The sequence below is a fragment of the Lissotriton vulgaris genome, chromosome 7 (assembly GCF_964263255.1).
Source record: "Lissotriton vulgaris chromosome 7, aLisVul1.2, whole genome shotgun sequence".
NCBI lineage: Eukaryota > Metazoa > Chordata > Amphibia > Caudata > Salamandridae > Lissotriton > Lissotriton vulgaris.
The window spans coordinates 792,767,670-792,839,758 of NC_141695.1; positions in this window are offsets into that span (position 1 = coordinate 792,767,670).

A 72,089-nucleotide genomic window follows, 5' to 3' on the forward strand; every position below is an offset into this window, starting at 1 on the left:
TTTTCTGGAAGCTCCCACCTGTTTTACGAACGCTTCTTCAAAAGTCTGTTTTCTTTTCATTTTATTCAGCTATTTGTCATATCTGGGAACCTCCCTTGACCTCCAATTTTGTAAAATTAGAGAGTGGGCCACTGAGCAGGTAATAGAAAGAAAATTTGCTTCGGCTCCCGTTAAAACTGTTCTATGTTTGCACACACCAAATAGGGCAGGTTCGGCCTCTGGCAATAGCCTCTTCTCAAATGCCCGATTTAGAGCCCAAAAAATTGCCTCCCAAAAAAGCAATAATCTCGGACACAAAAAAAATGTGGAGCCAACCCCCTTCTCCGTCTGCCTGACACCGAAAACACCTATCTTCGGCATCCGAATATCTTTTCTTTAGTGCACTCGGAGTAAGGTAGGCCAACCATCGGGATAGAAAAGCCATCCTTTTATAATTGGCTGCTCTCAGAGACTTACTTCCACCAAGGCATAGGGTTTCCCATTCAGGGATGGAAAAAGTACATTGCGTTTCACGGGCCACCTTTTCCAGATGGTTCTCAAATTTTTTTTAAACGTATTTTATTGGTTTTAGACATACATTAATCATGTATCCTCATTACACTTCTACAATATAGCCCCACTTAGCACTGTCTCTACTTCCCATTTCGTCCTATCCTCTCTTCATTATTAATTTCTGTTTCATATGGTGAAGAAAGACAATATCCAGCCGTGCTGATGTGCCAATATACTAAACCAATCCCTTTTCTCCACCCCCTCTGCCCAATTCCCTCCTCCCCCCTCCCTCTGCACCGGTCTGTGTACTGCTACCCGCGGGCTCTATCTTACATTGCCTTGCAGCCATATTCAGTGACATTCCTCTTTGTATCTATTGTACCTAGGGGACTCCATCCACCTTCACTTCCTCATTGTCAACACCCCCTCGCTGGATCTCCGACAGTACCTGTACCAACGCCTTCCATGCGTTCGCCGAATCGAGCGCCTTTTCATTATTCAGGCATCTCGCCTGCCGATATCAGATCTCACTCTCGCTACTTGCCCACTTTAAAAAGCTCAGTTCTCCTTTCCCCCCCCCTTAGGACCCTCTCTTGCCTTCCAACGCCTCGTTATTTCCCTTTTTGCAAGTATTAGCCCCATGTCCACAAATTTGCTAGTTATTTTTGTTTTAGAAGTGTGTGGAAACTAGTGCAATATGCAAGTTGCAATATAAAACGTCAGCTGCCGCTCTGTGATTGTGTTCAATGTATCGCCTACTTCTTCCCATTATACCCTCAGTTTGGGGCATGACCACAACATATGTTCCAATTCTGCCCCTTCATGCGCACATCGAGGACATGCCGCTTCTTCTACACTAAAATATTTCCTTATCTTCCCCGGGGTCAGATACACTCTGTGAAGTATATAAAATTGCACCAGCTGAAACCTTTCATTTCTTGTACTCTTCCAAGCTCTCCGCAATATCTGCGCCCAGGTCGCTTCCGGTATGGGTTTTTCTATACCCGCTTCCCACTTTGCTTTTAGGCTGTCCAAATGTGCCAGACTTTTGTTTAACATTCTAGCATACAGACAAGTGACCGCTTTAAGGGTCCCAGCTGCCTTCATTGTATATTGACACGCCTTTGTTGTTTTAGGTTCAATAAGCCCTTCTCTCCAGTGGGCTTGCAGCGCTCTTGTCAGTGCTGCATGTAGCAGGAACCCTCCTCTAGGTAGGTCATATCTCTCTCGTAACGCCGGATACGACAGCATTTCCCCATTCTCATAGAGGTCTCCTATTACGTGGATCCCTTCTTGTTCCCAGCCCTGCAATGGTGACCAATCACCCCCATGTGGCAACGCCGTAGCCATCCCCAGCGGGATTTCAGGCACATAGGGATGCAATACTCCCGCTCTACCTTGAGAGCGGTTCCAACATAGCATCAGTGTCTTCTCCTCCAGGGATAGATCCCGGATAACCAGTTTTTGTTGCATTACTATAAAGGAGAGGACATGTTGAGGTATCCCCCTACCTCTTAAATGCTCTGGACCCCTGAATCCCTTGGCTACTGCTTGCTTTAATACCTGTAGTTGGGCCGCCAGATAATATACCTCAAAATCTGGTACCGGTAATCCGCCCTCAACCTTAGGCCTTATCAGCGTCGCCTGTGCCACTCTTCTCCTACCTGTCCCCCACAGGAATCCCACTATCAATGATTTCAGCAGTTTAAAAACCGAGCCCGGGATCCATATCGGCAGTGTTCTAAAAAAGTATAGCAATCTAGGCAGCACTATCATCTTTAACAGTGCTATGCGGCCTGTCACAGACAGTGAGAGCATAGCCCAAAAGGCCATACTACACTTCAGTGCCCTCATGCCTCTCCCAACATTGCCCTCAGGCAGGTCAGTAGCACTGTGATACACAAGGACCCCCAAATATGCCAGGCAAGTCGGTTCCCATCGAACCTCAGTAGATGCAACGGAGGGAGCTTCCCCAGGCCTCATCGGAAACAAACGCGTTTTCAACCAGTTCACCCTCAGTCCCGATAGGTCTCCAAACCTCGAGAGCAGACTCGCCGCTCCCTCCAGCGCTTCCCCGGGTCCTCCAAAAACATCAGCAGGTCGTCTGCATACAGCGAAGTATATTGCCTTACCCCCCTATAGTTCAGGCCCCGGTAGTATTCACCCAGCCTGGCCTTTGCCGCCAGCGGTTCTATAGCTAAAGCAAACAACAGGGGGGAAAGCGAACATCCCTGTCTGGTTCCCCTGTGCCACCGGGTATTGGGACGATATCAATGTCCCAACCCGTACTCTCGCTACTGCCGATGTGTATAGCACTCTCGTCCAAGACACAAACTCAGACCCCGTCCCAAGTCATTCCAGCGTTTTATACAGGTAGAGCCACTCTAAGCTATCAAAAGCTTTCTCGATATCCACCGACAGCACCACAGGTCGTTGCGCCCCGGCTCTTTCTCCTCTAATATCCTAATCAATCTCCGTATGCTAAGAGAGGTATTCCTTGTTGGTATGAAACCAGCTTTATCCTCTTGTATCAATATGGTCATATGTTTCATTAGGCGATCCGCCAATACCTTACTCAAGAATTTATAATCCGTAGTCTACATCGATAACGGGCGATATGAGGCAGCATTCATCCCCGCTCGTACAGTTGTCGGCAGTGGGATCACTAGTGCTTCTCGCATGGAGCTAGGGAGACATTCCAGTTCCTTTGCCTCTTTATAGACTCCCAATAACCTTGGAGCAAGCAGTCTACATATGTCGCATAGAATTCAATCGGCAGCCCATTAGTTCCCGGCGTTTTATTCTGGGCCATATGCTTGATAGCAATCCTAATCTCCTCTAACTGTATGTCCTGGCCTAGACAGTCCGCCTGCTCCTCCGGGAGTGCTGGTAGCGTCACCTCATTCAGAAAGGAGTCAATCTCAGGATCTCCCGCCCTCAGCGAGCTATCATTCAGTGCCTCGTAATATTGGTGGAACCGGTGTAATACCTCTTTCTGGAAAACCGGGTCTTCCAGTGTCTCCAGGCGTAACTGCCAGGTGGGAATAGCCGACACCTCCGGCATCCAATGCATGGAAAGGAGCAGTGGATTATGATCTAACAGTGTCCTGGCGAGGTATTCTGAATGCACCACTAATGATGCCACCGAGGGTGAGCACAACACCGTGTCCAAGTGAACATGCAGCTCATGGACCGCCGAGAAGTACGAGTAGTCCCGGTCAAGAGGATGGTGCGTGCACCACACATCAATCAGCGCCCATCTGTCCTGCCAGTCCCGCCTATTCTTTGTTACCCTATGTACCGGGGAGTCCATCAGAGGGTGGTGTGATCTATCCAACTCCACATCTGCTATAGTGTTAAAATCCCCCCCTAGCAGTATCGAGCCTGTGAAATAATGTGCTAACCTGCTGGACAAGCGCTCCAAAAAGCTTGGCTGGTCAATGTTTGGTGCATAAATGCTACACAAATGTCCCTGTCCTAGAGTCTACCCTCTATCGCTACAAATCTATCTTCCGGGTCTATCGTCTGCCTTGTCGCCTGAAAAGGAACTGCAGCCCTAATCCATATTAATGCTCCTTGTGCAAACGCTGAATATGTAGTTTTGAACACCTGACTTCTCCACCTCCTCTGTAAAGCTACGCCTTCCGTCTCAGTGAGGTGAGTCTCCTGCAGCAGCGCAATGTGGATCCCTCTTCTAACTAAGTATGCATGGACCTTATGGCGACGTGTCATGGTGTGAAGCCCCCGTACATTCCAAGTTATGCAGCGCAGGTCAGCTACAGCCCCCATCGCAGTTGCATATTGCCCGTTTCTCCGCATCTGTCCCAGCCATCACACCGGTGCATCCCATCTCCCATCTCCCATCCCAGCATCCCAACCATCCCCCCCTCCCTCCAAGAACAGGACCTAGAACCGAACAGCTAGTCCCCGTCCAAACCATTACAACAAACACCACACAACTAAGCCCACCAGCGATCTCTGAGGGTGTGCCTTATGGGCAATGAGGGGGGCTCAGCGCCTGTAGCCTGCCACTCTTCCTCCACTCACCTCGCGCCCGAAAACCCTAAACAGTTGGATACCTCATGCTGTTCCCCTTCCCCCCCCCAGTCACCACCTGGTAGCTCAATGGGTATTAACAAAAGCCACACCCGCCCCCCGCCACCTGAGCAAAGACTCTCAACGGCTCCTGCAACAGTTCGTGTTCCATCTTTGCTGCGTTTGATCACTCATCCAACAACCCATCTACCGTCGCTGGGGTAATCTTTGGCATCTGTACACTGTCCACCTCCGAGACCTCTTTATCCGAGCGTTCCTTAGCTTTGTCCGAGTCTGTGCCCACCGGAGATTGCTCCTTCCTCCCCCTCAATAGTGCAGTCACCGCTTCCAACGCTCCTTGTCGCTCCACCTAAGTCTGCAACACCGATGGCCGCCTCGGGCCCCTCTCCCTGCGTCGAAGTCGTAGCAATCTACGTTGTGGCAACCCTTCAGAGGTGCTTCCAGTTCCCGGATCTCATCCATCCTTCCCAGCTCTGTAGGATTCCAACCATGCGTAAGCTTCATCTGGGGTTTCATGGAAGCACGCCTTGCCATCAACAATTATTCGCAGTTTGGCCGGGAAGAACAAGGAGTACTGAAGTCCCTCTTCCCTCAGCTCTCTTTAAATGGCCAGGAATGATGCTCGTCGCTGCTGAATTTCAAAAGTATAGTGCGGGAATAGGTTGACCCTACTGTTCCCAACGTGATAAGGGGCATCAGCACACGCCCTCTGAAGCAGCATATTCCTATCTCGGAAGTGCAGCAGTCGGGCTACCACCGGTCTTGGAGGGTTCCCCGGTCGTGGGGGTCTGGCCGGCACTCGATGGGCCTGCTCTACGGTATAGAAGTAAGACAGTCCCTCCGGGGCCACTTCAGCTCTCAACCAGCTCTCAAGGTACTGCACTATGTTTGTCCCCTCCGCTTTTTCCGGCAGGCCTACGATGCGTATGTTATTCCGCCCATTTCTGCTTTCAGCATTCTCCGCCCTCTTTTCTAGTGCCCTAATACGAGCCAAGGCATTCTCCACCGTGGCCTTCAGTGCGACCTGTGCCGGTTCCAACACCTGAATCGTTCCCTCCACATCCTTTACTCTGTCCACTAGTTAGAGTGATCTGCCCGCAGGAGCCCCAGTCCTGGGGTTACCTGCGCAATGTCCTGCTATAGAGCATTGCGAGAGTCCGCTATGGCCGCTAAAATGTTATCAAACTGCTGTTGCAAGGCAAGTTCCTGAGTCATTGCGGGCGCGGTCTGCTCCACCTGATTAGTGGCCTCACTGTCCGATTGCTGTTGAGTTCCCTTCTTCTTCCCCTTCAGTTACCCCATGGAAGCAGCCGTTAGTGACTACCTGCCCAGCTCAGCACGGTCCAGCTATAGCCCTGCAAGCTAAGTTGGGAAGAGCGCGTTGCCGCCACCCCACTCCAGGGATTGTCAATCGTGGTGGCGCCTGGTCACCGTCTGTTTGGATTCCTCTACAATCCGCTATGGCCGGCAGTTCTCATCCACCGTCGGGGGTAGTAGGGGCACCCCCAGAATATGTCCCTAGGACCGTCCCATTCCACTGTCTGCTCTGGCCACCATAGCCTGTCTTAGAGTCCCCAACCTCGTTAATCACCTTGGCAGGTTTGAGACCCAGATCACTGGTGAGGTCCACGCACCGCCCCGGTACCGTCAACTCAGTCCTGGACCACCTCCTTTCAGCCTTAACGCGCCAACCAGCACAGTTCGTAAGCGTGGGCAGGCGCTTGCTAAGTGTTCCAAGAGCCCCCCTTCCCCTGGGTAACAGCCCAACCAGTCGTGGCCCAGTCCAGGTGTGCCCGAGGTCCCCCCGCTCTCAGGTGCTGACTGCAGATCACTGTAATGCACCGCTCAGCAGGCGCCAGCTTTGCGGCCTCCGTTACGGCTACGTTCCCAGGCAGTGGTCTCTCCTGATCTCCGCAAGCATCCCCGCCCTCCCGCACCCCGGCTTGCAGAGCGCGGCGGCCCCGGGACCCCGTGCCCACCTACGCAGCTCGCGGGTCCAGGACCCCACACCCCACTCACCAGTGTGCCATCAGGCTCTCATCGCTCGGTCTCCGCAGCAGTCCCGGCCCTCCAACTCAGTCTTCTGCACCCTGTCTCCTTCCAGTGTGGGACACACCACCACTGGGCCAGGGCAATCTACACCCTGCACCCGTTTCCTCGCTCGAGTCTAGCGCTCTCAGCCGCCGTCAGTCTCTGTCTCGTCATCTGCAGCCGCTCCTTACTACTAATCAGCTGACACTGCTTCTCCAGCCGTCTGCTCCAGCGCCCAGCCGCCATCTTGAGCCCGCTCCATGTTGTGCAGTGCTCGTCAGGGAAGCCGCGGGTGGCCCCATAGTTCCCGCTATTCCGCTCTCCACCCAGCCACAGATGGGCGCTCTCCGCTCCACAATATCCCGAGGCTCGTCACCTGAGCCTCCGTCACCCTGTCGCACCCACAGCCTCCTGGCAGCCCCGTCAGCGAAGGGTCGCCGCAGCACCAGCCAGGGTCTCCTCCACTCTTCTTCGCTCCCCACCTCAGCACCATGCAAGGCACCCAGATGCCCTAAGCGCCGGTACCGTTCGTCTCGCTGCTCTGCTCGTGCAGCTGCGGTCTTCGGGGGAGCCGCACCTCCAGCTAACGACGGAGCCCAGCCGCCATCTTGTCCTCGCCTTTCCACCCCCAGCACCGGCTGCGAAATCACTGCAAAGTTCCGATGTCGGCGCCGCTCCGTTCCTCCGATAGCTCCCAGCCAAGCGCGCCTCGTTCCCCTCTCACTTGGTGGGGTCAGGAGATGCAGAGCCTCAATAATACAGGATAAGTCAGGGTTTCAGTGGCGGAGCTCGGCTCCTATGCAACCACTGCCATCGGCTGCTAAGCCACGCCCCTTCCAGATGGTTCTCAATCAAAGGAAGTTGGCTCTGATTTCGCAATAAACTGTACCAGTTCCCTACCCCACTTAGGGGGTCATTATGATAGCGGATTTTCTGCATCCTCGGGGCCGGCGGAAGCCACCGCCGGCCCCGAGGATGCGGAAAATCCGCAGCGGACTGACCAAAGACCCACCGCCAGATTAGGATGGCTGGTGGGTCCTGGTTTCCGTCCGCAGCTTTTCCGCCGCGGTCGGATTACAACCGCGGCGGAAAAGCTCTAATATGGTGACGGTGTCTTCCAGACACCGTCCACCATATTAGGATGGCTGGCAAAGTATGCTTTTCCGCAGCGGGTTTTCCGCCGCGGAAAAGCATACGGATCTTCACTGCGGGGGCCCGTTGCGGGCCCCCTAGGTGAAGGGGGGGTGGGGGGTGCACATGGGGGGTACCTATGGTACCCCCTGCATTTGCATGCAGAAAGCGGCAGGCACCGCGCGGTGCCTGCCTCTTTCTGCATGCAAATGCAATGCGTGCATTTTTAACATTGCCGCGGGTGCAGCTTGAAGCTGCACCCGCGGCAATGTTAAAAATAGAGGATGTGACCGCCAGGGTGGCGGTCACATCCTAATTGCACAGGAGGGAACTCCGCATGCCATGCGGAGGTTCCCTCCTGCTCTGGGGTCGCGGACGGACGCAAGTCCGTCTGCAAACCTAATCGACCCCAAAATTTGGCCCCAAAGAGCGCAATCATCAGTTTATTCGGGGTGTTAAAAATTCCGTTCATACTCTTAACGCAATAAACAATTTGTAGGAGAGAACATGGCGGCTAGCGGCAGAAGCTAGCCGGGAGGCTTCGAGACCAGAGACGGCTCTTTTCTCATGTCTCCCGTGAAAAACACATGATTATTAGGTCTCGCCTTTACCATTCCGCAGGAATGGGAAATGGGGAGAATTCAAGTTGGCTATTTTCTCTTCAAACCAAAGGGCTTTCAGCCGCGGTTTTCTTGCAGTTCACGTGAATCACGTGAGCAAACATGCACGAGCATTCACTCCTCTCCTAGCAGCACTCCTCCCACACCAGCAACTCCCCCCTCCCACACCAGCACCTCCCCTCTCTCTCCCCGCAAACACAGCCTTGCCCTTTCCCACACCAGCACCTCCCCTCTCTCTCCACGCAATCACAGCCTTTCCCTAGCAGCACTCCTCCCACACCAGCACCTCCCCCCTCCCACACCAGCACCTCCCCTCTCTGTCCACGCAATCACAGCCTTGCCCTAGCAGCACTCCTCCCCCTCCCACACCAGCACCTCCCCTCTCTCCACGCAATCACAGCCTTGCCGTCTGGTATCTGCCTCATCATCCTTGTCCTCTAGTTCCAACTCTCCATTGAGGTGCGGAGGTTCTTCAAGCAGCGATTGATGCTGTTTCACTGCCGCCATGTTCAAGAGAGAGAGCCTAGGTCTGACCGGAACACTGTGGATCCTAAAACAACTCTGATTCAGGGGACCCGGGTTTCCGCTCTAACATCACTCTATGATTCAGCCATCACCAGTCAAAGGGGATGCCGGGACAGCTGCACACAACATCACGGAGCGCTCATCTGTAAACATACAAAACGGACTTCACCACTTTTTTTCCACCGAGGGCTCCTTATAAAAACACGGTAAAAATAACCAATTAAAAACAAATGACATCATATTTGTAACTGCAGCTCGTGAGAACCCATTTCAAAATGAGCTTTAAGTTTTCACGAGCAGCTGAGCTATACTATTTTCGATATGACAATCACATTGGAATATAGAGATCGTAATAACCATGCACGTATTCTGATGCTTTTAGCTAGTTAGGAATAAATTTTCACAAACACTTGGAAAGCTCAGAGTATTCGGTTCTCGCATTCACGCCCCCCACCAGGCTCTCCCGCCCCCATCAGGCTTCCCTCCTAATCCGCCTGCCTCCCCTCGCGCATTCACACCCCCACCAGGCTCTCCCGCCCCCATCCGGCTTCCCTCCTAATCTGCCTGCCTCCCCTCGCTCGCATTCCCGCCCCAGGCTCTCCAGCCGTGGAAAATAAAACCTGAAAACTTTACTTTTTTCTTTGTTAACACTTCATAGACTGGCCCTGCTATTCATTTTGTAATTCATGTTTTTCGGATATGAGAACATTAAGATTTACTTTTCGTCACTTTAAAACCAAAGCTCCCTTTAATCGTTTTGGAATATTGCCATTTAATGCGACACAGTGACAATAATCCCTAGCTGTTCTCCTCCCCTGCACTGTCCCCCCCAGCATCTGCGCTGTAATCTCACACCAACCTCTGCCTACCTCCCCATAGCCACTGAACCTCCGCAGCCCCGTCTCCCGCCGGCTTCCAACTGGCCTCCAATTTGTCCCAAGATCGTATTGGCAGCAGGATCTTGTGTGTGTAAGGAATATCTTAACGCATGGACACGCAGTTGCCCCGGGGCGCGTGGGCCAGACATGCGATGTCGCCCTTCCCTCCTGTTGTTTTGTATCCACAAGCGCTATGGGAGTCTGTGGGCAGCAGTTTGGACTGTGTTGATGCATATTTTGAAAGCCTGTTGCTCCCTGACTTTGCTGCTGTAGGTGAGCAGTCCCAAGTCCATTTAACCCACTATCTGCTATATTCCAGCAACTAAAAGCTACACATTTCCTGTGAGGAACAGAGACCACAGAGCCCCCACATTACGTTGAATTCGGACCGTTTACACCATGTTAATTGCACTCCCGCCCCCATCCGGCTTCCCTTCGGCCTCTCTCCAGGCCATGTTCCCTCCCCTGCCAGAGTCCACCCCGCCCCTAATTTATCTCTCACATCAAAGCCCCCAGGACCCCCTCCCCCGCTCCTGATCATCGCAGACTCCCACCAACCCCCCCCCCCGTCATCCACATCCTCGCGTTGCAGCTCTCTCGTCCCGGGCTGCTCGCCCTCTCCTTCGGTCCTTGCAGACCCCCTTACTGTCCGCCACATCCCCTCATCCCGACCACCACAGAACTCCGCCGTTTCTTCATGGACCCTTCAAAACACCAGATGCCATCGCCCTATAACCCTAGGAAACTACCCAGCTCCCCCTCTAACTACCCAGACTCAGTCATAACCCTTCCCCTCAGCCCTCGCTCACCCCCGCAAGACCTCCAGCTCACGGCGCCCCCCCTGCAGACTCCTGCAGTATCTTAAAACCCCCCTCCGCGCATCAAGGAACACTACGTTTCATTGCCAATACTACACCTGCCGTAGAGCCGATTCATTGTAAATAGAATGTTCCTCCCGCACTGGCGGTGCTCCTAATAACGATGCTATCTTATTTGACAAATCATTAATAAAAACAGTTTTCTTCCCAATACACTAATATTTAGTGTAAATTTAGTCCGCCGGTGAGTCAGCCCGGATCGGCTGCCCTCCCCCCACCTGTGTGTCTCAGGGACACCACCACACTACTCAGGGACACCACCACACCACTCAGGGACACCACCGCACCACTCAGGGACACCACCACACCACTCAGGGACACCACCACACCACTCAGGGACACCACAACACCACTCAGGGACACCACCACACCACTCGGGGACACCACCACACCACTCGGGGACACCACCACAGCCCTCAGGGACACCAACACACCACTCAGGGACACCAACACACCACTCAGGGACACCAACACACCACTCAGGGACACCACCACATCACTCAGGGACACCACTACATCACTCAGGGACACCACCACATCATCCCTCAGGGACACCACCACACTACTCAGGGACACCACCACACTACTCAGGGACACCACCACACCACTCAAGGTCACCACCACACCACTCAGGGACACCACCACACCACTCAGGGACACCACCACACCACTCAGGGACACCACCACAGCACTGAGGGACACCACCATAGCCCTCAGGGACACCACCATAGCCCTCAGGGACACCACCATAGCCCTCAGGGACACCACCATAGCCCTCAGGGACACCGCCATAGCCCTCAGGGACACCACCACAGCCCTTAGGGACACCAACACAGCACTCAGGGACACCACCACACCACTCAGGGACACCACCACACTACTCAGGGACACCACCACACTACTCAGGGACACCACCACACCACTCAGGGACACTACCACACCACTCAGGGACACCACCACACCACTCAGGGACATCACCACATCACTCAGGGACACCACTACATCACTCAGGGACACCACTACATCACTCAGGGACACCACCACATCATCCCTCAGGGACACCACCACACTACTCGGGGACACCACCACACCACTCAGGGACACCACCACACCACTCAGGGACACCACCACACCACTCAGGGACATCACCACACCACTCAGGGACACCACCACACCACTCAGGGACACCACCACACCACTCAGGGACACCACCACAGCCCTCAGGGACACCACCATAGCCCTCAGGGACACCACCATAGCCCTCAGGGACACCACCATAGCCCTCAGGGACACCAACACAGCACTCAGGGACACCACCACATCACTGATGTACACCACAAAATCAATCAGGGATACCACCACACCACTCAGGGACACCACCACACCACTCTGGGACACCACCTCATCACTCACGGACACCACCTCATCACTCACGGACACCACCTCATCACTCACGGACACCACCTCATCACTCACGGACACCACCTCATCACTCACGGACACCACCACATCACTCACGGACACCACCACATCACTCACGGACACCACCACATCACTCTGGGACACCACCACATCACTCTGGGACACCACCACATCACTCTGGGACACCACCACATCACTTTAATACACCACCACATCACTGAGCACCATAACAGCATCACTCAGCACCACAACAGCACTGTCCTTGCTGGCTAACAACAAGCATTCCCATAGCCAATAGGACTCGCATTAGGAAAGTGTAAGCTATTGGCTTTGTAAATAACAATGCTATTAATTTATATATTTTCAATGCCAACACATATTAAAAAAAAATAATTGTCATTTACAATACCAATAGCTCACACTTTCCTAATGCGAGACCTATTGGCAACGCCAGTGCTTGTTTTTATGGAAAGGAACGGAGAGGACGAGCAAAGGATGCGGGCGCTGTAAGGTGCAGAGGAACGGTTTTCGTGCAGAACGGAGGTCCGTGTTCGTGTTTGGCAGCGAGGTAAGGTGAACGCGGAAGTGAGTGGAGAGACGCCGGGACAGTTGTATGGGGTGCAGGGCTTGAGAGATACACTATCGCGCACCGTCTCCGAGGAAAGCATTTTACCTCAGCATTTTTCCAGCGGTCTCGGCGGGTGTCCCAGGGCGATTGCCTGGGGGGTGAGAGGACCTGGCGGAGACAGGCATAATCATTCGGGCTGACGCCGCCATTGTTGGTGGGAGCCCACAGGCTAAAGCGGACTCACAGCTGCCAAGTAAAGCGAAGGAGGTGAGGAGACTACAAGAGTGTAGCTCAGGGAAGGGGCTGTCCAGTGGGCTAGAGCTGCGGTTGAAGTAAGTAGGGGGCGCAGTGCTGTGGCAAGAATTTCGCATGTAGGTAGAGGCAGGGGGGCAAACTATATCCACGGACTCCAACTCCCAGACTCCATTGGGGCAGGAAAACAAAGTCAAAGGCAGGAGGAGAGCACTTTATGTATTGGAGGAGCACAGGAAGCTCTTCTCGATCTAGGGAAAAATTTACAAGGTATAAAGGGTTGGAAATACTGCCTGAGAAGCACGAAGCAGGACGAGGAGGGGTCTAAGGGCTCAAGTACTTCGGCATGTGTGAAAAAAGGTATAAATCTACCGAAAAATGAAGGGCTGCTGCCTATAAATAAACCGCCCCTGCTTCTCAACTCTAAGGGGAAATCAAAGAAGAGGAGAGACGGGTTAAAAAATGTACCCCCTCAAGCAAAAATTTTTTTTTAAAAACCTGTACCCTCTCTTAAACAATATTTCAAGGTGGTACCCCCAACTCTGGAGCTAAGACCCAAACGGGGTAGCCTTACTGGTGCGGATTTGGAGTTCCCAGAGGATATTTTGAGCCCGAATAGATTTCAGCCCTTTGCAGGTCAGGAGCTCAGGGTTAAGTGAGGACCTATCTTGGTCACAAAATGGGTTAGTAGCATCTAGCAATGAAGAGGTACCTTGTAAAGAAACTAAAGGTCCCCAACTAACTACGGACTGTCTGGATACAATGCTAGGTAGCACAAGGGTGGAAATATCAGAGGATGACAACATGATCTCTAATGATCCGTCCGTTTTTAGGATGTAGGTCTCACAGCAGAACCAGCAAGAAATGAAAACATACTGTAAAAAATTGGAGGAGAAATTTGAGGCCCTTGCTGTTAGAACAACGGACTTAGAATTCACAGTCACGGATCTGAGAAAGCTAGCTTCACAACACTCAAAGAAAATTGACGATATAAGACAGCGTGAGCAGGGGTACCAGGAAAAACTGGAATCAATTGAAAATGCTCAAAGAAGAAACAATCTTCGTTTGTTGAAAGTTCCAGAAGGGGCAGAGGGGGAGAACATTATGGAGATTGTTGCTAAGTTAATCAAACATGCCACGGAAATTGAAATCTCAGAATCGGACATAATTAAGGACATACAGAGAGTACATAGGGACCCATATAGGCTGAAACCAAACAAGACAAGGCCAAGGAAGATTCTGGTTCATTTTTTAACATACACGTTGAAAGATGAGATTCTGAATAGGGCTCTGAAGAGTAATACTCTTTCAGCAGAGGAGATTACTTTTCAAATTAGATTGGACGTATCTTCAATTACGGCATCCAGGCAGTGGGAGCTTGGGAAATTATTAGATCCATTCAGACAGCAAGGGGCGACAGCACAGTTACAGTTCCCGGCATCTTTAAAGACTATGTTTAAAAATAAGATTCTGTTCAGGAGACAGGATTGGGATAATGCTTTGGTTTTTCTTGTGGAGTTTTGGAATTTCTTCGTTTTCTCCCTTTCCTTTCCTTTAGTATTCCACCATTGTGCCCTTTTTTCTGGTTTGAGAGATTGAAGATAGATAGATATGTAACTAAGTGCAAAACGAGAATAAGGGGCACATAAGGGAGACAATTCATTATGTAAAAATGTAAATAGACGTTGGGAGTCAGGGGAGGAGCCTCAAGGCCAGAGTTGGGCCAAGAAAAAGAAGGGGGGTTCTCCAGGGGAGCACTAGGGGTTGGAAGGGGAAGGGGTGGGAGGAGCGGGCACATTGGGTGGGGAGCATGTGGGAAAAAAAATGTCTGAGTTGCCAAAGTGATGTAGGTAATTATAATTTCCGCCAATGGTCCAGGTTCGGTTAACCCAGGACATATATCTGAAGGTCTTATCTTGGAATATAAATGGTCTAAGGGTAGTGCATGGACGGGAAAGGCTATTTCAATACATAAAAGATGCACCGGAGCAGGTTTTTATACTCCAAGAAACCCATTTCACAGAGGAAGAGTTGCAAGAGGTATGTAATAAGAAAAAATGGATCCAAGAGGTTATTTGTACCTCGCAACAATTAACTATAAGAGGGGTAGCGATTTTGGTTAAAGTGAATCCAGCAGTATCAGTAGAGAAGTCTAGGGTAGACAAAAAGGGCAGATGGACGATAGCTACGATTAAATACCATTTTCATAAATTTACAGTGGTAGGATATTATGGCGCAAATCTGGACGACTCTCTCCCCTTAAGGGAATTGATGGAAGAATTGTTAGAGTTTAAGGATCCCCTAATTCTAGCGGGCGACTTTAATGTAGTTTTGGACCCACAAATTGATAAAACATATAGGGATAGATCCTTATATAATTCCAAAACTCGTAACCTTCTGCGAATCGGTATGCACCAGTTGGGCTGGTCAGATATATGGAGAAAGAAATGGGGATCAAAGAAGGAGTACACGTTTGTAACAACCGGATTTTCGGACCAGATGGAATCAGCTCCTAGGAGCCCCTCTAACCCAGTCGGAACGTAATCACCTCCCTCCTTAGAACCTATTTACAATGGGTATAGATATATGCATATACATTTCGTACCTAAGGATGGGGCAAATAGCAATAAACATGCATAGATTTTCTACAATATCCTATTCATACCAGTCAGTCTCGCGGCCACTTAGGCCCAGACTAATCTACCCTGGGGCAGGTCTGATTATGTACCCTTACACACTGATCACCATCAGTGCTCACTCGACACGCAATCCGGCGTGCCTACACACGGGCCTGCAGTCCCAGTGCTCTCATTCACTTATCCGGTCCATAATCCGGCGGACCTACACACCGTGTCCCCCCGGTGCTCTCATTCATTTACAACACGATCCACAATCCGGCGGATCTATACACCGTGTCCCCCCGGTGCTCTCATTAACGCCGCGTACCAACGACGATCACTTTCCTATGAACACCTATGGAAGAAATCTCTCATTGTCTACTCAGGATAAAACTACGATAATAGAATTTAGTACGGCTTCCCAAATTGAAATATGTACCTTCTGCTCTTGGCATCAAACGTTCCCTCTCTCCCTCATTGCTCAGTCACTTCTTACCTGATCGGGATTCGCATCCGTTCATGCAAACAATGTCTGACTAGAAAACTAGGTTACCCTGATTGAACAAGAATACAAGGCACATGTCGGTTCACTAAGAACTGGGGTATTTTTATTACAATAATTATAAACACAATACTATACGATAGCATATATTCTGCAAAGAAAAGTAAAAGGTTAGAATGTGCACTCTATAAGGGAAAGGGCGGAGGTCACCTTATTAACGTGAAGTCGGGGTTCGGCAGTCATCTAGGTTCCCTTCTCGTCTGTGTCTTGGCTCGTCTCGGAATTACACCTTAGCAGTCACGAGTACACGTCTGCACCGCTATGCTCGATCTTCTCTGCTTCGCTCCAAGTCACTGGAACCTCTCTTGTTATTAGCTGCTGTCTCTCTCTGTCTCTGATCGCTCTGCGCTACTTCTCCTTCTCCTTCAGTCTTTCTCAGAGAGTCTCAGTTTCATGATCTTTCTCGGACTTCAAAATGGCGACTGTCTGCCTGGAAATAATTAATGGCATAAATGCTAACGGCTAGCTGCCGCCTACGGACTGACTGACTCATTGCCTAACACTTTCGCTAATATCGAAGCCTGTCCCTTCATGGAAAGTTACGGCCAGTAACCTGCCGCCCACCAAATTCTTGTACCTCCCTGTACCAAGGACACGTTCCCAGCCGGCCGGCCTGAAGTTGTGTTTTTGGAGTGGAGAAAAATACAGTCTTTCGATAAGGGCCAGCCTGAGCTGGTTCTCTCCAAGCGAACAACGCCTCGAAACTAAAACATTACACTTGACCCAGAAAGCCTCTCAAGCTGCCGGGCAGAAAGCAAAATGGAGTCTGTCCCGTTTGAGGCCTACAAGGCCCGAAATAAGCATAACTCCATAGAAGGTATACTAACACTCTTGCAAAAGGACGGATCATCACTAATACTAATGAATCTATCCCCTAACTTAAATTTATAAGCCCTGATCTAAAGAAAAGAGTACGAAAATGCACTACTGTGCCTCATGGATAAGTCCTGTTTATAGTCCTAATCCCTGTACTAAAAGGGTAATAGGCTGGAGTCATCTTCCATCATTCTCCCTCCAAAGAGGGCCGAAAAAGTCAGTCATTACAACGTTTCATAATAAAAAGTTAGGGCATAAATCAAGGTTAGACTTCTTTTTAATCACAGAAGAATTGGGGGATAAGGTGAAGGAGGTCAAGCACGTAGTGAGTCATTTATCCGACCATTCAGCAGTCATCCTAACTTTAAAATTGCTGAGTGAGCCATGCATGAAGAGGTGGACTCTGGATCGCACTGTTTTGTTGGAAGACAATGTGGCAAAAAAGTTGATAGACGAGTCCGAAGGCTTTTTTGAGCTAAATCTGGGAACTGCCCCAATTAAAGTTGTATGGGACGCTTATAAGGCCTTTTTGAGGGGGGTGATTTTAGGTATTCAAGCCACGAGACAAAAAAGATTCAGGGCTAAAGTTTCCGAAATAGAGGTTAAAATAGCTAGGCTAGAACAAGATCAATCTGCCCAGAATTACCAATTAGATCTATCTGCTTTACAAGAATTAGTAGTGTGTAAAGCGCAATTAGAAGAAGTGTTGGATTCTAGGCTTAGGAAACGATGGCAGGCTAGCTCTCTCTCCCATTTTGAATATGGAGAAGCGAGTGGGAAACTTTTGGCCTGGAAAACAAAAAAGGACCAATCGAGGAATAGAATCAAAGAGATACAGATGGATATAACGGGGGAGACCTCAGATAACGCTTCGGACATAGAAAAAGCATTTTTTAGCCATTTTGAACCGGCGTCCATAGAGGATTGTCTCCACAGAATTCCTCGAATTTTGCTTGGTTAGAACAATATGCCATCCGGAGAATTGAGGACAAAGAAGCCATCAATTTAAGCAGGAAAATAGATTTGATGGAAGTGATCGGGGCAGTTAATTCAAGTAAGAAGGGTAAGACTCCGGGCCGGAGAGCTATATAAATTCTGTCTCCAGTGGTTGCCCCAATTCTGTGCAGGCTATTTTCCTCAATTTTTGAAGAGGGAGGGAAGATTCTTGCATCATGGAACGAAGCAACGGTGGTGTTAATTCTCAAACCGTCAAAACCACAGGCGTCATGCGACTCATACAGGCCAGTCTCTCTGCTGAATCTGGACTATAAAATCTTTACTGGGATTTTGGCAGAGAGACTGAATAGTGTTGCTCGCAAATTGGTGCATGAGGACCAGAAGGGATTTGTCAGAGGGCGATAGATACAGAATCTGATTCAAGCATTGGTGGGAGCTATAGATCTAGCATCTTTTCAAAAATTGCCTATGACCATTATCATGCTCGACGCCGCTAAGGCATTTGACCGTGTAAATTGGATCTTTTTAAATAGGGTGTTAGAGAAATGCAATTAGGGGAAGAATTTTTGCAGAGCTATCACTTCAATTTATCAGTATCCCACAGCTAGAGTCTTGGTCAACAGGAACTTATCAGCACCCATATGTATTAAAAGGGGGACAAGACAGGGTTGTCCCCTTTCACCCCTGCTCTTTAATTTATACATTGATACATTGAGTCCTTGGCGGAGAGGATTCGACAAGACACGAATATAGTACCCTTTAAATGCAGGAATTGGGAAAAAAAGTCTCATTATATGCTGACGACATGCTTATAACACGTCAGACCCAACTCAAGCAATTCAAATATCGCTGAGACCCAGTTTGGCCAACTGTCTGGGTATCAGATTAATCAGACCAAAACTGAATGTATGCTTTGGAATGTCGAAGCTCGGCTTCCTATAGTAAAACAGGAGCTAAGATACTTAGGTGTCCAAAATCACTCACGACATTGAAAAGTTAACAGACAGAAATGTAGATAAAGTAGCAAAGGAAATAACTGAGACGTTAAAAGGGTGGTCTCTCCTCCCCCTTGCACTTATCGGAAGGGTGAATATCATAAAAATGATATTGCTCCCCAAATAGATTTTTTTGTTTCAGAACATTCCGTTAGCTTTTAAAGAAGATAAGCTCAGACTAATTCAAGCTAAATTTAACTCCTTTGTATGGGCCGCAAAGGGTATCAGGGTCTCGTGGAAGAAACTGAGCAGAAAAAAGAGTAAAGGCGGTTTGTGTGCTCTGGATGTGAAACTATACGCATAGACCTTATTACTGAAAGCAGGAATTTTACTTTTTATGTGTCCAGACAGGTCAGAAATTGGAATAATGTTCAATGAAATGTTGATAGGGATTCATGGAAGTTCAAATGGTTTTCTTTATAAATATGTAGATCCTCGCTTTTTTAAAAAGGTGCGATTGAAAATCTTGAGGGATATGGCGTTTACCTGGGCCAGACTAAGGAAGGCCCTGAAACTTACATATTATACGGCCATGTCTCCTATTTGGGAGTCCCCTGGTTCCCCGGAATGGGCAAAAGATAGTCTTGCAAAGCCTTTAAGGGAAGCGGACATTAATCACTGGTCTCAATTAATGATGGAAGGTGCACTGTTATCTTGGGAAGAGATCTCTTATGTCACTAATTACAACTTATCTAAGTTTAACCACATGGCTGCTGGCAGTTTTCCCCTCCTATGCTGGAAATTGATAAAGTCCATAAATCATGACGAGCTCAGCTCGTCATCAGCACAGCTCAACCGTGCATCATGACGAGCTGAGCTCGTCATGAGCATGGAAAGGGTTAAATACTTTCAAATAAAAAGCTGGAGCTAGGCGATAGGACTGCAAGTAGGAACCACAAGCACCGTTGAGGATCTACTTCAAGGAATTAGCGGGAAGATAAAGACAGCAACCCTGTATTGGGCCATCTTAGAAGTAGAAGACTGCGATTTCACTTTACCATCTCATCTGTGGGGAGAACATATCCTGGACGTCGATCTGGAGAAGTTATAGCAAGCATCTTTTGACATACTACATACCACAGTCCCGCCCGCCAATTTAAAACACAATCAATTTTTCTCTCTTCACAGAGTGCATTGGTCTCCCGCTAAACTTGCTAAATTCTCAAAGGAGACTGTTCCTTGTTGTCCTAAATGTAAGATGGAAAAAGCAGATGATCTCCATATGTTTTTAACATGTCCTGCCTTGCATAAGTATTGGTGCGCGGTATCTGAAGGTATGGAAAGTATATTGGAGTTAAATATACAGGTCAGTACCTTACTCGTATTTTTTGGTATTGTTTTGAATTTTGAATCCCTTTCACGAGAGACAAATTAAGTTGCTGTTTAATTTAATTATATTAGCTCGAAGAGAAATATGTAAATTATGGATAAAAGATACCGCACCGACTTATTTGGATTGGATTAATTCAATTAAGTATACACTAAAATTAGATAGTATAAATTGGAAGAGAAAAAAGCATTTTTGGACTCCATTTATCTCTTGGCTGGACAAGCTTTAAGCTTTAAGAATGAGGTCCAATGATTATGCCTTTTTGTAGTTTAAAGTACCCTAATATCAGTTCTATGGTGGTCAGTTAGAGGAACTGAATTGAAGTATCTTGGATGGATATCTACAAAAAGTGCTTCCAATAAGATCTTCGGAGGATATGATCATTCCTGGTTACATTCGGTATCAGTGGTTGGTAACAAGGGAAGGATCTTCGAGAATATCTTTTGGCATATGAGGACAAAAAAAAAAAAAATCAATTTGTAGTTATTCAAAAAAGATGGGTCTCCTCTGGCTCCCATCCCTCAATGCCTCCTCCTACCAAGAGATCATCCTATTCTGTATTGAAAAGTCTTTTAGCGCCCCAAGCCCGCAACCTTCCCAGTGCTTCAAGTGGTCACCTGCTTGAATTTGGAGGCCCAGGCTTTTACATTCTTGAAACTTTAAATACTAAATCCTGGAAGAACCCGTCATTCTAAAAAAAAGCCTGGAGTCTAAAAGAATAGCCCTTAAGTGTCTTGCACCTAGTTCTTTTTGGCAGTTTGGAGGTTTGTATGAATATTAAGATCTGAGAGCCGGTTTCCTGTACCATTTTGTCAACAAAAAAATTATCTCTAACGCCCTTTGAGCCCATTAAACCCGCCAATAGGTCCAAGAAAGCAGCATCATAGTACGTTTTTAGATGGGGTAGAGCCTGACCGCCTTGCTCGATCGTTAATTGAAGAGGTGTTAGTTTCGCACTTGGGGCTTTTTTCCCCAAACTGTCTTATTAGGGTTTCCATTTCTTTGAACGAACACGTCTTCATTTTGATAAAAGAACGAGACCAGTACAGGTGCCAACCCAATTCTTAGTTGACCTGGCATCTTTCGCCCTCAAAAAGAACTATTTCAGTTTCGGAAAGGAGTTCTTTTTTCAAATCAAAGGAGTGGCTATGGGGTGTCCCTTTGCCCCAGAGCTGGCCGTACTATTTATGTTGTTGTACGAAGATACCTTTGTCCACAATAATAATCCATTTGCAGAATACATTGGAACGTGGCTACGTTTTATTGATGACGTGTTTCTGGTCTCGACAGGTGGAGAAGAAAAACTAAAACTTTTTTACAACTGGTTGAACTCCAGAACAATGGACATCCAGTTTAGCATATCTCATTTGGCTAATAAAATGTATTTTCTGGATGTTGAGGTTTATCCTGCTGAAGGAAAATTGGTGACTACACTTTTTACCAAACCAACATCAGAAATAAGGCCCTGCTTACTATATAGTAATCATCCTCGAAGCTTAAAGGAAAATCTGCTGTATGGCCAATTTTTACGCATCCGCAGGAATTGTTCCTTTAATGAAGATTACAACTTGCATGCCGGAAACTTGGTAACAAAATTATGTAAACTTGGTTACCCCAGAAAATTGGTCAGAAACGCCATGAAAAGAGCCAGATGGACCCCAAGGGAATGCCTACTTGAACGTAAGAGTAAATCACAGACACAACTACAAGTCTGTGTTACCACATTCTGTCCCAATTCGAACAAACTGAAAAAAGTCATTGGCCAAATTTGGCATCTAGTGAAGAACCTGGCACCAGCTTACAGTCACCACCCTTGTTTGCTTTAAAAAAGAAAGCAGCATTTCCAATTATGTCATAAGGGCAGTAGCCCCCAAAGAGGTACAGCCAACACTTAGACAATTAATGGGTCTGACCCCCATTGTAGGTCATCATAAATGTGGAACATGCGTGTGCTGTGATATCACTATGGAAGGTTCACTGTTCCAAAACAAGGGGAATCTCATGGAAACACGATTCCTTCAGTAATTGTAAATCTAAATATGTCATCTACGGAGTAGTATGCCCATGTGGACATCTTTACATCGGAAAAACAAATCGGGAAATTCGCCAAAGAATTGCTCAAGATAAATCAAGAATTAAGAACAAAGTTGAGACTGCACCCCTGGTTAACCACTGGATAAGACAAAACCATCAAATTAGTGATCTTAAATGGACAGTTATCTCTAAAGTTGAAAGAGATCCACATGGAGGTGACTTGGAGTTAAAACTGTCCAGAAGAGAGACCCTTCTGATTGTTAAATTTGACACGGCTGTGTCAGGTCTTAACGAGCTATCTGAAATTTACAAATTGTAGGCAGTTTCAGTACCTTTGGCCATCCATTATAGGTACAGTTCTGACCCACTTGTCCATTCCATAATGACCAACACCATCGGTCTGTCACCATTGACTTCTTGCTCCCATAGTCTGAGGGTTGTAGTCCTCAAAGTACCCTAGCCCTTGATGCCTGCCTTAGCATCCGCATAAACGGTGCCCCAGTATCCACACAGTATTCAGTATACATCCCTCCAAACAGTTGGAGAGCTTCATAGACTGTTTTCATTGGAGTGATCTACCTGCGTTTGCATAATAATTCATTACCATCTTTCTCGGCCTTTAGGTTCCCAGTGAGTTTATAGTACCCTACCAATTTGTGGACAGATTTATTGGAACTACATGTCCCAGATTTTAAATACCTCAGTCCAAAGTCGAGTTTTTTGACCGACTTTCATGATTCTGGTGGGCCGCTGCCCATGGACTTATAAAAGGCCGCCCTTTAGTTGTGATCGCTACCCCTAATAAACCCGCAACTTCAGAGAGTTCCACACTCGAATACCCAGGTCCCCATTGTACGCGCAACGCTTGGACTACATTACCCAGAGTCGAAGGCGTATCCGCATGCGCATTGATCATTGCGTCTGTTGCCCGGATTCACCACGGGAAACGGCTGTCCCGGTTGTTGGATTTTAGCCCATACGGTAATTCTATTTTTTCCTTTTTCCAATCGTTACTAGGTTTTAGTATCGTGCCTCTAAGGCTCCTCTCATCGCCGCATTATATATATTTATATATTCCTACAGTGTGGCGACCCCGTCTTTACTTTTTTCGGCGGCTTCAGACTCCCTCGGACTAAGCACTTGAATCATCCCGGTAAGATCATGTATAATCACGGGAATAGCTGGCACTCTCAGATCTGCCGCAGGTTGACGATGGGGACTGTTGTTAGGCTGAAGATAGCTTAATGTAAACTGTGTGGCGGGCCCTCACATTTACCTTGTCCTTTGTTAGGTCATCCCACATGATACCAGTGCCCATGGATTGAACATTTATTTAACCAACTTGGTTACACGGTGGACTTCTTTCGAGGTAAGCCAACAGTGATCTTACACACATCTCGTTAAATAGAAGGCTATCTGAAGGCTATACTCATGGCTCTCCTTTCTATTTTTTGCTCCCCTCCCTATTTTTTTTATCCCCCTAGGAGCTTCTGCTTGTGAACACCTCTTATTGGCTAAAGTTTAGACTGGTAAGCTGGAGTGTCTCTTTTAGGTGTAGTAGTGCTCGGTCGGTTTCTTGCTTTGAGCTGCTAAACACATGTTTTTTGTTTCTTTTTTCAGAGCTGACTGGCCCTGAAGAGAATACCAAGATTCTATTACAGGACCGGAGGCTTCAGATTATGCTTCTCTTTCTTTACTGTATAAACACAGCAGCCAATAAACATACAGTTTAGTGCAAATAAAACTTCAAAGTCCATGATGCTTGGCGTAGCCACGCCCCCTTCAGCACCCATAAGAACTTAGGTCACACCTTCAGCTTCCTCTTTCTTTGCTGCTCACACAGCAAGAGTTAAGTGCCCAGCCCCTTATCTATGCATGTGTGCTGTTTTCAAAATGTTTTATAATTGAGTGAGGACGATTTGCATGTGATTTCACTTTTAAACGATTGTAAATGCGCCCTTTGTGCCTAGCGCTTATGTTATTTGGTATTTGTGCCTGTTTTCAGTTTAATTGGGGGCTTTGCAAATTGACGCGGGTGTTCCCGCGGTGTGTGTTCCCCGCCGTAGGCGGACAGTCTGGGAGGCGCGCTTCGCGCTGAATCGGAGAGCTGCTCCGGCGTTTAACGAGTGTCCGCCTAGCGGCGCACGAGTCAGGAGAGGACCGATTACCGGTCACGCCTACCTGGGGCTTTCTCGACTCCCCTTGTCCCCGGGCAGTCTGCGCGAGGGCTCCCCTGATCACCCAACCGCCAAAGCGAGCCGCAAACCACACGGCAGGAGCGTGCAGCACAACGCGCGCCCATTGGGCTAATTTCTAGTAGGATTTGGGCGCGCGTTGGGCTACACACGCCGAATGCCGTTTTTTCACCTTCTACACACCGGACAGTGATCGGAGTTTGTTGTTTGAATGCCTGACTGGCTGCAATAACAGTTTTGCCTTAGATTGGAGTGGCACAGGCTCCTTATATATATATATTTTGGCTCTGACGCCCTTCTGGGCTGTTATAATTGACTACAGCATCTGCTGAGGGGGTTTATTACCTGACTCTATCATAATATTACAGTGTGCTTGGGGCTGACCCCCCCCCCCCCCCCTGACTCCTCTAGTGCCTACCTCTATTTGATTAGGGTGTATATTCTCAGTCTTATCGCATTCACTATGGAGGATGATGGCTATTATTATGATGAGGAGGCGGAGGAAGGACCTTATGGAGAGCAGCATTCTGCTGCAGTGGAGGACAAAATTGTGGAGGCCCTGGATGCATCAGTCCAGGCCTCAGTTAGTAAGGCAGTAGAAAGTGCAGTGCCAGCTACTGTACAACAAGCATTGGCGGCAGCATTAAAGCCGATCACCAAACAGCTCGAGAGCTTCGCTAAGCGCCATGGCTATGCCAAACACAAGCCCGGTAAGAAGCAGACACCAACTCCGCAGGCAGGTTCCTCAGAACAATGGCCACACTCCAGCGCTTTGGGCTCTCTTCCGACCCCGTCCAATTTTTTCCCCGCGCCAAAGATTGGGTCCCGGCCCCGGCTGTGACACAGTATCTAGAGGAGAATCTGAGAAAGGGGTTCGATAAGGAGGTCCGTAACAGACTGCGGTCTGAGTGTCCCCGTCCTGATCTTCCTCACAGGGTTGCTGAGACCCCAGAGATCGACGCCAGTATGCTGACATTTTTAAAGAATTTCGCCAAAGACCCCAAGAAGGGTTTGGATCGTGCCTGGAGGGGATGCCAGGATAAGATGTTAGATGTGGTGGGGCCCCTGGCCAAGATCTTAGAAATGTCTTTGCATGCCAAAGAGACCAACGTCATTATTGATCCGGATATTCGAAACTCATAGGCCGATGGGTCTGCTGGTTTTGCCCTTTTGCTAATTTGTTTGTGCATTAGTATTGGCAATAATACACCCATATTTTGATGTATATGTCCTAATTTAGTCATCTAACTGATTTAGATATGGTGTATGTTTTGGAATAATTTAGATTGCTTTTTTACTTCTTTGCCGACCAAGTACTCAACCTATTGACATATTCATTTCCCAGTTTGTGCTGAGTACCATGTTTGAATGAATGAATGTGAGTGAGTTGATTGTGATACGATTGAAGACTAATGTGATGGTATGTGTGAGGTTTTAGTCCACTTTCGTGTCTTTATCTTCATTCTTGTTATATAATATTGTTTGAATTGTATCTTTGTGTACAAGATAAATATTTTCAAATAAACAGCTATTAAATAGCACACATATGTATTGAACTGTGGTCTATACATTGGTTATCATTTTTGCTTGAAATATAGTATCAGTATTGGCATTCTCTTTTGTTGTTTAATTTTAATACAAACGTTAATAAATAAAAAAGTAAGTTGCGACAGTACGGACATCTTAATAAGGGACACCCGACCCACTAAGGTTAGAGGAAGTAACAGCCACTGATCTAATAGTCTCCTAATTCTTTCCAGTGTTCTTATATAGTTCTTACATAATTCAAATTGTATAACTGTTGATATTGATTGGACACAAATATCCCCAAGTATCTAATTGGGTCTGACTTCGCAGCTTGCTCCCTGAGACAGAATAGAAGAAAATTCATATCTGAATTTAAAAGCAGGTTTATTTTACGGCCCCCATTTAACTCAAATTTACTAAATTCCCTCAGTACCACACTGAGGCTGTATTAGTGATGATTAAGTGCGTCACCATCACCACAAATGAGGGCAAATGTTATCATTTGTAATGCTCCATTCCCATGTCATGTCCAGTACTAAACTTCATTAGTGTAGTGCATTACTGTGCACATAGATAAAATGCGGGTGGAGCACTGTACACCATGTTTGGGGGGAATACATGTAATGCTACCCTCACTATAGTGCCAATTTGACATCTTTGATTTGATGTTGTGCACTGTTCTGTTACACACCTGTGAAGGCAAGCTTGAGGATGACAGGTGGATGTTCAAGATCTATTTTTGATTTAGCGCTGATAGGTTTGCAACTCCGCTTGGAAGCCCTTGCTAAATATGCAGAAGCCCACTTCCTGAAAATCAACATTGCTAAAAGTAAGAACTTGATATTTCATAAGAAAGGGCTCAGAATGAAGAGGTGTTTCCAGTGTTGGTTGTGTTCTGAAAAACTTGAACTGGTTGATTCTTGCCTATACCGTGGAAAGGTCTTTTAGAAAACTGGGCGGAATACAAAACATATATAGCTCTGTGCAAGCAGGGCTTTTTCCCAGGCTAGTGCACTGCCCAGATTCTCTAGTACCTGTGGGAAACGACATTTCAGGCATGTTTTGTCAATATTTAGGGTCAAAATTCCTCCCTCCTTGACCTATGCTGCTGAGGTGTTGGATATGAGCTATTGGCTTTCCTTTGATAAGACTGAAGGTCAAATTTGGCGCCAAATTTGCAATCTAAACACTTTGGCTGCTCCCCATGCTCTCCACCTTGAATTTGGTTTAACATAACATGTGTATTTGTAAGGCGCACGTTCACCGATTTGGTCTCTTGGCGCTGAATAACAGATGTTTATTGTTACCCAACTCAATGGTACTCATTTTATCGACCTCAGATGGATGAAAGGCTGAGTGGACCAACCGGTATTGGAACCTGTGACCATGAGGTTGAACACAGGCCACTGAAGTGGATGCATTAGTCCACGGAGCCACCAGACCCGCCCGGCTTTAGGTTCCTCCTATATCTTGTCCTTGGCAGTGGTTTTCAAGTGGGGCAATTCTCTCCACCGGGTGGGGGTATGAGGGAACAGTTAGGGCCGCCATGAGAGTCTGAATTTTTTTCAGGCTGAAAGAGCAGTCAAGATTTTTTATATCCTTTGAGCGAGCAAATTATGCATTTGGGCTTAGCTCGAACATCGATTCCTCCAAGTTACAGCCGGCGTTGAAGAGGTATATAAATAGTTCCGTGTCCACCATCAGTTTGGCTATTTTTTATGGCCTTTATTCCTTAAATTTAACATTCATTCTGCCCTTGAGGCCATTTTTTATTTAGTGATATTTTTATTCTTCCTCATATGGGAATATGTGTGTTGTAATATTTTCTGGAATGCTCTGCTTCTACTTGCACCTTGTATACTACACTCTGCACTTTGTTGTTTTATAAGATTGTTTTATTTTTCTTGTATTTGATATAGTATGTATGGTAAAATGTCTTTAGGAGGTATATTTCTGTTTAGGAAAATTATTTATCAGAGGAAATGTATTTGTTGACATGTCTGTAGTATATGTTTATTTGGACCTCTGAAGGAGTTCCGTATCATAAAATATAAAATAAAATGAATGAATGCGTTGAAAGATCTGACAATATGATGTAAATTTGTACTGCTTCATGAAGCATTGCTGTTCAGACACATGATTATAGCCTTACTCTTCACATATGTTTCTCTTCACACTATGACCAATATACATTTTTGTGTTACTCCTCACATAGGTACCCTGGGAGAGGGAGGAGATGCCAGCCTCCAGTCTAACATCCATTTCCTGACCTACACACTACAGAAGAGCGACATCATCCAGAGGTTCCTTTTGAATATGCAAATAATCCTTGACCTACAGCCGCAGTCCAGGCAGGTAACAGTGGTAGAGCGGTGGGGCAGGGTAAGGGGGGGTTTCGAGGGAGGATGCAGAGGGAAAATTGAATAAATAATTATGTTGTCCCTCAGCATCGTCTCTTGAAATCCCCCCTAACACGCCCCCACCACCCCACCGCTGTTACCTGCACGGACCGCAGCGGTTGATCTATGTCATCAGTTGGAGCCTGACCTCCAACCTCACCTCAATAATTCTACATCAATACCACCACTAGTTAAACTTATTTTAGTTTTACATTTTTTGGTCACAGGCTCCTTTCAACTCACTGTTGCTTTTTCTGGTGGAATGTCACAACCTATGTTCAGCCGGGTCCTCACTGACGAGCTAGCAGTACTTTTGAGACACATGGGCAGCTACATCCAGTTTCCCAGACGTCAGGATTTAGCCACTGTGTAGGTGGATTTCTATGGATTTGTCACATCCCATTTGTAATTGAATCTATTGATGGCATCCATATTGCCTTAGTACCACCACACGACAGGGAGCAAGTGTACCAGAATCGGAAGAACTTCCATTCTTTTAACGTGCAGACAGTCTGCTTACTGGATTTGTACATCTCAAAAGTCAGTACCCAGTTCCCAGGATCTGCACATGATTCCTTAATACTGCGGAACCGCACCATACCCCATCTGATGTCACAACTACTCCTGGAGAGGCCCCAGTTTGTACTTCAGTGTGATCTGTCCTACGTTTGTGTGGGAAATGTCAGGTAGCATGCTCAGAAAGTGTGTAACTAAATGTAGCTGTGTCCATCTTCCATCTATGAGACTCCGCATATGACAACTGGCCATGGTTCTTGGTACCGCGGAGGAATTCTACAACGCCAAGGGAAGTCCGCTTCAATGAGGCCCATGGAAGAACAAGGCGACCAGTGGAGCGGGCTTTTGGGATCCTGAAAGCCAGATTCAGATGTCTGGACAAGACTGATGGAGCCCTCCTCTACTCACCCAGGAAGGTGTGTAAGATCACCAAAGCCTGCTGCATAGTCCACAAAATTGCCCTGTGATGGAACATCATTTACATTGCAGAGGATGCAAGCCATGAAGATCCACCGGGTGGGGACCCTGAAATTCCAAATGAAAATGATGATACTGGTGACGGTGATTGGAAGTTGTGTTGCATCAGGATCTCATCCTGAACATCTTCTCCTGAGTGTATGTATGTTGTGAGATGTGATGACTTTGAACATTTTTGCAAATGTTGTAGTGATGTCGCGAGGAGGATGTTAATGCTACATACCAGTAATATATGGCCTGGAAAGATTTGGGGAAAGGTGTTGGTATTGTACGTGTAGCTTTGTTTAGTTGTAAATGTTGTTTTGGCTGTGTTCTATAGAAATTGACAATGTGATGAGTGTCATATGTATGATCTCTTAGTTAATCTCTCTGTGTTGGTGTTCTTTATGTACCTTCACCATGTCATCTTCATTTGGACATTTCGGAGTGTTGACATTAGAAGGTACATGATGCTGTTTAGACGTATGAAGTGGACATGAAATGTTCCTGGGAATATCTGTCACATACTTTGGGTGTACAAAGCCGGTACCAAGACAGCTTGAACAGCGATAGGGTAGAACTTTCCTGGCTTCCATTGGACTTGTCCCTTGTGGTGATTTGGTCCTAAAACAATATGTGTGCAATCATGTGATCCAACACATGTTGTGTCCAATTCAAGCTATCAAGCCTTCACAATGGCTAATTATTGATTGTCTATGAACTGGATGTAGCTGTTGCTGGGTCTCCCCATTGTAGGCCAAAGTGCTTGTAGCACATCACTGACATTTGTTTGTGACATTCCACCATAGGCAAGCAACACTGGATTGAAATTACCCTGTGGTCAGAATCTGTTGTACTGACATATGTCTGTTTATTTGCTTCTTTAATGTAGAATTCCTTTCGTGAGGTAGGTCTTCAGGTGTTGATGTAGACCTAATGTGTTGTAGCCTATTATGTAAGATATTGTCAGATGCATCCACTTCTTCCATGTTGTGAAAGTTTGCAAGTGATTATGTGATCACTGACGCAGTATAAATGAGTCATGTCTAATTTGCTATGTGTCTGAAATCATGCTAGCCTATGATTTGAACAATGGAATAAAGTTTTTTTTAAGCCCAGACACTTATATGTATGTGTTCTTGTAATGTAGTAGTGATCCTGTTTTGAACATTGTTTCCATACAACAGAACAGTGCTTCCAGAAGTCCCTACTATTTACATTGCAAAGTTCAAATGGTAGTACATTCACATTGTTATATGTGAGAATTACAATAGAAAAATTATTTGGTGATGTTTTGTTTTTAATGATGAGGAACATGCCCAAAAATCAACTTAAAACCCAAAGGGTGATAACAAAAATGTGAAGTCATGGTGGATGAAATCATTGTGGTAGAGTCTATTTTCTGGAGTCCAAAGTAGAACATACATTCTCCAATCAGATATGTAAAAGTGGACAGGAATAGTCAACTAAGTGAATGGGTGGAACAAACAGGAAGACATTAGGGTTGAGGTCTCTTACTGGCGGTGGTGGCTGTCTTGCCATAATGAGCTCCTTGAATTTTCTGTGGACGCCCCCTCCCGTGGGCAGAGGGGGGGATCTGAAGTTGCTGACACAGGGGCCCGTGCGGGCGTATCATCCTCTGTCAGGGCCTTCGTTCCTGTAACTGCACAGATGTTGATGGCGCGAATGTACTTGGGCCATACGAAGGGGTAGATGCAGAGGGAAAGTCCTACAGAAGGTGGTGTTTATGTGCCGCAGGGAGGCCACCCCAGTGCGAAGGCCGGACACCTCAGTGTGGAGGCCACCCATCTCAGTGTGGACTCTGGCCACCTTATTGTGTATGGCAGCAACCTCCAGGAATGTGTCCTCTCCTCAGCTCCTTCATTTCCCGGATTTTGACCAATACCTGCCCATCCCACTTTGGGAGTCCTTGCAGGAGTGTCTGTGACCTCAGTGGGCTCACTCTGGGGGCCTGCAGTTACCCTCCCACGATGCCTACCCCCATCCCTGTGCCCTTGGCAAAGACTGCACCCTCCCACTGGGTTTTGGTTCCTCCATGACTGGGGTGGTGATAGCCAGATCAGAAACCAGGACTGGGCTGGTGCAGGATTGTACTCGCTGTGCTAGGTGCACAGGTTGGGTGGGCAGTGGTTGGTGGTGTTGTTGTAGACGTGGATGGAGGTGTGGTTGTGGGCACAGTGAGCCCACTGTTGGTGTCTGTCCAGGCTGACCAGATAGGCCAGGACCGTCATCCATGTCCACCTCCTCAGGAGCATTGTCATCACTGTGGGCTTCTTCATTGGGAGGAGAGGATCTCTGTTAGGTTTCCACCCGCCGAGCAGGTGCAGTGGTGGATCGATCTGTTGAGAAATGGAGAACATTGTTAATGGTGGAAGTGAGGTAGCTACATCCACGTTGTTTGAGTCAAAGTAAATGGGGACCTAGAATGGACCAAAATAGATTCGTATTGTCTGCAATTTGTGTGGTGTTGAAGTTGGTTACTAGACATTTGTAGAAATTCAATTGAAGTTTTTGATTTCATCAGCTCATTAGAGGTGAAGCTATGTGGCATATTGGCTTTAGGGAAAGACATGACACCTCTAAAGCATTATTACAAACACAGTGTAGTTGTACCATGTGTATTTGTTAATTTTTGTAAAGGTCTGGTTGTGTCTAGTTCAGCCAATCACTCAGCTTGGTTGCATATGGAGCACTGTTCATCATGTGAAAAGTGCAGAGTCAAAGGGTCACCTGGCACTGCTAATGAGCTGAGTTTCCTTCATAGCTGACATATATTGGGGGACACCATTGTTATGGTGTCACTTATGCCTTCAATGGTTTAAGTTTATGGGTCCAGGACACCATCAAACATAGTATTCAGACGTATATTTGAGGGGAGCATTGTCTGTAAATTTCATGACTAGTGTGGAACAGTAGTAACAAGTGAGAAGGGGCATAAGCAGTCTAGCATGTTGGTTACAGAGACAAGGCCTCATGGTAGTTGTGGAAACATTTCAATCAATCGTGCAATCAATCAGGGTTTTTAGAGTGCACTACTCACCCGTGAGGGTCTCAAGGTGCTGTGAAGGGGGGGGTGCGAGCAGCTCCGTTGGTCATTCGAAGAGCCAGGTCTTGAAGTCCTTTCTGAACTGGTGCAGTGTTGGGCTTAGTCAGATGTGAAGGGGGAGTTTGTTCCAGGTCCTGACTGCGAGATAGGAGAAGGATCTGACACCTGATCTGGCCCTGTGAGTGGCTTGGGCGAGGTCGGCAGAGTGGAGGTTACTCTTGGAGCGTGGAAGGAGATTCAATCGTTGAGGTATTGGGGTCCGGTGTTATGGAGGGCTTTGTAGGCGTGTGTGAGCAGTTTGAAAGTTATTCTTTTTTTGACAGGGAGCCAGTGGAGGTTGCGGAGGTGTTGGGTGATGTGGTCATTTTGTGGGATGTCGAGGTAAGTCTGGCTGCGGCGTTCTGGACAGTCTGGAGTTTGTGGAGGAGTTTTTTGTTTATTCTAGCATAGAGTGGGTTTCCGTAGTCTATTCTGCTGGTGATGAGTGCATGGGTGATGGTCTTCCTGGAGTCGGGGGATCCATTTGAAGTTCTTGTGAAGTATGAAGAGGGTATTGACGCATGCGGAGGACACAGCGTTGATCTGGCGGTTTATGGTGAGTGAAGAATTGAGTATGATGCATAGATTGTGTGCGTGGTCTGTTCGGGTAGGTGGATTTCCGAGGGTGGGGGGCCACCAGGTGTTATCCCATGTAGAGGGGGTGGACCCGAGGTTGAGGACTTATGTCTCCACTTACCAACACTTGAGAAATGGTAAGCTGCATGACTATTGTAGATCAGTAGTTACATGGCTGACAAGTGAGAAGGGGCACAAGCAGTCTTGCACCTTGGTTAGAATTGGAACGACAAGGCCTCATGGTAGTTGTGGTACCTCTTCTATCTCTGTTTACCAACACTTGAGAAATGGTAAGCTTTATGACTAGTGTAGATCAATGGTAACATGGCCAACAAGTGAGAAGGGGCACATGCAGTCTAGTATTTTGGTTAGAGTTGGAGTGACAAGGACTCATTGTAGTTGTAGTCAGTTTAATCTCACTTTTGCAACACTTGGAACACAGTTAGTGTACCTTACTATTGGCAACATGCATTTGAGATGAAAAATACATTTACATATTGACACATATCATAGGTCCTGAATTGATATTTTGTTGATAATGCATTGTAACATATAGCATGTCATAGATTTGGATACACGTGCTCTTATTTGAATCAGTACAGATTGCCACAGACCAACCAACATCTTTGATACATTTTGCATTGCATGTTAGGAAAGTAGATAGACAGCATATTGGGAAAACCAGAGTTGAAAGAAAACGGAACATTGTGAATTTGTGGCAGTTCTTGAAGAGTAACTTACCATAGTCAACTCCCCCCTCTATTCCTGTCAAGCCCTCTGTATGCAGAATGCCCAAGACGTCCTCCTCCCAGGGTAAGAGTTGTAATGGTACACTGGGAAGGTCACCGCCAGTCTGCTGAACCTCCAGGTGGTGGCTGTTGTAGTTGGTGCATACCCTCAGCCTAAGGTCATTCCACCTCGTTCTATGTGGGCCTGTGTGCGCAGGGTGGTACCAACAGCATTCACTCTATTGACTATCCTGTCCCAGATTTAACTTTTCATACTGTGAGGAATCAGCTCATTTCATCCACCATAACTGACAACTCTTGCTCAGTGAAGTTAGGTTTTATTTATTTAGATGTATAAGAATGAAATACAAACAAGGGATAGAGGCATAAAGGTGCAAAAAAGAAAATGGAAGATGGTGGAGAGTACTAGCTGGAAAAATGGAAAAAGGGGTGCCTTGTCATAAAATCCAGTACACGCTGGTGGCTGTGTTCTGGCCTGCAATTTGGGAGCAAAGTATTGTGGTCAGGGATGTGGTGTGTTTTATAGAGTGATTTGCAGGTATGTTCACTTTCCAAAGCACATCACGTGTGTGGTTTTTTAATACATCCAATGGTCAGGTTGAGCACTGCTGTGAGACCGTGAGTACAACTGGGTAGTAGGTATACCCTTGGCGCGTGGACCATGGCCCTGGCAACGTTGGCTCACACACCGCCGACATTGCAGACTGCCACGGTCCCACTGGATAGACCGTTGGGCGGCGGTCGACATTTCTGACAGTATAACTCTTTTTTTTTTTTTTATAAATTTTTTATTGAACATAGCAATGGTTAATCAGTGGTACAATGCATCTTTACAGTTTTAAATAAATAAATAAAGAAGAAAGACATCTATATACAAATATATATCAGACATGAGAATTAGGAAAAGGGGAAGAGATTCATCGAGCACAGTAAAAAGGGAATACAGACAATGATTTAATCTAGAAGGGACTGTGCAAAATCCGCAATTTATAAAGTGTCGTTGTAAATAAGTGCAAAAGCCTACAATAAAGTGCTACTGCATGTGCAAAGAACTATGATACAGCGATAACCAAAAGAAGTGCTAGTGCTTTTAATTGTACTAACCCTTTCTTTATCTTTATTCTTCTTTTGCTGCTCATCCCTCCTTCAGTTGATCCAAATCCCCAAAATATTTCCAATTCCTTTCAAATCTCTTAATAGAACCTACTCTGCCCGCATATGCTTTTTCAAAAAAACAGGTTCTCCTCATCTTATTGAACCATTTTATAAGTGATGGAATTTCCCTTGATTTCCAGTTTTGTAGTATTAGAGAGCGGGCAATCGCGCATGATATAAATATAAATACCTCCTCCGATTTGTTGATATTGCTTCTATCCTTGCTTATTCCAAACAAGGCTACTTCTACCGTTGGCGGAAATGGTTTTCCAATGGCCAATTCAATTTGCGCGAATATCTCTTTCCAGAATGACTCCAACATCGGGCAGGCGAAAAAAATATGATACCATCCCCCCTGGCCATGTGCTAAACATCTAAAACACTTATTTTCTGTTCCAGGAAACATTTTTTCCAAAGCCTCTGGCGTATAATAGGCTAGCCAACGAGACAGAAAGGCCATCCTCTTATAGTTGGCAGCACGCAAGGATTTGTTTCCCAGTAAACAGAGAGCCTCCCAATCTTTGAAGGAAAAAAAGCACTGGGTCGAGAGACCTACTTTATTCAGATGTTTAACAATGAGTGGGGATTGGCCAGAGCCATGGAGCAATTTTTACCATTGCCCTATCCCGCTGCTCTTCCTACCATAAAGGTTATTTAGTAAATTATTGGGGGTATTCAACAAGCCACTTCCTTTCTTTTTAATAAAATGAGTGATCTGAAGATATTCAAAGAAGGACAGACGCCTTAAAATGTTGGATCTAATTATCACCTCTTGCCAACTAATAACCCTATTTTGGACTAGCAAGTCTCTCAATTCCCGAAACCCACACAATTCCCATTTTTTAATCTTCGAGAAACTTAACGGAAGTCCTATTTTACTACATTCAAACAAACTTAGATATTGGGAACCATCAGAACCATGTTTTTTAAAAAGCAGCAATAAGCGCGTAGTATATTCTTTCAGCGTCTTATACCTCGATTTTTTTGGGGAGTTTTGCGGTCTTTAAAAAAATAGGGATTTGAGACCCTGCTTCTTGGACCATCTTCTCCAAAAAGAAATTGTCTCTTGTCTGATACACCCTTAAAAGACCTGCCACTATATCAAAGAATGCAGCTTCGTAGTATGTTTTTAAGTGGGGTAGCGCTAACCCTCCTTGATCTATTGTGAGTTGCACCACCGGGAGTTGAACTCTAGGAGTTTTATTACCCCAAATAAATCCTCTTAACATTGTTTCTAATTCTTTAAAGAAAGACAAATTAATTTTTAACGGTACATTAATAAACAAAAATATAAGTAGAGGCAGAACTGACATTTTAACCATTGACACCCTATCAATCACTGTCAGGGGTAACAAGAGCCATTTATCTAACATATGCTTGATTTTATTTTTCATTCTCGTGTAATTTAGTTCTAAAAGCATATCATACTCTGCAGTTACAAAAATACCCAGATATCTTATTGGGTCTCTTTTTGCAGCTTGAGCTTGCAAGAAATTAGGGAGAAATCCTGTATCTGTATTTAAAGCAAGAACTTCAGTTTTTTTAGCATTTATCTTATATCCCCCAATCTTTTCATAAGCTTTAAACTCTTTCAATAAGTTCTCAACCACCCCCTTTTCCGGAGCAAGATAAAGAATAATGTCGTCAGCAAAAAGTTTTAGTTTAGACATGCCGAGGATGGGGGGCGTGATAGCTGCATTATCCCTAATCCTTGCCACCAAGGGCTCAATAAAAAAAGTAAAAAGCAGGGGAGATAAAGGGCAGCCTTGCCTAGTGCCCCTGGTTACATTGATCCTGCCGGCCTGTTGTGCATTAATTATTACCTGAGCAGAGGCTCCAGAATATATATTATGTATCATCTTAATTATCTGAACCGGGAATCCAAATTGTCCAAGGGAATAAAATAGGGCGTCCCAATTTACCAAGTCGAATGCCTTTTCGGCATCAACCATTAAAATACAAGCTGGCAGCGAATTGGTATTCAGATAGTCCAAGGCCTGAATTAGGTATTCCGTATTTGTGGCTATATAACGTCCTGCAATAAACCCGGTCTGGTCATGATGAATTACTTCCTGAGCTGCCAGGACAAATCTTTCTGCCCATATTTTCATAAGTATTTTGTAATCGGAGTTCAAAAGGCTAATTGGCCTGTATGAATTTACATCCTCCTTTTTTTTATCTTTTTTTAAAAAGCATATAATTGTCGATTCTTTGAAAGCCCCAGGAACCGAACCTCCTAATTTTATATGATTAAATAATTTTAATAGAGGTTGTTCTAATTCAGCAAGAAATACTTTGTAGAACTCTATAGGGTACCCATCCTGACCACAAGCCTTTCCCCCAGAGGTCGCCTTGATACTTGTACGAATTTCTAAAACAGTTAATTCCCTATCTATTTGTATCTTCCGGGATTCCGAGATTTTAGGAATCTCTAAATTCGCAAAATATTCGTGAATCTTTTCTTCCTCTACCTGGTAGTTTGTGGAATAGATTCTCTCAAAGTGATCTAGGAAAATCCCAGAGATCTTCTCATTTTCCACCACTTCGATCCCACTCAGAGGATCCTGGATTTTAACTATATGGGAAGATTCCTGTTTTTTTTTTTGCAGAGTTGGCTAGTAATTTCCCAACCATCTGACTATCTTCATAGATTCTTTGCTGGAAAGTTTTTGAGTTATTTATTTCTTCGAGAGTAAAAAAATCCCTTAAACATGCTTTAGCTTGCTCCAAGTGGTTTGGTTGAGACTGGAGCTGTAATAAATATTGCTCCTCGACAGTAGATTGTAATTTAGCTATTTTTAGTTTCCTTTCCTTCGCCTGAGCACTTGTGAACGCGATTATCTTACCCCGTGCTGCTGCTTTAAACCCACCCCAAACTGAGAAGGGTTCAGCTGAGTCTTGATTTATTTCGAAATATTCCACAATCCATGATCTAAATCCAGATACCCAGGTTTGGTCCTGAAGCAAAGTGCGATCTAACTGCCATCTTGGGCGCACCCTATCGGTCCCTCCCAAAACAAGATCCAGTTCAATTCTGCCATGGTCGGAGAAAGGATTGCATCCAATTAGATTATTTGAGATCTGCAAAGATCTTGATATCAAGAAAAAATCTATTCTGGATGCAGTCCGGAAACGATGGGAATAGCATGTGAACAGCTCCCTCTCTACATTCTTGGAGCGCCAGGGATCCCGAAGTTGGTATTCATCTACAAAAGTTTCGAGAAAGCCTTTAGTTCTGGGCTTCAACTGTTTTTTATTTTTATTTGAAGTATCCCTTTTCAGATCTTGAATAAAGTTAAAATCCCCTCCACAAATAATTTGTCCTGGGACACCTCTTAACACCTCATGAATTTCTTTCAAAGAAGAAACATCGTCAAGAATTGGGCCGTAGTAGTTCACGAAGTTTAAGGGCTTCCCGTGAAGTTTAACTGTAACCCAAAGCCACCTTCCTTTGGAGTCCCTTCTGGTCTGAATAAACTCCCAGGGTAGATTCCTAGAGAAATAAATTGCTACCCCTCTCTGGGCAACTCCCGCAGATGAAAAAACAGCATGACTAAAGTATCTCGGAATAAATAAGTTAGGGTCGTTCGTTTTCAGATGTGTCTCTTGAAAGTATACTACTTGAGGATTTAGTGAGATTACCCACTTTAAGAGAGCCCCATACTTTTGTTTGTTCAACATACCATTAGCATTGATTGACAGTGTCTTACATAAATCATGATTCATTTAAACTGAAATGTCTTATCCTTGTCAAGTACCAAATACTGAGAAAATAACTATTACATCCATTGCTTATGTATCTTTTTACTGCGTTTCTCACCCCCTGCTCCCCCCCACCCCAGGAATGTGGCAACCATCCGCACTTCCACGCTGACCACATTCCTCCCTCCCTTCCTTTTCCACTGGGTGTCTTCTTCCTACACCCTGGGTGACCCGACTGACAGGACCCACCCTGTTTTTTTTTACCCAGGAAATGTGTTTTCCCCTTTATAAAACGCTAGCTCACCCTTTTGCCTCCTCCTTCCCTACAAGGAGCCCACAGGATTCCAAGAGAGGACGAAGAGAGAGAAAAACCATTGAGGTAGGAGGGGAAGGGGAAAAGAGAAAAAAGAACACCAAAGAAAGAAGAAAGAAAGAAAGAAGATTCTTCTCGATCCATTTCACTCCCTACCCCCTGATATCTCTTTCAAGAGAGACTGTGCCTCATCTAAATCTGAAAATAAGAAAAACTTCCCCCTGACCAAAACTTTCAGCTTTGATTGCTGAGCAATCGAGGCTTGTGCACCATTTACTTTGAATAGCTGTAGAAGTTTTACAAATTCTTTCCTTCTTTTTGCAGCTGCCGCTGTCATATCGGAAAAGATCCTGCATTTTGTAGTCTCAGTCACTGCAAATTGGCGTTGCTGATAGGCCTTCGAAAGAATCCTTTCCTTGATCCTGTAGTCTGCAAAGTTCAGTAGAATAGTTCTTGGGAATGGTGAGTTTGCAAACCTCTGAGCTGGAACTCGATGGGCCCTAGTTATGGTCAGGTCTCCTTCAAAATCGGGTAGAACTGACTTCTGGATGAATGAGTTGACCCACTGGACGGTATCAGAGCCTTCTGTTCCTTCCGGAACTCCCACAATTCTCAGATTTGATCTTCGAGAGTGATTTTCAAGCTCCTCGAGCTTGTTCTCCATGATGATCCTCTTCTTTACTGCTTCCTTGGCACCCTCCGAGGCTAGATTCATACGATCCTCGAGGACAGAAATCCTCCCCTCTGCCTCTTGAATCCTGCTCGGGAGCACCATTGTAGCTCTTCAAATTTATCCATCCTAGCATGGAGAGCGGCTATCTCAGTTTGCTGATTGTTCTTTATTTCCCGAATTTCATCAAGGATCAGATTTAACATTTCGCGGATATCTAGCTGATATCTTACTTCCGTGGGTATACTAGCAATTTCTGCCGCCTCTGCTCCTGATGTTTCATTCTGTGGGGTCTCCCCTTCCATAGCTGACTCCTCCCTTGCCAAGTGGGGGGTTTGGGGGGTTTGGGGTCCGGATATCAAAAGAGCCTCAGAGCTTAGGCCCCCTCCCTCCATTAGAGCAGAGTCTCTAGGATCAGCAATATCAATAGAAACAATAGAAGATTGTGGAGGAGGTGGTGGCACTAGAGATTTTGGGGACACTTTCTTGGCAAATAGAGGGAAGTGTCTCAGTTCCTTTGCTCCATTAGCTCCATTAGCACCATTATCACCCTTCCTTATTTCCTCCGTTAGCTGCGATGATGTTGAGATTGAGACTAAGACCTGAGTAGGGGTAGGAGCGGGGTTCTGTTCTTGAGCCCCTGCCTGAGGTTGCACCAGAGAGCCAAGACTTTTACGCCCCTCTACGGTTACTCTCATGTGATCTTCATCATGGAGGGAGGGAGAGAGGGGGGGAGGGAGGGAGGGAGGGGGAGGAGAGAGTATGTTCGTCCTCCGAGGACTCCGGCGTAGTATCTTCAGCAGAGTTACCCTCTCTAATCTTATCTTTCCCTTTCTCTTCTTCAGCTTTAGCTGCCTTACGTGCGGCTTTTTTGGCTTTAGCTAGTCGTGTCCTTGCCTTTGAGCGGGCGGCCATTTCGACTTTGCTTAGTTTAACCACCTCCTCTCCCTCTCCCTCTTTCATGGGTTTGCCCATTGTGGTCTCTCCTTTACACCTTCCTTACACCCTTTTTACACCCTTTTTTGCCTTCACTGCAGGATTGCAAGGTTATTTCTGTTTCTGGTTGAAAAAAAAAAAAAAAAAAAGTCCTCACCGGGTTTTGGCGGAACCCGGGTGGTGCACTCTGGTCCTGATCCAGTGGTCTAGCCGGTTTGGGAGTGGCCGCTGACCATAACAAGTCCACAAAATCACCCCAGCCACCACCTCAGACAGCTACTCATTTTCAAAAGACAGAAGACAGAAAGATGTACTCGAATTTAAGCTAATAGCTTAAAAACAATGCTGCTCCATAGACCACAGTCCGGAAAAGAAAGAGCTGCAGCAGCAACTTTATTTTTTTTTCTCAACCTCCTCCATGTCCTCCTCCAAGCCCCCAAAGCGTTTTGCAGATCAATCACTCTGTCACTCTGTCTGACCTTAACCTGGGAGCTCCGGTTGAGAACGTGTGATGACAGATGGCTGGGGGCTGGATCGGCGCTTTAACACGGTGTTTTCTCTCTCTTTTCACCCATGTCTGCTATTTTATGTTGCAAAATCCCTCTGCCACTGCCTGGATTGCGAGCTGATTTTTTCGAGCAGGGGAGCTCAGCTAGCGTCTCGTCTCACTATCACCATTGAGGGGTGGAGTCCAGCCTTCGGGTCACGGGAGACTACGCAGAGGCGTGGTTCTCTGCAGCCTCCATGCCATAATCTCCCTGACAGTATAACTCGTAAAACGACAGGTGGTAGATCGCTGGCACAGTGGTGCCCTAGACGACGTTTATGTGGTTCTGGGGCAGTTGGACCCCCTCAAACTCATAGTCAGGCCCTTTGTATTTGTTTCACAATTATATAAAGAATTTATATATGAATTAAAAAAAGACAATTTGTTTTTCTTCTAAATATATATAAAAATATGAAACTTGCAATAACTTTTTTTTTTCTAAATATAAAATATTAGAAAATTATACATGTATCATTTTCTTGTAATAAATATTAATGTGAAAATATTATTGTAGTGCAAACTGTACGCTTTTCTACCGTATCAATACAAAAACGGTATTACAAATTTCTAAACACTTCAAACATAACACATACTACTACCACTGCAGTACAAATAAAGTAAGCACATATGTATACCACCAAATACTTACATTTGTCTTTTCACACTACAACAGAACTTACCTCAAATATGGTTTTAGACACTAAAAGAGTTTAAAATACTATGCCCACTCCACAATAAAATAATTCAGGGAAGATGATGGACAATAAAGGGGAAACATTTATTATAGCCACTTCAGTATCACTTAACTCAGGTAAGGTGCTAAACACTAAAGAGACAACATTTACTAATCACACTCCAGTATCGCTTAAGTCAGGGAAGGTGTTGGCTAGTAAAAGGAGCAACATTTACTATTCCCGCTCCAATAACACTTAACTCAGGGAAATTGCTGGACACTAAAGAAGCAACATTAGCCATTCCCACTGCAATAAAACCTATGTCAGGGAAGGTTTTCCACAGTAAAACAGGCAACATTTACTATTCTCACTCCAAAATCACTTAACCCAGGGAATATGCTGGACAGTAAAAAGGCAACATTAACCATTTTCAGTGCAACAAAACGTATGTCAGAGAAGATTTTGGACACTGAAAGGGGCAACACTTACTATTCCCACTGCAAATTCACTTAGCTCAGGGGAAGGGCCAACATTTACTATTCTCACTTCAATATCACTTAACTCGGTAGGTTCTAAACACTAAAGAGGCAACAATAACAATCCCAATAACTCCAAAGGTAAGTCTGGGAAGGTGTTATACAGTAAAAGAGGCAATGTTTACTATTCCCACTACAATATTACTTAACTCAGGGAAGGGGCTGAACACTAAAGAAGCAATATTAACCTTTCCCACTTCAGTACAACTTATGTGTGGTCAAGTTTTGGATACTAAAAGTGGCAACATTTACTATTCCCACTCCCATCTAACCTAACTCAGGTAAGAGGGGGGACACTAAAGGGGCAACATTTACTTTTCCCACTCCAAAATCACTTAACTCAAGGTAGGTAATTCAGAGCACAACAAAAGTTATCTCTAGGAAGCTTTTATACAGTAAACGGGGCAATATTTACCATTCCCACAACAGTATAACTTAACGCAGAGAAGGTGCTGGACACTCAAGGGGCAACATTTACTCCTCCCACTCCAATATCACTTAACTCAGGAAAGGTCCTGGACACTAAAGAAGCAACGTAACCATTCCCACAGCAGTAACACCTATCTCAGGGAAGGGGTTGGACAGTAAGTGGGGCAAAATGTACTTTTATCCATCTAATTTTACTTTACTCAGGGAAAGGACTGGACACGAAAGAGGAAACATTTGCTACTCCCACTCCAATATCAGGGTGCTGGACAGTAAAATAGCTTACATTTACTATTCTCACTCTAACGTAACACTGGGAAGGACCTGGACAACAAAGAGGTAACATTTACTATTCACAATAAATGTAACTTACATTTTTGGCATTTTACTTCCAAAACAATTCATACATTTTATAAAATAACTGTATCACAATTCTTATAAATAGTGGAATAATTTTTTTTAAAAATATGAATAATTTTTCTTCAAACACTATACAAAATATTTTGTAATTTTTTTAAGTTCTTTAAGTAAAATAGTTTAACAATTTTTGTAATAAATGTTAGATTTTTTTAAATTCATGTTTTCTTAACCCCTTCACTGCTTGGCCTCCTCCCTCTCCCCCCTTGCAAAGCCTTTTTTAGACTATTTGGGGTAGTTCATGCTGAGACTCCTGTAACGTTTTGTCCACATAAGGTATCCAAATACCCCCATGGTTTGCGGATTTACATGGAGGGGACCCAAAAAGTATACAAAATATACAAAACACAGCAACATTTAGATATTTTTGGGAAAAAGTGCTACAGAAGAAATCATCTGTTTTTCCCCTGCAAATGGTATCAACAAAGCATGGTGCCTAAATCACCATCTTCCCAGCTTGTAGGGACAGGCAGACTTTTGTCAGAAAACCAAAATATTCTACAAAGTTTGGGCATTTTACGGGGACATAGCTTATTTTTACTATTGTTTGGGCTTTCAACCTGCTTTGAGTTAGTGGTAGAAATGAATGTGAAAGCAAAAATGGATCCTGGAACCCTATATATTTCAGAAAAGTAGACACAATTTTGAATTTAGCAAAGGGTCATTTGTGTAGACCCTCCAAGGCTTTCCTATGGAAACTAACAGTTTAAATAAAAAAGATATTGAAATTGAGTTGAAAAAAAAACCCAGCAATTTGTGCCAACATTTTGATACAATATACCGTTATGTTCGCTGGACCCTTCTGGTTGTGTTGATATATAGGAATTGTAGGTTCACCAAGAACCCGGGGTAACCAGAACCAATAATTGAGCTGCTCCTTGCAATGGATTTTTACTGTGTACCGGGTATTAAGCAATTCATTTGGTAAAATATAAAGAGTTTAAAGGCAATAGTTAATTGCACAGTTCCGAAATTGTGGGTACCCATACTAGCAAGTGAATTATGGGACACTTTTCTAAATGACTTTTTTTTTTACATTGTCCTACATTTGGAAGGCAGAAATGCATAGAACGTCAATAGGTAATAACAGGTGTTCTACAATTCCGTGTTTCCCTAAGTCTCCCGATAAAAATGGTGCCTCACTTATGTGGGTAGGCCTAATGCCTGGGACAGGAAACGCCCGAAAGGCAACATTGATATATCACATTTTTCTAGTGAAAACAGACCTTTTTTCGCAATGTGCCTAGCAGTGGATTTTAGACCCTAGCTCAGCAGGCACCTTGGTAAACCTGTACATTTTTGAAAACTAGACACCCAGGGGAATCCAAGATGGGGTGACTTGTGGCTTTTCCCACTCCCTGCTTCTGATGGGCGTTGAACTGTATGGATGCAATAGATGAAAAGAGTAGACATGCAAGACTAGGGTCATCTGCAGTACAGGCTGGTGTTGTAGAAGAACAGCTGAGAGGGGCGGAAGGGGTAGCGAGATGACAAAAATAAATAAAACCTATCTGCAGCTGGCCGTGTTGCAGTTTTCTGCTCCTCTCCTCGCAGGCACAGGCTCCCAGACTCCACTGCAGCCAATCCAGATGCTGCTCTTATGTCATTAGAACAGTGTCAGGATTGGCTTAGAGCTCCGGATTTGCACCCCGTGTGAGATTGGGAGCCTGTGCCTGCAACGCAGCTCGGGTTGGAGACAGCTTTAATGCATATGCCGGTTTGGTCAGCCTGAGACAGATGGCTAAACCGTCATGCACACTTACAACATTGTCCACCAGTTCTCCTGCAGCCTGTCTTCTCCCATGGCCCTACCCCCAAAGACTCGGCAGGAAAGGAAAAATTAAACAATAATGAAATGTGTTTATTATTATTTTTTTTCCTGCCGTTTTGAGGCAGCTAGCAGGTGGGAGTGATGCTTGTCCGCCATAGCGGAGGAGCCACTGCTGGTCACCTAGCATGACCATGAATAATTTGGCAGCATCCCAAATGTGTAGACTCCCATGATGAACATACACACTGACATGATACCACAATACACTAGTCATCTGATGACTACACCCAAATCAGATCTGGTCCTCAACTGCCTATGCCAGCCTACGTACATCATGTAGTCCAGGGCAATAACATATGTACTTTAGCTGCACAAGACAGCTAAAGTACATGTGCATGACAGTACAGACACTTTCACACCCCAGACGTGTGACTCTATCCATGCTGTTCAAAACATAACAGTTTCCACTAAATGTAATACATTCCAAAACATGGCTCTCCATGAAAGGTCTGCCATGTGTCACACTGGAGGCTCACAATCTGTAAATTAGTGGTCACGTGGACAACTCTGTGTAAAATAGCACTACATCTGATTGATTGCTAGTCTAGTCGCGCACTGTTCACTTGGTGTTATACACCTTCAACATTTGTTTGAAAACATTCCACTTCACTCTATTCCATATAACAGTTTCTTGTTTTAATCCAAAATTCACTTTGTTATAGTATTCTATACATTTTTCAGTCGATATTACTCAGTTCATCATATCAACGAATTGAGCTGAGAGAACATCGGTATTATACAAGCGGGCAGGACTTCTAGTACAGATCGGATATTGAAAGAACTGAGGAAATACAAATACACTGGCAGCTTATCAGCTTATCAACAGCAAACACAGTAAAGGAACGTGCTCTCAGGCGCAGTGAACTACCCATACAGCCTGGCCCCTGATGAAGGTACCTCTGAGTACCGAAATGCATTGGGCACAATCATGAAACTGTGTTGTCAGAATACTATGAAACGAGTATTGTATAAAGTTGATCAAAAATAATGGAGAATCGAGGGGCGTGGCTTGGACGCCGGTGATAATGGCGGCGTAGTTCTGTCCTCCTCCGAGCGGCTGGAACAAACATGCTGTGGGAAGCTGCAATCCGCCTCCGATCCTAACTAAAATGATTACAAGGGCGTCGGAAGACCAGATCCGGCAGTGGTGAAGTTTTGAATCGGATCCGACCGAGGGGAGAGGAGCTGACTGCCCGTTTCGCCCTGACCGAGAGAGGCTGCACTCCGTGGCGGAACCCGACCACGGACACAACCACGTGGTCCTCCGGTCTCCCGGAGACTCGACCACGCTGCACACTACGAGCTGTTGGGGCTCTCCCTGGACAGTGCAGGTCCTCGAACCCACAGGACATTAACGCAGTGAGTAGGGGGCGAGGCTGTTAGTGTGGCGGTTGAATGCACGCTGGTATGGATTACCGCGTTGGTGATTCATAATGGCGGCCACCCGGGGAGCCTGTCTCCGTGAATCGAACACCCTGCACCAGGAACACGAAACTGCAGATGAATGAATGCATATGCCTATGGGAAAACTGATGTAGTGTAGAGATCATAACAGCGCTCAGATACAGCCTGTCTGAATAACGCTGCAAGCAGGATCTTTTACACTACATGAAGGACTGAGATGACTGTTTAAAATGGCGGTCCCTTGCTAAGCTGACATCGTGTTTGTGTGACCCTGCGCCTGAATACCATGTTGTGTACTGTGGCCTCTGGAATGCTATGAGGACCTGTAAGCAGGTTACTAGAAAAATCAAATCAACCATGCTCCTTGGGAATAATGCTGGAAATAATGCTGCAAAGCACATATAAGAACAACCATTGCAACCATCCATAGAGCCTAGATTGAATTTCTGTCGCAGTTGATATCAAGGCACTGAACAGTCCTGCGGAAACTCTAGGAAAGCTGGTGGCATGTATATGGACTGAATCTGAGACACTGTGCATGACGTGCTGGCTGAACCTCTACAGCAACTGTTGCTAGAGCTATTTACAAGGGTGCGAATGACACTTAATGATTTAAATGATATTTCCAAGGAAACACCACGAGTATTGTGCGAATGACGGCTCCTACTGATGAATGTGCACCTATGATCTCTCTTCAATAAAAATCGTCTCTCACTATTCACGACGCAACGCAATTCACGACGCAACGCAACGCAATTCAGTATCTGCGCCGTGAGTTGGGGGGACTCAGAACAAGACAGCGTCAGGTCAAATCGCTACGCACAACTACAACTTAAGGATGGGGGACAAAGAAAACGGCGTAACTTCTAAACGCCTGAAATCTAACCCACCGACGCCAGTCAAAGGGAATAAAGAAATGACGGATGCCATGGCTACAATTTTGAGCAGGCTAGAAGAGGTTAGGGACTTGGCCAAATCCACCAAGGAAGAGGTGGTAGCTATTCGCCAGGATATCAAAGACATCAACTCAAGAATTACGGAGTCCGAGGCCAGGATAAGCAAACTGGAAGACTTTGAGAATAAAACGTGTGGAGCTATCAAGAACCTCTCCTTATGCTCAGACCACCTTGTGAAAAAAGTTGCGGAATTGGAAGACAGAAACAGAAGGGGGAACCTAAGAATTTTTGGCATGCCGGAAAAAGCAGAGGAATCACATGGCGCATGCATACCCTTCCTCGAGGAGTGGTTCACGCAGGCCACAAATCTAACCTTCACTCAGCCACTTGAGTTTGATAGAGCTCATAGGGTACCAGGTCGAATTTCTAAGGATCAGAAGGGCCCAAGAGCGATCGTGTGTAAACCGCTAAGATATCAGCACACAGAGCAGATACTTACCTTCGCCCGCAAGCATAACCATGTGCTATGGAAGGGTCACAAAATCTTCATCTCACAGGACTTCAGTAAGGAGACTATGGACATAAGGAAGGCCTTCCTCGCAATGAGACCCCAATTGAAATCACTTGGTCACATGTATGGATTTATTGGTCCGACGAAATTTAGAGTAACCATACAAGGTGTGACACATGTGTTCTCTGACCCGAGAAAACTGCGACAATTCCTGTTCGACCACAGCGATGACACCATGGAGGTCTCCCCTTCAGCTCAACAAGGAGCCTCTTCAGCCGGATCAGGATGAGTCTAGGCTTGAACCTTTGATACTGTTATTCTCATGTTCCTGAATCCACATTGAAATGACTGTTTGATCTAGAACTTACATGAGGGTCTCTTGTCTGGTATTACTAAATGGTTGTTTACCATGTCTGTAATTGAAAGAACTAATAAGGGCACGCCCGCATGGGGTCTGGTTCTGGCCAATTTTGTCCGTCACGTTAATGTTCTGTGTACCTTTTGGGCCCCCTGCCAGCGTATCCTTTTGAACCCGGATCTGTTTCAGAGCGATCTCTTGTATCCTTGATTTGAAAGTGACTCACAATGATTATATCTGTGCTGCCATGATACTACCTGTGCCCCTCTTGGACCTCGAAGAAGTACGGTGCTGTGGTGTTGTTCTGTAGCACTCCCATTGGTGTCAAGTGCACCCACAGTGACTCTTCTACAGTTGCTGTTGTGCTTGGTTTATGATGTACTGAAGTACTGCAGTATGAAGTACTGTGCTGTGGTGTTGTTTTATAGCACTCCCATTGATGTCAGGTGCACCCACAGTGACTCTTCTACAGTTGCTGTTGTGCTTGGTTTATGATACTGAAGTCAAGACATTGACCTTCCTGCGCTCAAGGTCTTGGCACCATTGTTGTTTGTCGTTTATTGTTGCCAACATACTTGGCTTATTCCTTCACTAGTTTGGGATTGCAGCCCCAAAAGATTAATAGTAATGAGCAAGCTGCTCGGAGGCGGCCTCGTGGTCGTCATTCCCGAGTCGCCATGTTCTGTTGTTTCTACTATTGGGGAGGGAGGGGTGGGTTGTGGGTGAGGGAGGAGGGTGGAGGGAGGTTGGTGGGAATGAAGGGGGGGATTGTTTTTGCATTTTGTATATTGTTTTGTTTAGTTTTGTCCATTTTGCATCCTAACTTGCGTACATTGCACTACATTGTGTTCCGGAGCTTTAACTCTGTCCGCCGATCCCCTACAAAGGGTACTAACCCTGTATTCAATGCGATATATGACTCTACTGGCTTTGACAAAGGTATGAGACCCTCTTCTCGATCCAACTTTCGCTCATACGCATGGGTCATGAGACGGTATCACTTATTGTATAATTGATGGCTCCTGTAATGGACACTCCAATAGGGACAACAACGATAGCTAATCTTCGAATATTATCGTTAAATGTGAAAGGTCTCAATCAGCCAGTTAAACGTCAAAAGGTACTTGATTATCTACGTAGGCAACGTGGAGATATAGCCTTACTGCAGGAGACAAAACTAGAGGCGAAGCTATTTCACACATTACGTAACAAATATTACACCGAAGTGATAGGCTCTGAAGCAATCTCAAAAAAGAATGGGGTGGTGATGCTAGTGGCCAAGAATGCGAATGTGGACGTAGTCTCTACTACTACAGACACGAAAGGGAGATGGATTTCGGCGACATTACGCAAAGATGACACTGAGTTCTTTATCACAACTGTTTATGCCCCAAATAGACATGATCCGTCCTTCTGGGTAGGCCTCTCGAAGCAGATCATCTCCATTCCTGACACAGCACTCCATATTTTGGCAGGCGATTTCAATCTCCCATATGACCCTGTATTGGATAGAGACTCTAAATGCGTCTTTCGTCCAGGCAAAGCCCATAAGGCATTCATGAAACTATGCAACAGATTCCATATGGTGGACACGTGGCGCTTACTGCATCCTGATGGCAAAGACTACTCCTTCTACTCCCCGCCACATGACTCGTTCTCGAGAATCGACTATATACTCATATCTAAAAACGCAGTGGCAAGAGTTGAGGACGCGGACATTGCTCCCAGATTAGTCTCTGACCACTCATGCGTCTCCCTTACACTATCTAATCTTACACCATCTACCCGTCAATCTATGTGGCGATTTAATGATACTATTCTTAATGACACGAAACACAAAGAAACCCTTGATACCGCCATTAGAGACTTTCTATTGTCCAATAAGAGAGGGGACACTTCAGACACCATCCGTTGGGAGGCACTGAAATCCACTATAAGGGGACTTATTATAAAAATATCCTCTGCTATTAATAAAAACCGCACTGCGGCCTTGTTGAAGTTAGAAGAAGACATTTCGAAACTTCAGCACAAATACCTGACGAGTAGGAACCCTGCAGTCCTAAATGAACTGTCCAATCAAAAATACACATATAATAAACTTATCAGTGAGAAAGCAGGAATTTGGCTGGACAGGAAGAAGCGTTTTAAAATCTGCGACTCGAACAAAGCAGGGAAGGGGTTAGCGGCTTATCTTAAATTTAAAATTCAAAAGAACACCATTACCTCCTTAATCGATGGCGATGGTACTCCTAAGTCTGATCCCAATAGGATTGCGAACATTTTCAAAGACTTTTATGAAAAACTCTATGCTAGGAACGTACACGTTGACAGTGAAAAAATGGAGAAGTATCTCTCGAACTGCACACTACCAACACCTACGACCGCAGAAAGGGAAGCTTTAAATGAACCGATCTCTGAATTGGAGGTGGTTAGCGCGATCAAATGCCTTAAAAAAGGGAAAGCCCCTGGCCCTGATGGCTATACTGCACCATTTTATAAGACTTTTGCCCATATTCTTGCAACTCCTCTATTAGAAGTTTTTCAAGAAATTAGCACCACAGGAGAGGTCAAGGGAACTATGGCTGAAGCCGTAATTGCTGTAATACCCAAGGAAGGCAAAGATCATAAACTCCCCAAAAATTACAGGCCTATCTCACTGATAAATTTAGATTGTAAGCTCTTGGCATCGATTTTAGCAAAACGCATCCAGAAGGTTCTGCCGACCCTAATACATCCCTCGCAAGCGGGATTCCTGAAGAACAGGCTTTCGAGCGATAACACGAGAATTCTGGCTCACGTTATTGAAAAAGCGAAGTTCCTATCAACGCCCACCGTGGCTATCACACTAGACGCTGAAAAAGCGTTTGACAAAGTTGACTGGACTTATTTAAATGCTGTGCTACACAAGTTCGACCTGGGTCCCCTATTCACTAGGTTAGTCATGTCCCTCTACGCCTGTCCCTCTGCTAGAGTGCGGGCTGGTGGCGCCTTTTCCTCCCCCTTTAGTCTAGAACAAGGCACAAGGCAGGGTTGCCCATTGTCCCCGTCCTTATTCCTCCTGGCAATTGAACCCTTTTTGTATTATATTAGGGAAAACCCTGAAATTGCAGGAGTTCAGTTTGCAGACTGTACAATCAAACTCACGGCCTATGCTGATGACGTATTGGTCATGAGTGAAAGGGCTGATAAGGCTATACCGGCGTTACTCTCCACAATCGAAGAATTCTCAAGTGTATCTGGGTACTCCCTGAACAAGGATAAAACTGAGGTGAAGTCGTTAAATAATCTGTGTGATAAAAACATCCTGGGCGATTCCGGGCTGACCTGGCAGCCGAAGAGTTTTAAATACTTAGGTCTGGAATTTGAAAGGGATTTGGTAACCACCCTAAAAATTAATGAGGAGATACTCTACAAAAAAATACAAAAACTCTTAGATGGCTGGTCCCCAAAGTTCCTCTCATGGTGGGGTAGGGCGGAAACATTAAAAATGATGATCAGTCCCTTGGTAAATTATATGGCATGTATGCTCCCCATGACCTTCTCAGAGGATTTTCTACATAAAGTTGAGAAGTCGTTAACGGACTTCCTGTGGAAGGGGAAGAAACCAAGAATTGCCATGAAGAAACTGCAATTGCCAAAGCTTAAAGGGGGCTTAGGTCTACCAAATTTCAGAAACTACCAAACCGCCTTTCTCTGCAAACAAGGAGCTTCCTGGTTTACCGAAGACCCTACTTATACGCCCTTATGGATTGACATCGAGAGATCCATTATCGGAAAGGCCCCGCTCTCTGCTGTGCTCACAATGGATCTCTCACATCTTACGAATTCTAAATACATTATACTTAATACCAAGAGAGCTCTCTTGCGGTTAGACCGCGCTCACAAAACTGGTCTACAAATCCATAATTCATCATCTGCTTCTTTATGGCGTAACCCGTCACTCAAAATTGGCGGATCGCCCATAATATGGGAACACTGGTCTGATAAAGGTGTTAATGTGATTGCAGACCTACACGAAAATAACATGCCACTACCATTCTCGACTCTGCAGGCTAGACACTCCCTACTACCGATTGACTTTTACTCATTCCTGAAACTAAAGTCAGCCTTATCCAGCAGAACGTTCAAACTAGCGACGCCTTGGCTGAAATCTATGCTCCCTCACTTTCAATCCTCTGGACATTTTGTCTCAAAAATATATAAACTTCTTGCACCAACACCCAACAAATCGATAAGGCGTAACGAAGCAAAATGGGAATCAGAACCAAATAACACTGGCATAAGCATAGACTGGGTCAGGATACATGCATCAGCACTCACACATAAGGTCTCGCCGATACTATCACAGACCAAATATATGATTCTTAACAGGGCTTTCTGGACCCCACAACGATTATTTAAGGTTGGGCTACGAGATACACCGAATTGCTGGAACTGCTCCTCGGGTATTGGGGACCTTCCACACATGTTATTTAACTGCCCCATGCTCCAAACATATTGGACTAGAATCTTTGACTACATTGGGCACACGTTTGACATACACCCTACAAGGGAATTCATCTACATTATCCTGGGGGCTTTAGACCCACTACTAAAGGGTGATCATGACCGTCAGCTCCTAGATCTCCTGCTAACACTAGCTTGCAAGGTAGTCCTATGCAATTGGAAATCAACATCTGAGGTCTCTTTTAATGCCTGGAGAGAATGGCTATCCTGCATTAGGGGCACTGACAATCCTGCTCTTCACTCATCACCATGGCAGGTTACCAACAAAAAACTATGGTCTTCTTTAGACCAGGCCTCCTTTACCTTCGATCCACCGTGATACACCAGCAATGAGATCAACTCTTAGTAAATGTGGGGGTGCTGGACGCACGAATTGTACTGGTTATATCCTGCCCATATGGGCTTACCAGACTTAGACACAAGGTGCAGGGATGACAAGTATACCTGGTATTATCTGATAAAATTTGGATGGAGAGCTCTACGGAACTGTGCACAACCGTGAAGATTGCAATGATGGCATATTTTATTGTTTACCTTGCTCATTTATTTATTTATTTGTTTATCCATTTATTTATTCATTCATCTCATCTCATTTACAGATTCGGTATGATGTTACCTTCTTGTTTTCATTATGCTTTATTTTCCGTTCCTGTATGTATTGTTCTATATGCATTGATCCATGCTTGACCACGGCGTCACTCCAATACGAATGTAAATCTACTGATGCATTATGGCCGTTATCATCTTTGTTTTTGCTCAATAAAAAAGATTTGAACTCAAAAAAAAAAAAAAAAAAAATAATGGAGAATCACATGATGTATTTGTTGATATGATGAACTGAGTAATATAAGTAAAATTTATAGAATACTATAACAAAGTGAAGTGGAATGTTTTCAAACAAATGTTGAAGGTGTATCACACCAAGTGAACAGTGCGCGACTAGATGGGCTTGTAAACCCATCATAACTCACACTGTCTCAGTTGTGACATCAACATCTATTGTACATAGTCTCTGGTTGCTTCATGTGACATACCTGGCGATGCAATGATGGACTTCACTGCTGTACTCACCAACTATCTTCACAGTACATCTGTCAATAGTGAAATATGCCTGTACAATTCAAGCTCTACTCTTAGGAAGGTTACAACAGACTTGTAGTAGTGAGGCGCCTGTCGTAAGGCAGTGATACTCCGTGACGATGTGGGTAACAGGCAAGTAGACTCAGGTCTGTGGGTCTTGTCAAGTACAATACTGTAGGTAGCATATGTAAGTTGTAGTAGGCCAACAAATTGTTCAGAAATACTAAGTTGAGCACTACCAAAGGATCAGCAAACAGAGCTACAAGTAGCGGACAGTGCTACAGTACTATGTCACAAATACCTCAGCTACAACCTTGGCCAGAGTGGTTCGAAATCATTGCCGGGATTTGCTCTCCGCAGACTTACCATAGTGATCTCACATTACCATCACATTCCCAAGTTTTACATAGATAAGTGTACATCTGTTGGTCATCCAATATAGGACATGCCTGTTGAATGGGTTTGTGATATATCCGTCACTCCAAGCCAAGGGGTTGGGGAGCACTGATTTTTGCTGGGAGAACTGGGGTACACACATCTGATATAAACTACTACTGCATCTTACATTATACATACACAAGTCATGCAGTCAAACATAATCATTCCTTTGCAGATTGAACAAGACCTGCATGTGAAACCCAGGTAACATTACACTTCAGCATTCATTTATGTGTGCAAGGTACAATGGTAGGATATAGGGCTTCTCCCACATCATAATGGAATTTTTGGTCAACAAAGTACAGAGCTCCATGATCCATCACATGAGTGACCTAAGTAGGGACAACATATCCTAAGAAATGTGTCTGTGATTTCTCTCTGGGACTCAGAGACACATAGTAGCCTATGAACATGGTAAGGATGAGCTTTCATGTTTCTTCAAACATGAGGTAGGAAGTTACCGGCTCCTCTGATGAGCCATAGAGCTGGCATACAGAGGAAGGATCTCTCCTACCATCTCCAGTTCATCTGATGTGAAGTAGGGCCCTTTCACATGCTTGGCCTGCCATGGTTTCTTCCCAGAGGTGGCACATAGCAGCTGATGTAGAGAAGGTATTTATTCCAGCAGTGCCAGTAGGCAAGTGAGTTTGTTTTCAAATCTACGCATTCATGAGAATAGATGCACACAGCCTTTGGGCCGCAGTGGTCACATTTCCCAACATTCGACCATGGCTGTGCCCGCCATGGAGTGATCCGCCCAACACGCAGTTGAAGACCACAGGAGGTTGAATGTTGCATTGTTGTCATTCTTCTGCCATTTTAGCAGTTGTATAGACAGTATTTGTGACTGTATTTTAGGTTTACTGAGGCTGTGTTTGTGATGGTTAAGTGCGTCACCATCACCACAAATAAGGGCAAATGTTATCATTTGTAAAGCTCCATTCCCAGGTCATGTCCAGTACTAAACTTCATTAGTGTAGTGCGTTACTGTGCACATAGGTAAAATGCGGGTGGCGCACTGTACACCATGTTTGGAGGGAATACATGTAATGCTACCCTCACTATAGTGGCAATATGACATCTTTGATTTGATGTTGTGCACTGTTCTGTTACAGACCTGTGAAGGCAAGCTTGAGGATGACAGGTGGATGTTCAAGATCCATTTTTGATTTAGCGGTTGATAGGTTTGCGACGCCGCTTGGAAACCCTTGCTAAATATGCAGAAGCCCACTTCCTGAAAATCAACATTGCTAAAAGTAAGATTTTGATATTTCATAAGAAAGGGCCCAGAATGAAGAGGTGTTTCCAGTGGTGTTTAGGTTCTGAAAAACTTGAACTGGTTGATTCTTATCTATACCTTGGGAAGGTCTTTTAAAAAACTGGGCGGAATACAAAACATATATAGCTCTGTACAAGCAGGGCTTTTTCTTAGGCTAGTGCACTGCACAGATTCTCTATAATCTGTGGGATACGCCATTTTGGGCATGTTTTGTCAATATTTAGGGTCAAAATTCCTCCCTCCTTGACCTATGCCGCTGAGGTTTTGGATATGAGCTATTGGCTTTCCTTTGATAAGACTTAAGGTTGTATTTGGTGCCAAATTTCAATCTAAACACTATGGCTGCTCCCCATGCTCTCCGCCTTGAATTTGGTTTAGTTTCCTCATATATCTTGTCCTTGGCAGTGGTTTTGAAGTGGGGCAATTCTCTCCACTGGGGAGAATGAGGGAACACTTAGGGACACCTTGAGAGTCTAAATTTCCTTCGGGCTGAAAGAGCAGTCGACATTTTTTAGATCCATTGAGCGAGCAAATTGGGCTCAGCTCGAACATTGATTCCTCCATGTTAAAGCCTGCGTTGAAGGGATATATAAATAGTTCTGTGTCCACCATCAGTTTGGCTAGAGACATTGCCTTAAGTCAGCCCAAGTCGCATAATGAGGTGGTCTGTGGGAGTGCCTTGGGGAACAAACCACAGTCTTATTAACTTGGAACTTGCCTTTTGGGGTCAGAAGGCTGATGCTCTTGTTGAGACTGCATTTGCTGCCCTTAAATGAAGTTACTGGTGTTTGGAACAAAATACTCAAAACGGAGAGAATTTGTGAGATGTGTTATCTACAAGTACAGGATATTAATCATGTGCTATTTATGTGTCCGACGTCTCAAAAGCGTAGAGGCTATTTTTTATGGCCTTTATTCCTTAAATTTAACATTTATTCTGCCCTTGAGGCCCATTCATTTATTTTGTCCTCCCCAAATGAAATGATTTGTAAAAGAATGTATTTATTTGTTTAAACTATTCTGGTTATTTACTAGGAACTGTAATGTTAATTTTTATGTAGTGATATACTTATTCTCGAAAAAGCCTGGAGAAAAAACCCATCCACTGACAACCTGGCCACCTTCAAGAACGCCACCCGAAAACACCACCAACTGATCCGATCCTCCAAGAAATCAGCACTCAAGGATCGACTTGACAACAATGCCCAAAACAGCAAAGAACTATTCAACATCGTCAAAGAATTTACCAACCCTACCGCCGGCACCAACGACATTACTCCCTCCCAAGACCTATGTGACTCTCTATCCTCCTTCTTCTACAACAAAATCGCCGACATACACAACAGCTTCGAAAAGCAGTCCGAACACCAGCCCACTCCACCCACCTCCGAACCAAAACCGCACTCTAACAACCTTTGCCCATGGAACCCAATCACCACTGAAGACACCATCCGCCTGATGAACTCCATCCACTCAGGATCGCCAACCGACCCATGTCCCCGCCACATTTTCAACAAAGCAGACTCCATCATCATCGGACCCCATCTCCGCGATGTCATCAACTGCTCCTTCAACTCCGCTACCTTCCCGGAAATCTGGAAACATGCCCAACTCAGCGCCCTTCTGAAGAAACCCACAGCAGATCCCACTGAACTTAAAAACTACTGCCCCATCTCGCTCCTCCCATTACCCGCCAAAGTCATTGAGAAAGCCGTCAATAATCAACTTGCCGCCTTCCTTGAATCCAACAAATCCCTCGACCCCTCACAATCCGGCTTCCGAGCCAAACACAGCACCGAAACCGCCCTCATCGCAGCAACAGACGACATTCGAACACTACTGGATAACGGAGAAACAGTTGCCCTCATCCTACTCGACCTCTCCGCAGCCTTCGACACAGTCTGTCACAGCACCCTCATACACCGCCTCAGCAACATCGGAATTCAAGGGAAAGCATTGAACTGGATCATCTCGTTCCTCGCCGGAAGAACCCAGAGAGTCCGCCTCCCCCCTTTCAGATCAAAAGCCACTGAAGTCATCTGCGGCGTACCACAAGGATCTTCACTCAGTCCCACTCTCTTCAACATTTACATGAGTCCCCTCGCATCCATTGCACGCCAACACAACCTCAACATTATCTCCTACGCAGACGATACTCAACTGATCCTATCCCTCACCAAAGACCCAAACACCGCCAAAACAAACCTACACGAAGGGATGAAAGAAGTAGCCGAGGGGATGAAGAACAGCCGTCTAAAACTAAACTCAGACAAAACGGAAGTCCTCATTTTAGGATCATCCCCCTCTGCCTGGGACGACTCTTGGTGGCCACCGGCCCTGGGAACCGCACCCAGACCTACGGATCACGCACGTAACCTCGGCTTCATCCTGGACTCCTCCCTCTCGATGACCAGACAAGTCAACGCCGTCTCTTCATCATGCTTCAACATCCTCCGCATGCTCAAAAAAATCTTCCGTTGGATTCCCACTTAAATAAAACAGACGGTCACCCACACACTGGTCACCAGTCGTCTGGATTACGGAAACACCCTTTACGGCGGAACCACAGCCAAACTACAGAAAAAACTCCAACGAATCCAAAACGCCTCAGCCAGACTCATATTGGACATCCCTCGGCAAACTCACATCTCTGACCACCTAAAAGACCTCCATTGGATCCCCATCAACAAAAGAATAACGTTCCGCCTCCTCACCCACGCACACAAAGCCCTCTACGATCAAGGACCTGAATGCCTCAACACGCGACTGTCCTTCTACACCCCCTCACGCCAACTACGATCATCCAATCAAGCCCTCGCCGCAATTCCACGCATCCATAAATCCACCATGGGGGGAAGATCCTTCTCCTACTTAGCGGCCAAAACCTGGAATTCTCTCCCCACCCACCTCCGTCTTACACAGAACCACCTCGCCTTCAGAAAGCAACTAAAAACCTGGATATTCGACAAGTAAAAGCACCCCCCCTCCCTCAAGCGCCTTGAGACCCACTGGGTGAGTAGTGCGCTATACAAATCTCTGAACTTGAACTTAAACTTATTTGGGAATATGTGCATTGTAATATTTTCTGGAATGCTCTGCTTCTACTTGCACTTTGTATATTGCACGTTGCACTGTGTTGTTTTATAAGATTGTTTTATTTTTCTTGTATTTGATATAGTATGTTTGGTAAAATGTCTTTAGGAAGTATAATTATGTTTAGGAAAATTATTTATCGGAGGAAATGTATTTGTTGACATATCTGTAGTATATGTTTATTTGGACCTCTGTGGGAGTTCTGTATCATAAAATATAAAATAAAATGAATTAATGTGTTGCAAAATCTGACAATGATGATGAAAATTTGTACTGCTTCATGCAACATTGCTGTTCAGACACATTGTTGTGTGTAGATTTAGATACAGTATACAGGTTTCCCGACTTATGCCCTTATATAGGCACAATTCACATTGCCCTTATTTAGGCATAGAAATCCAATCCTTATTTAGGCATTATCCATGCTAACCAAATACAGGCATGGCCACCTACATCCGTCCATCCACATCACAACGAGTATTTGGAAAACCAGACTCTTAAGCCTTTAGGACTTCCCCTTGCTTGGATTATTGATTTCTCCAAGAACTCATTTATTATGCATGAACATCTATTTCTTAGGGGTTTATTCATGACCTTCGTCTGCCCGACTTTTACGTCAATACTGGCATTCCTACACACCTTCAAGTTATAAATATACCTTCACTTGCCATGGCAAGTCACAGCTGCATACTTGCACGGCTCGCCACGGCAAGTTCGGAAGGAAGTCGAGTCCCCGCCTGACGCACTGACCAGACGCTGTCATCCTCCTCGCAGAGAATCCAGCTCCAGTGTTTCTGACTACCCTTGCGGGGTGTTAGAGATCCAGACCCGCAAAGAGATTCCAACCTCTCTCATTCTAAGGTATGGAGCACACTAGAACCTAGAGGGACTTTTGGCAAATCTTGGCAAAACTAATCCTAACTATAGCTAAACTAGACTATAGAAAAACAGCACCTACTTCTTGCCTTGTACTACAGTTAGGTTAGGCATACTAGTGTAGAACTACCTAGAAGCACCAGATGAGTATTCACATTTTAGCCTGTGTAATTTATGTATGTATTTTATGAATATATATGTCATAGCTACAAACCATGCTATTGCAGAATTACTTTATCTTACTGCTAACGCTGTACGTATTATACTTCACATTCTGTCTTAAGACTGTAGCAGTTTATATCTCTTGCACGAGAAATAAGGCTGTTCAATAAACCCTTTTTATTGAAATGCCTGTCTACCTATTCCTGTGAAAACTCTGTAGAAATGAAGTATGCATGATTGACTGAGTGAAACTGTTATTTCCGTTTCCACGATTCTGAGACTGTTCCGATTCTAAGGGAAACAAAGTTGTCATGTTTATGCGGTTGTCAGAAACTATTCCCTTTTTGTTTTTTCAAGAAGTTTCTAGTGACCTCTGAGTTAGCTGGCACACACAAGTAATTAAGTTTAATGTACTCGATAGAGCCATACTGACCTCAGTCCTATACCACAACTATTGTGTATATTATTCCAATGCGTAGAGCCTATCAGGGATATAGGAACTACACTACATGGCGCCCAACGGTTTAGTAAGGCACTAATTTAACGCTAGATACTGAAGTAACTCAGTGGTGCTTTTCTCAGAGACCCCTATTCATAAAAGTCCATAAGACGTCTGGAGTGGGTAGGGATAATATCCGCCATAGCTGAGTAGGACGAAAAACCTATGTATTAGCTGTTTGGTTTGTTCAACATGAAGGATACAGTGTTCCAAAATATTGTGCAACTTATCTTTGTTCCCTTGAAACTTGCTCTGCAATTTTCATTAAACAATGACCGAAAATGGCACAAACACCGAAACCGTTGGAGCTGTACCCGACGGAGTCACAGCAGCTTTTGATTATACTGGTTTTAATAAAACTGATGAAGATGCGATAATCATCGCTCCAAATTTAAGGACAGCCATCACTCTAAAACTTATAAAACATGGCCTAACACCAAGAGGTGGTAGAGTAGTTTTTGTGATAGAGGCACAGGAATCTCACCAGACAGAGGTATTCTACTCATGGATAGTATTCCCTGAATCACATCCAGTAACTAAAAGGTTTCACTTCTACAAAGAAGATGAACCACCTGAGGAATATATTCCTTTCGAGGTTATTGAAATTCCACTCACATACCTGGAGCATAATCTCTGGTTTAAAGGCGCCCTAAAACATTACAATCACATTACCAGGCTCGGTCCACTAGGTAGACCAGGAGCAACATGGCCGATTTTAGCCGGTTACACACCTCATCCTGACAGTGAAGCAATTTCAGACGTAGAATTTCTTAATCAGATACAAAAATGAATAGAATTACATAGTTAAACCACAACTGTCTGAAGGTCCTGAGAAGGACTCTATTAAACACAATCCTACCTCTTCTAAAAAGAAGTGGGAAAATAGCAAACAAACTTCAAAAGAGAAACTTTCTCAATCCCGAGGTAGGTCTCCTCAAAAGGAGCACTCTGAAAGGAGGTATAACCTCAGGAATAGGGATAATTTGAGAAAACCTGACAGGTATCAAGATACTGATACACGTTCCTCTCGTACCTTTCAGATATCGTTACAGACATCTGAAAGAAGAGGTATCAGAACTAAAAGAAGAACTTGTGAAGTCCAAAGACGATCAGCACATTCAGAAAAACAAACCAAAACCTCAATTCTCCAAGTAGAAGGTAGCAGGTCTGAAGATCAGACATTCTGAGATCACAACTCAAGAACGGAGAATGGGCTCAGACAATGCTGAACAGTACTGCAGAAGTAACAATAGCTCGCCAGACCCTGAAGGGACTTCTGGAGATAGTGGACTTGAATGAGGACATTCAAGTTGAGACTGTAGACACCAGGGTTAGTTCTCCACATAGGTTATATGAAATAACACTCCAGATGGAGGAAGACATACCAAGAAAAGTGAAAGCACTCTTTTGGGAGCATCTTTCAAGGGGTTATGATATACTTCTAGCAGAACAGGACTATCACCAGAATTTGTCAGGGAGTCCCCACATGGCAAAGACGTGTGTTGCCGCGCGGACCCCGCCAGCTTGCGCCGGAATTGAATTTGATAATCTGCTTTTAGAATTGTTTTAAAAATACTTATCCGAATCGCGTAGAAACCTGTACTTAGCATTCTCTGTTGTCCTCGACCTGACGCACTCCTAGCTCTCCTCCCATAGGCCTCAGCCAATCGGCTGGTACGGGGTGGAGAGTGGAGGCGGGGCCGGACACTTAAAAGTAGCTGACTCGCGGGAAGCGGGCAATCGTGTGTGTGTTGCCGTGCGGACCCCACCAGCTTGCGGCAGAATTGAATTTGATAATCTGCTTTTAGAATGGTTTTAAAAATACTTACCTGAATCGCGTAGAAACCTGTACTTAGCATTCTATGTTGTCCTCGACCTGACGCACTCCTAGCTCCCCTCCCATAGGCCTCAGCCAATCGGCCGGTATGGGGTGGAACGTGGAGGCAGGGCCAGACACTTAAAAGTAGCTGACTCGCGGGATGCGGGCAATTGTGTGTGTGTTGCCGCGCGGGCCCCGCCAGCTTGCACCAGAATTAAATTTGATAATCTGCTTTTAGAATTGTTTTAAAAATACTTACCCGAATCGCGTAGAAACCTGTACTTAGCATTCTCTGTTGTCCTCGACCTGACGCACTCCTAGCTCCCCTCCCATAGGCCTCAGCCAATCGGCCGGTACGGGGTGGAGCATGGAGGCAGGGCCGGACACTTAAAAGTAGCTGACTCGCGGGAAGTCGGCAATTGTGTGTGTGTTGCCGTGCGGACCCCGCCAGCTTGCGCCAGAATTGAATTTGATAATCTGCTTTTAGAATTGTTTTAAAAATACTTACCCGAATCGCGTAGAAACCTGTACTTAGCATTCTCTGTTGTCCTCGACCTGACGCACCCCTAGCTCCCCTCCCATAGGCCTCAGCCAATCGGCTGAAACTGGGTGGAGCGTGGAGGCGGGGCTTGGGCATATATGAATACAATCACGCTGGAGCGCAGCGGACGCGCTCAGCGGGCGCGCCGGCGGCGCACCGAAGAGGCGCCAAAGGCAACCCTGTCTGCGCCCGTCCTCGCCCGAACGGGCCCAGGGGCCATGAACCCTGGTCAAACCACCATATATTCCTCTAGGACACTTAGATCATTAGAGCAACCGCTAACCTCGCTAGGGCCTGATGTCCTTGGTCGTATCTCAGCTTACAGTATCCTTCAAGATCAAGTAGCTGTTGATATCAGAAAAAAACGGATATATTACTACTCACGGAGACCTGGCTTACCCAGGACTCTACACCAGATATCTTATCGGCTCTCCCCTCAGATTATTACATCCTGAATGTCAACCGCCCCCCGGGGAAGATAGGTGGGGGGGGTTGCCACCATTATGCATAAAAACCATAAGTTCAGCACCATGACCTCATTGGTGCTGCCTGAAGTGGAGAATATTGTCATTAATCTCGACACTAACTCAGGATCTTTGGCACTTGCACTGATCTACCATCCAATGAAAGTCAGTGAAAAATCCCTGGAGACACTATTCTTTAGTTCACTCTAATATATCTTATTTCTCTCATTCATCCAAATTACCATTGTTAAAATAAAAATGTATAATTCCCACACTAAAATGTAACGTTTACAATCTTTTTATTTTTCATAAAAGAAGGAAGAAAAACTATCCTCCACTCATAAATTAAAATTTCAGAAAAGACTTCCTGAAAACATACATAATTAAAAACATTAAAGATTTACAGTATATGGCATTTGAAACGAATATTCACAATATCTCATCAAATGCAAGCAAGTTAGATTAAATACATTGACAAGAACCTATTCATCACATAATCACAGTACATTATTTAATCGAAACATTCCCCCTTCTATCAGTAGCTTAGAATACTCTTGCTACGCAATAAACTGATCCAATCGCCTTTCTATATTTTCTTGTAGGAGCTACAGTACCAAAAATTCATGAATATCTGTTGTTCCCTGGGCTCTACTTGGATTCTATATTCAAACAAGTGCGTCGACGCGTTTCGGTGTTAAAACCATGGATACCATAACAACCTTTTCATCATCTGTTCCAGTACATTTAAAGTATACTTATGCTAGGAAATGGGCAGTGGTCCAGGCCCCAGCATTATACAAAAACCATCCACGCCGGTACTGCGAGACGATTGAGGAAACTTTTCCAGGTTCACGATTTTGGAACCTACAAACGACTGTGGGAGGAGGAAGCGACACGACTTCCCTTACCAGAAAATTAAAGCACCGGAGCGTGAGATGCCACCAATAAGGGATTCCACATTATCCTTATCGTGAGGTTTGTTGAAGACTTTTGATCCATCTGAAAATCAATACACCCGTACTCAATACCACGGAACCAACAAGACAATTAGGAAACTCAACCTTCAGGAATAAGAGATAGAAACTCTGTTTACGAATTTGGAGGATCCGGGCATGCGCCACCGGTGTTAACTTTTAGTCCCCCTGAAGAAACTCCCTGGTAGGGAGTGAAACACGTTGGCTGATTTGGTTGTAAATTGCACGGTGACTTCTTTTAAAAGAATGAATAATAACAAATAAAGAACTTTTCTATATACACAGTGACAACTTTTTCTGGACTTCTTTCTTGTGCGCCCCCATAGAAACCCAAACAAAGAACCATGTAGGATGGGATGAGGATTCATCTAATCATAAGATCCAGTTAAAAAATCACCCAACTGCACAAAGGCAGTACCCAAACAAGCAAGAACCTAAAAAACAGGTCAGGGAGATCTTAGATCAACTTGAATACCAAGGGGTGATTAAAACATGTACCTCATCAATTAACAATCCGTTGTTTCCTGTTTCCAAACCAGACAATACATATTGTCTAGTTTTGGATTACAGACACCTAAACTCTTGTTGCAAAACATTTGCAGTACAAAATGCACACAGTACAGCTCTAATGAATAACATTGTGTGTAAAAAAATATAAAACCACATTAGATATTTCTAACGGTTTCTTTTGTCAAAACATAGCACCTGAAAGCAGGTATTTGACAGCTTTTTCAATAATGGGGACCCAGAGTAAATTTTGTCGACTCCTACAGGGGTTCAAGAACAGCCCGGGGTTATTCTCAGCAAGGGTAACAGAGACACTACAAATTTATGATGACGAGGCATTGTCATATGTCGATGATATCTATCTACAATACAATTTGGTGAATGCACAGCCTTGATTTCAAATGTTATTTTTGATAAAGATCGGGTGCTTCAATGGGTGGCGACCAACGTCCCTGGGTGCCTTTAGTGAATACTCAAATGTGTCCCTAATGAGCCATTATGGACATCCCCTTAGAGCACTCCTCCTCTCCTCCCTTAGAATCAGAGGATTCCACACACGTTTTTATCCATTTGTAGGAAAAAATGTTTATTATCTTTCTGTTTGCATTTGCTTGTATTCTTTGTATTTGTTGTTTAAATATTTCACAACAGTTTTAGCGTATATTTACATCAGTGACAGAGGTTTTTTCGATATCCAATGCATTTCGGGCGTACCGAAATGCATTGGATATCGAAAAAACCTCTGTCACTGATGTAAATATACGCTAAAACTGTTGTGAAATATTTAAACAACAAATACAAAGAATACAAGCAAATGCAAACAGAAAGACAATAAACATTTTTTCCTACAAATGGATAAAAACGTGTGTGGAATCCTCTGATTCTAAGGGAGGAGAGGAGGAGTGCTCTAAGGGGATGTCCTTGATGGCTCATTAGAGACACATTTGATGATATCTATCTGACAGACGATCACCTGGACAGGCACTTGAAAAGGGTGAACACCATTATACTGGGCTTCGCCTCTGAGAGTTATAAATTCAAATTAAAAAAAATAAAGAATTGCCCATCTCAACATCCTTTTCCTAGGATATGAACTATCAAGTGAAGGCAAAAGCCTGGCAGCCAACTTTTTAGAAAAGTGTGCGCTGCTCCAACCTCCAAAAACGCTGAAAAACTTACAGTTGATTCTAGGTTTCCTGAATTTTGGAAGAACATACATTGTAAACTATGCAGAAAGGATTAAACCTCTCTACAAATTAATCAAACCTGTTGTTAATTTCACACATTCGACACAGGAACAAACAGATATCCTGCGTTCACTTCAAGCAGAAATGTTAGCAACGAAACACTTCGAAACACGCGTAAACGTATGCAACTTAGTGATCCGAATCATTCCGGGTCAATGCGGATTCACCTACTTAACTTTTAACGAAGGTGAAAAAGTACCAATTGCATACAAATCACATTTGTACACACAAGCAGAAATGAAATTTACATCAACAGAAAAAATTCTGACAGCAGTTCAAACCAAGGGAATCGCATTATGGTCTTAACTCCTGTACCAGACTTAGAGGCAGTTACAAAAGTGAGCATTCCGAATGCAAAAGCTTTACAACCAAGATGGATACAATGGGTTAAGCGCATCGCTGCGGCGGTTATTTTTCCGCTGTGCGGCTTTTCTCGAAAAGCCGTCTTAGATGACGAGCTCAGCTCGTCATCCGCACACGACCACCGTGGCTGATGACGAGCTCGTCATCAGCAGCGAAGGGGTTAATTTCCTTGCTGCAACTGATGTTGAATATGTTTTTGATCCTTATTTGAAAATAAAAGCGTTCCTGCAATACGAACACGAATGTCCTCTGCCTACCGAGATTCTCCCTCTTGCCCAGTATGAATTTATAATTTATACTGACGGATCTGCACAACCCGCTACCAGGTTAAGAAAGTTTTTAGTGCAGCATGCGCAATCGTTAAAGGTCGTATGCACGATAGAAAATTCAGACCAATGGTCACAAAAACACAATCTCTAGGAGATTGTACAGCTCAGCGACTGGAACTACAAGCATTCAAAATGGCACTTACAAATACGGATCACGAATTCCCCACACTCATAGTGTGCGATTCCTTTTACTGTGTTCAATCATATAATGAATATTTACAGAATTGGCTTCAAAATGATTTCAAAGATGCAAAAGTTGGCACAATCAAGCACAAAACGCTTTGGGAACAAGTAGTTCAGTTGTAAAACGGACTACAAAACACTCTTGTGATACACACGCTGAGTCATCAACGTGATGGCGTTAACGTTGAAGGGAAGTTATTGGCTGATGAAGCCGCGAAGGGGCTGTGCAAATGGCTTCCGTAGCTGCAGTCACTCGTTCAAAAACGAAAACAGACAGTGAAATAATACTAGCTGTCAATGCTTCAAGCAAAGGCAGCGGTGCAGCGTTACCTAAAAAGTTTCCACTCAAATACTCGTATACAATTGATGCGAACAATGTTCTGTTAGCTCGAATCCCTGGAGTGGGGGATAGGGTAATACCAAACATGGAACATAGATTAGGACTAATCCTAGCAGCACATGAAGGGATCCCCTTTGCTCATGCAGGTGTTTCCACCACAGTGTCATTATTAAAACAGATATACTGGTGGCCCAGAATTAGGAAACAGACCAGAAACTATGTTTTGGACTGTGAAATACGCCAACAGATGAGTCTCTACTGTGAAACGTCCTGCACAGACGCCCCTGTTAATTTCAGATAAACCATTAGCGTGTGTTTACCTGGACCACTGTGGTCCCTTACAAAGGGATGATAACTATAAATATATCATGGTCGCGATGGATTTGTGTTCAAGGTTCCTATGGATGTGGCCTCAGCGCTTGGCTGACGCTCAAATTTTATAAAAGATTTGTGAGTCTTTATCGGCACATACGCAATTGGCACATTACACTAGGACCAGGGTCCTGCATTTAGCTCTCGAGCCTACATAGAAGCCATGGCCAGTTTGAGCGTCGCATTGCGGTATTCTTCTCCATTCCATCCTGAGGGAAATTCTGTTGTAGAAAGAAAAAACCGGGACATAAAGCAGTCTGTAACAGCTAGGGTATTAGGTTCAGGTAATGGGTGGGTCAAACATCTTTATGGGGTGCCAACGCTCATTAAACAATTTGCCAAGCAGTTCTCTAGGGAATGTCTCTCCATATGAGGTCCTATTTGGGACTAGAATGTTGGTACCGGACCTTAACATGAAGGGCGCAGTGATGAAAAATAAAGAATTTGATATCAAAGATCGTTTGGCTGTTTTACAGGACTTGAAGGAACTAAGATCAAAACAAAGCAACGTGTTCCTGAAGCCAACCACCACTGGGGAAAAACAGCCGTCCCAGCAAGGTCTGTCTGGATCTCAAAGCTTGGTGATCTAGTCAAGAAAAGATCGCGGACAAGAAGGAATTTGGGCCTTCTTCCAGACAACCAGTACCTTTCCTATCAATCCACGGATCAATAACAGTACTTTTGTCACCCATTGCTGGTAAAAAGGAGAAAAGATTTGTGTCCATCGACCTGATCAAACCACACTATGTGGCCGATACTAAGCAGTAGGCCAAGTGGACTCCGACAATGTAGCAGACAATGTAGCAGACGCACTCCTCTAGCTACAATCCAAGAGGTTCAAACTGAGAGACTCATCACCTTTGAAGATTCTACAGTGAGAAATGAAGGACTAAGCAACAAAGCTATGGAACTTGTTCCTCTTGAAAGCCAAATAACAGTTTGTCCTGATACACCTGTCTACAACGAAGTAACAAGTGATCAACTGGTTCCAGCAATTTCAACGAATCCTGATGCAATTCCAACCATTGACAGAACTGCCTCCGCTATTTCATTAACTTTGATACATTTTCTGAGGATCACAGGGAACCTGAAACGACGCCAGCACAAAGAACTTTCAAAGAACAAGCAACAGATTGTTTTCATCTCCTGAAAAAGACTTATCTCGTTTCACCATGGATTGAACTATGGATTGCTTTGGGAATATTTTTCTTCTTGGTTTGCTCTGGTAATAACTCTGGGTATGCTGATAAATGGAAAATATATTCAAATGGACACAGCAAGTAAAAGAGTGAACTTACTTCTCCAACCACACAAATCATCCCATCGTGAAGCAAGAGACTCATCAGTGAACATCACAGCCGTTCCTATACCAGATGGTATAGTTTGGGAAAAAAACGAATATGACATTTTTGGCCCGTCAGAACTTTTGAAGATTCTAGACTTATTTAAAATTTCTTTAAGTGACTTTATTACCACTAGTACCTTTTCTGATGATTGGGACTCCGAGACTGTTAATAACATGATGTCTGATCTAGAAATGTCTGCAGTACTCACAAATCATGCCTATTTGGAGGGTTCATCAAATTATGAAAAAAATTATTGTTATAACCATTATGGCCATCATTTCTTGCATAAGACTGCAACATCTGGAAATGTATTTATGTATAACAAATAGGAACATTGTCCTACTCTTCCAAAGGGTAGCTCAAAAACTTTTGCAAAGACATTTCCATATTTTTCAGGGTTCAACTTGTCAAATCAAGAAACGTTTTTCTTTAAAAATGTGAACAAGACAGGAACAAAAAAGATGTTAACCAATACAAAACAGATTTATTATGCAGCCTTTATTGCCCAACTATCTAGACAGGGTTTCGACTTTTGGAAAGACAACATTGAGACAAAATCTGTCTGGGGTACAAAAGATTGGCAAGTGCAGGGGTAGAAGCTCTATTTAGAGCCTGTATCATCCCTGAGCAAATAATGTTTTTAAATGACACTGTCCAACAAACCTCTTGCCTTGGGATAGCCAAGATCAAAGACATGAACACTCCATCCATACCTGCACCTGCAAGTAATAGCACTACAGAGGGGGAGGTCAAGGTACATACTATTTTGCATCACAACAGATCAGATCCAGAATGGAAAAAATGCTTGCTCTGGCCCACAGACACAAACAACTGTCAAGATCGATTCCTGAACAAAACACAGGGTTTCACTATCAAAAGGCCAGACCCACGCTATGTTCAAAGACAGCATCCAGGGGTAATAACAACATACAGAGTAGGGAAACTTTGCCTGGATTGGCTACAGAAAGCTACACTAGAGGATGTGAAACAATACTTAACTTTACTTCAAGAAGGCGCAGACCTTAGGGAATTCTTACTAGGTCCAAGAAGACCGCGTCAAAAACGTTTCATATATGCCGGTATCTACGCTGCTTATAATGAAATATGGAAGGTTACCCAAGCAGAAACTGCAGAAAGAATAGGAGAAATTGATAGTATTCATTTAGAGAAATCTCTCACTATAGTAGACGGGATATATTAATTGGACAGCATTGTATCCTCTGCCATAGAGATTAAGAAACAAGACTTGGTCATTATTAGGCTGAATGCTACAAAACCTGCATGCAGGCAATGTGCCTTGGCGTTTAATCAACACTATGTCACTGTTTTCAGAATTCAATCTCACTGTTAAACAGATCAAACTGGCTCAAAGGTGAGCAGACTATACAGTGCTGAGTATTGAAAAACTGGAAAAATGACCATTCACGGTGGCAGAAAAACCAGCTACTGAGTAGATCATACATGGTAAAAATTACTCTGACTGTTACAACTTTCCATTTTCAGTATTGCCTAAAACATATACCAGCAGGCAAATATGAAAGGTTGGGTAAAGGATACATCAACACATACTAGGATTTACCTTACACACAGATGTTGGAGTGGGAAGTGTTTCTTAGCGGTACAAACTGTGAAAATGCACTAAGCGGTTCTCTCTTATGCCAGGGTATTAATATACACGGGGCCTGTAATGGTTCCACTACAAACTTATCCTGCCACCTGCAAGGTTCACCAGCTGCAGTAATTAATCAAATTTTTTTTTGGACAACTTTCGAATGTAAGTTACCTCATGTTAAATGATAACAGCTGCTGTGGCATGTTGCCAGGCATCCCATATCTAGTAACGGTTATATCCAGGGTCACTTGCTGTATGCAAGTCTTGTTTCCTCAAATAAAGACAGCCAGGGAGTCGCCTTTATGGCCTCCACTGAATATCTCTTCTATACGAATTGATACTCTAAGCAGAACGAAAGCCATTCTTTTGCAACAAACAGTGCCTCTGACCTCAGCCAAAGAAACCTATGCTCTACAAGTCGCAAGGACTTCAGCTGAGATACATGCCCTTTTGAATACAAACTGCCCTATACATTTCTCAGAAATGTTGGAACGTATCTTAAACATGTCTGATACGAGCGGTATTGAACATGTATTTAAGAACCTATGTTCAAGACTGTTAGCACCTTTTCAAGCAGTCCTCGGAATAATTCCCAACTTTGTGCACTCTGTGTTTGGCAGACTGCCACTACTTTTAACACTCGTTGCAGGGATTCTACGGATCCTACGGCTATGATATGGCAAGCCAAATCATAAGCGACACAAAATGCACCGTGGAGAGAGCTCTACTGGAGATGAAGTGTTGTGAGCGCATCGTCCACATTTTTAAATACCACATGGTTTCTGTCATTCAGACCAATCTGGCAAGAATGTATCTTACATGTTCTACACTGCCTGCTTTGCGGTGAAGAATCGGTTCTAGACATCTGTCTAACACTCCCATCAGTCATGCCTACGGATATCGATTCTCTGCTGGACCCGGTAACGCCCCATGCTTTGTGCTGGCCCCATTGTCTACCAATCCTGATGACGGCATTCATTGAGATCTCACAGACGCAAATTGCTACTGCTGAGATACAAGAGGAATCAACAGGCACACAGGTAACATCAGATACAAGCATTGCTTTTGCGTCCAATGCTGAAGGCGATGCTTCTCATCTATATGTGGTAAATCTTCTAAACGAGGTAATCCAACTTTCACCTACAAAGGTAGATGACTTTATGTCTATAGGAATAGAAGATTTCATGTTTTCTCCATCCCCATACACTGACTTTTGATTCAGCACACAGTGTACCGTGAAGACTCTGAATTTGGCCTTCATTTTTCAAAACAAGGACTAAACTTGGAACTTTTTCCTATGATTATTTTTTTTTCTTCCAAAATTGATTTTTTCTTTTTTATGGCACAGTAATCTGCATATAGTAGAACTTTTCATAGAGAACAGAATTCTTTGAAACACTTCCAGAGACAATATGTCACCTTGTCAATAACAATTGTTTTATGTAACTTGCCATGAAATGGTTTCGGCTTTTTTCTTCTGTATTTACGAGCCATTTCATAATGTATACACTCATGTTTATTCATTTAGCATTCAATGCCAACTTATGCTTCGAATAAAACTTTGCTTTGATATGTACAGCACCATTGCATTTAATGTGTAGCAATATTTTAGATATGTTTAGAATTTAGTAATGTCGTTCATACGAAACTGGAGTGGGTGGTGTGTATAGATTTAGATACCGTATATAGGTTTCCCGACTTATGCCCTTATATAGGCACAATTCACATTACCCTTATTTAGGCATAGAAATCCAATCCCTATTCAGGCATTATCCATGCTAACCAAATACAGGCATGGCGACCTACATCCGTCCATCCACGTCACAACTAGTTCTTGGAAAACCAGACACTTAAGACTTTAGGACTTGCCCTTGCTTGGATTATTGATTTCTCCTAGAACTCATTTATTATCCATGAACATCTATTCCTTAGGGGTTTATTCATGGCGTTCCTATGTCCGACTTTTACATTAATACTGGCATTCCTAAACACCT